Below are 67,172 nucleotides of genomic sequence, written 5' to 3' on the forward strand. Positions count from 1 at the left end.
AGCCTGACAGAGCCCTACATACCCTGCAACAGGATAATGGCTGGCACTGAAAAGAAAAGGGCTTGGATAATGAATAAAGAGTATTTTTGTAGCATGACTCATATGTAATACAAAGGCAGCTCTGGCAATGTCTGTACTAATTACAGACTAGTTGCCATGTTGTTACAATTGTGTATATTAAGTGTGTGGGATGCTGAAGTGTGTGGGCATCCTGCTAAGCCTGAGCTCAGCTCCCTGCCACTGAAATCCTCTGTCCCAGCTGGAAAGTGGGCAATGTATATAGGCGCCTGAATACGGGCTGAGGATGACTAAATGTGTCTTTCATCACACTTTTTGTTGTTTATCCCTCTTGGTCACAAACTTTTCGACTTGTCAGAAAGTGTGAAGAATGTCATGTGCTGTGGATTTCAGTGCTGAAGGTGCTGCTGTTGTAGGGTGATGCTCCAGGTCCTTTCTTCCTTGCACAGCAACGCAGACTTTTGTATTTAAGCAGTGCACAGTAAAGAAGGCAGTCCCTGTGCTGGGAAAACCGTGCACAGAAAATACATCCATGGATGTTACCTATCCACAGCTGTTGTTTTAAACTCATCTGAAGCATGGCAGCAAGCTGAGAGCTTGCAATATGCATCAGGTAAGGAGAACACGAGATGCATGTGTGATTTTGAGAAGCAGGAGAGGAAGAGTGGTTTTGTTTTTGGATTAATTTCTCCATTACCAGAGCACTGAGGACAGAAAATTCCTCTTGCACCATGACCACCTTCTCTAATCATGCTAACATGGCTGTAGTGAAAACAACATTTAGCCTGCAATTATTCTCCATGTGATGCTCCCCTCAATTTCCTGCTCTGTTGCTGACATTCAGGTGGATAAACCTGGAGTATTCTGAGTGTACTTACAGCATCACAGAGTGGTTGAGATTGCAGGGGATCTTAGAGATCATTGAGCTCCAATCCCTGCCATGGGCTGAGTGCCCCCCAACAGGTCAGGCTGCCCAGATCCCCATCCGGCCTTGGACACCTCCAGCTGTCAAATGTTACTTAAATAAGGAAAAGCTTTAATCAGGTTCTAATGTTCGAATTCACTTTCCTAGCAACGTTTTAAAGGATGATTAGTGAGAGTCATACCATCCACACCCCAAAGCAGACCCCAATCATTAAATTTTTGCAAATATAATTGCTGTATCGATGCACGGCACGTCAACTTTGTATGTGTTGAATAGCAACTGCCTGTTGTTCTCTGTACTGTGCATGCGTTTGACTTTCAACAAGAGATGAGAACAGACATTACCTTAAATATTCACAAGGAAATGTCAGCACAGATGAGGCAATACAAGGGGAGGGACGGAGGTGGGCTTGGCATAGATCATTTCTGGCCTTGAGGCATGAATAGCTATTCTGGTCACATTATTCTCAGCAATATTAGTCCAATAATGCAATGCAGATCTTGTCTTTAATGGTAAACTGTAAATTAAAGACATGCTTATTGTTAAAAACACATTGGCTCATGAAACTTGGCTGGCAGCATGCAATTTTAAGCACTGTCATGGGACCTGCATTGATTAACCACAAGAGGAGAATTCTCCCCACTGCAAGCCATAGGAAGGTTTGTTTTCAGAGAGTGAGCACCTTCACTGCTGGGGAGAGCGAGAGCCCAGGTGCCTCCCTCTGAGTACTTCGGCATCTCAGTTTCAAAGATCCCCACAGTTTCAAAGATCCCCTCCTGTGCTGCCTCCTGGGGTGCCTACATGGGGCCAGACAGTTTTTGCATCTGAAGACAGCTTAATGTACACAACGTTCTTGCTACTTTGCATTGGATAATGGCAGATACTTGCCTGAACCACTGCCACTTAATGCAGTGTATATTCTTTCTTGTTTTGCCTGCAGGATTTGATATAAAGATTTCTCTTGCCACACACAACGCTTGTTCCACTACCATTTGCTTTTGCCTAACAATGTGCTAACAAGTTTTCATTTCCAGTTTATCTCTCCTTCTATACTTCTGCAAATTCTACACTATACTGATGTACTAGAGGTTCATGTATTCAAGCTTTCTCTATTCTGCTTGGGAAATCACATCTTTGCCTGTTTCTCTGCAAGTGAGCATCAACTTTCCCTGAACATAAGATATACTGTAGTAGTTGTGGTCTGGCCTCTCAAACTGCCCTTCTCCCACCATTTGTAGGAAACTTGTTAATGACTGAGGGATAAAGACATCAAGGCATCTGGTCTTATCTCAGCACACTGAATTAATGGGATAACACCATTCCCTGTCTCCTCTGTGGGAGATCATAACTGGAAAACCAAGAAGGAAACAATACTGTGGCTGTGCTCTGGCGGCTTTGCACCGATCCATCTGCAGCACATCGAAAGGAAACCCTGCTTATGGTGGTTGTGTGCAATGGGTAGCAGAGGGTACCGAAATTATTTGAAAGAAATCAAAGCAGAAAAAGCAAAGGAGATCCATCAGTGTTTTACATACTGTTAAAGGGAGCATATTTGTTTGTGGGATGAAAAATACCAGAACTGGGGCCAGAGAGTCAATCCGGGAGCACAAGTAGGGGAGTAGTTGTTCTCTACTAAGAGATGGAGTTAGAAAAGCCACTTTTGCCTGTGACACTTGCTGACATGGAGAATCATCATAAAGTTCCTATTCCATTTATCGCCAAGAAAAAAATGTCTTGAACAGCCAGGCTTATGTCTCAACTAGTAAGACATCTGAGAAAGGCACATCTCGTTAAGAACAATGCTTTGAATTTTTGTAATACCCGGGATAATTTTATCAGAGAAGGTTTTATGTGGTGATGCATTACATTAGCCCAGCGCTGTGCAAGACATATGGAAATTAGAGATGGATTAGATTTCAGAAAGCTTATGAGGAGTCTTGCAAGACCTTTAACCTTAAAATCGTTCACAGCTGAGCAATCCATTAAAATAAGCATTAAAATAATCCTTGGCTGGTACAGTAGTAAGAAATATGCTGGTGATTAATAGGTTTTGGTTATTTTCTTAACAGTTTAATGCATAGCAGCATGGAAAATAGTCCTGATAATGGCAAACACAAGACATTACTCCATTGGGCAAAAAGCTGGATGTGGAGCTGAGAAACATCCATGTCTTGCGGTGGCAGTGATGGCATTTCACACTCACACATGTCCCGCCTGGGTGAGGGCTCTGTTTTACCCGTGTAGTGGTTTCCTTGGTGTCAGAACAGATTATCCTGCCAACGCACCGATCTGACAGCCATCTCTACACTGTTTTATGGAGCCTGGCTGCCTAATGTCACCCAGCATAATTTTCAGGGCTGGAAATAGGGGCTTAACAGTGGAAGTGCAAATCAGATTTTCCTGTCGGCCACTCGTCCTGCTGGCAGCATGCAGGGCTTGCTGACTCTGCAGGGAACAAGATCACTGTGAAAAGATTCATCACCAGTGATGAGTGCTGGAATATATATGCCTGCATAGAAAACGTTGCCAACTGCCTGCATTTTGGGCTGCTGGTGTGTGGCTTACGGCTGCAAAATAGGAATCTCTCTTCCAAGTAGTTCTTCGTAGCTCCTTTTGCTGTTGCTTTTAATCAGCACTGCTGCATGTGGGCTGGGCAACCAAAGGTTGCTGAGGGTCCTGGTTAGGCAACGTGAGTGTGCCTGGCATCATCACTGCTGCCATCCCACAGAGTAGCTGCCTGCAGGGACTACGGTTATTCAATGGCAAAGGTTTTTCCTCTGCTAGAGGGGTTGTAAGTTGAATTACAAACTCATTCCTCTCCAGTTTTGCTGGTAAAATCCTCTTCCATCATCAAAGCTGTTTTGGTAAGGGTCTTCAATTTGATGTACTTGGAATGACACATGTACACTTGATGCATACTTTCCATTCTTTTTAACATAAATCTCCAACTCATCCAACTCTTCCTGAGGAGCTGAGTTTAACAGGAAAGTGCTGCTAACTCCAGTCGCTGCCTACTCAGCATTACGTATTTCTTGATGGTATTTTCCATCACTAATCACAGAAGCTATTTGTTTTATCATTGCAAGAATTGCATTAGCTCTGCTGACCAAGGAAGGCCATTAACCTTGGCTGCAGCAGCTCCTGAAGTGAACAAGGAGACCTTTGGTATACATCACACAGCAACTCTGGGAGCCTGCATCACCTCCCACCTTTCTCTTCCAGATGTCAGGTGTTAGTGCAATGTGCCAGGGCTTCAGATTAGTAATCACATCAATCTGAGCAGAGAACAAGCTGTCGTAATTGTCTGCACTAATGAAAATTATGATGACAACACAAGAATCCTTGCCAACCTCATCATCTTGCACCACAATGGCATGGAGTTATTTAAAGACTTACTTACGGTTTTAGTCACACATGCACGCCTAAGAACATCTTCTGAGGGTAATTAAACACCACAGCAAAGCTGAATTGCATGGAGAATTTAAGTGTTGTTTGGTGAGCACTGGCATAATTCCTGTTGTATTAGAGCAAACGAACTCAAAGAACATGGCAGAAGGGAAGGCTGGAGAAGTGCCTCAAACTCAGTATGGTTCGCAAGCTGAGGATCTACACAAAGGTAGAAGCAAAGGAATTCAGGAATTCTCCTGACGTTTACATGCAATAAACACATGTATTTACTGCATCATCTTCTGAGGCAAATGCATAGAGGAAAGAATCCACAAAGGTTTATCCAGGGAATAAAGAGCACGAATTCAAATTAGCTTTTGGCAATTGTAAGAACTAGTTTGTGCGATTTGATCTCCTTCAAACTCTGTCCCCAGTGGTGACTCATGAAACAGAATGTCAAACTATAGTGGATTCAAGGAATAGATGCAGCATTAAAAGACTGAAGGAAAGCCAAAACAAATGTGAAAGTGGGCAGTCAAAAGGAGAAAGAACAAACGGGAAGGCTGGTGGGTGGATGGAGGGGGAACAAAGGGAACCTGAGGCAAGGAGGTGAACTGGGAACACAACGAGACATTGGGCTCCACAGAATTCTCCTCATATTTCATTATATATTCTCTATTAGCTTATTTGAAAGTATTGGTTCTCAAAAGAAATTTGAAAAAGTACATTGAAGGAGGAATGGGAGCCTCAGGCAAGCAAAGGGAGAAATGTGTTCAGATCAGTTCCTTCATGGCTTATAGACAAGACCAGGGGAATAAATGCTTGAAAAGTGCTGTATATCACAACTTGCCATTGTCAGTCAGCTAAACATCCAATTTCTGTGTTTCTGTGGTGTGTGGAAATAAAGCATCACACATCAGAGTACAAGGCAGTGGTGGTACCTCTTGCAGGGTAGAGGAGGTCTGCAGCCTTGCAAAGATGCTCTTATAGCATGTACTGCTAGCTCATAGCTAGCAAACAGCCCTGCAAACACCCTGAGCTCTCACAGTTAGCCTGTATGTGCCGGAGAGAATTCTAGGCTGATTTCTGGAGGAAATGAAGTGTTTGCAATCAGCCTAACTTCTTCCCATGCCTGTCCCTGGACATCCTTTAACAAAGTGTAACAGTATGGATTTCCAGCAGCCACATTTCAGCATCCATGGAAATACTTGGCTGTACCCCAAGGAGAACCTGCAAGCCCCAGAGGGACAGCTAAGGCGGTTAAGAGATAATTCTGCAGATATCCCAGCCCTGCAGAGATTTATGCAGATCTCTCTCTCAGAGAGGGTCCAACACTCACTTCCCAGTCACTTAATGTTAATTGTTACCCAGTTCCAGGCAACCTGAGTGCTACCAGCAGCATGAGAGGGAACGTGTGTTACCCAGAGCAATGGGAATGGCTGCTCCTGCTGTTAAGTATGGGACAGGTTCATGCAGAGCTGGCACAGATCTCTCTACTGTGGAGCCTCTGCGATGCTCAGGTCCAAGGTGCTGATGGTGCATCTTCTCAGCATCATTCTCTGTCCAAAATATCTCACCCTGTAGCACAAACACACACAAGAGATAGCTTCAGATCTGTCAGCTATTCACATTTCAAGTGGCTTATGGATAGTGAAGGTTTGGCTGCATGTGTGTTAAGCATCTGATTTTATAAAGCATGAGAGCTCTTTTTATTGCACAACATGCACAGCATTACTAGGACAGGTTAAGAGAGCTGGAGCTCTTCAGCTAGAGAAGAAAAAGCTCTATGGGGGAACTTACAGTGGCCTTCCAGGACCTGAAAAAGGTAAAAAGGACAGGAAAGCTGGGGATGGACTTTCTATAAGGGCGGGTAGTGGCAGGACAAGGGGAAATAGCTTTAAACTGGAAGAAGATAAGTTTAGATTAGATATTAGGAATGAATTCTTTACTGTGAGAGTGGTGAGACATTGGCACAGGTTGCCCAGCAAGGCTGTGGGTGCCCCCTGTATGGCAGCACTGAAGGCCAGGCTGGATGGATGGGGCTGTGAGCAACCTGGGATAGAGGGAGGTGTCCCTGCTATAGCAGAGGATGGAACTACATGATCCTAAAGGTCCCTTCCGACCCAAACTGTTCTGTGATTCTATGAACATATTAAAGCTGTTACCATATATTTCCCTCTATTGATCTAGAATCACTGCATTTCTTTTCTTTGAACGTTAAGCCTTTCTTTCACTCAAAGTAAAAGGAATGTATATTTTTTTTCCTGTGCAAGAAGGCACTGAATTGTCTGTAAAGTTGTTTCACTCACGCTAAAGGCTCCGAGAAATTGCATGGGTGGCTCTGAAGCCAGTGCTCAGAGAGCTGGGAAAGGAGCAGTGGCAGCACAGAGCTGTGCTGCACAACCTGTGGGTGAACAAATTCCATTGAGCTCCATTAGCCATAGGAGAAAACTTACAAGCCTGCATGGAATTTTTTTGAAGAAGCATCAGAGCAGGTTCTGTAAACTCTCTTACGTGCTGGGAATCTTCTTTCCAGGAAAATCCTAGGATTTAACAAAGAAAGGGGAGAAGGAAGTGCTTTGATTTTGAAGAGGACAAGAGGGAAATGCAAATTGGCGACATCTTTCAGAAGAGCATTGTATACATGATGGTACTCTTCAAGCTGTGTCTTGCATCTTAAACAGAGCTTGCAAGGTTAACAAAACCCACAGACAGACACACTGGGAGTGCTGATTCAATACATTTTACACAGTCCTTCGCACTAGGAAGCTGGATGGTTCCCAAGAGCGAGCAATCTGGAAATAAAAATGTGTCTGATCAATAAAACGAAACGACTTGAGGAAATCTGAGTTTAGTGTTCTTTAAGCCTTAATTGGCTTTGCACGTAGCAGAGGTGACCTTGCCCTTTGCAGCTCAGCTGTTAGAGCTGCACGAAGCTTTACTGCAAGATAACAGCACAGGGGAGCTGCTGGTGGCACAGAAGACACAGACCACAGGTGAAAGAAGGGCCTGAAAGAAGGTCAAAATGTCCCCTGGCACATGACGAGCACAGATTTTTGTGCCTGGGTCTTTCAGTGCAACTCTCTCTACGTCAGAAGTTGGCTAACACCTCTCTGCAGCCCCACGTGCTTGCTGGTTCCTTATTTTCAAAGGCATGAGATACAGACATACAAATCGCCAACATGGGTGAGCTAATCAAAAGGCAAGCATAAGTATTCAAACAGCGTGATCTATTTAAATAGGGAAGTTAAACAAAATCCATCCCAACTGGCTTTCAACTCTCAGCCCCATGATCTAAAAATCAATTGATTTTTACTTACAGAATGCTAAATCCTCCTGAGTGGAGGCTTCTCTTTTCTTAGCAGTGGATGTGGGTAGAAGAAACTGCAGAGGTTTTATGGAGGTTAGCCAAAAGAAATGGGCCAGCAGAGCACAGGATCTCCTTCTACAAGTCCCCTCCAGATGCATTCCTGCCTTTGGACAAAATCAGAAGTGAAATTTGCAGTGACATCCAGAGCGAGTCGATTTGAATGGGATTTGCAGCAGTGCCCAGCAGTCCCCAGAAATGCTTTTTCAGTTATTGCAAGGATTGCCTCCCTCAACATGTGCAGCCATGCCAGGCTTCTACTGCATATTTCATCACCTCTATTTTGTAACTTGGCTCTAAAAACTCACTTGGAGCTGAGATGCAACATTACTCCCTTGCAATGTGAAAATCACACCCTGAACTGCTTGGAAATTCTGCTAATACAAAATCAAACTGTGCTCAGCATATTTAAGTGCTTTTAAATAAAACAGTTTGATGTTGGTGAGAAGCAAGCAGCGTTTCTGGAAGGTAATACACAGGAGAAGCTCACACATCCCATCACACATCACGCATTTAGAAGGAAGTTTTTCCACACAGAGGGTGGTGAGGCACTGGAACAGGTTGCCCAAAGAGGTTGTGGAAGCCCCATCCCTGGAGGCATTCAAGGCCAGGCTGGATGTGGCTGTGGGCAGCCTGGACTGCTGGTTGGTGACCCTGCACATATCAGGGGTTGGAATGAGATGGTCATTGTGGTCCTTTGCAACCCAAGCCATTTTATGATTCTATGATATAATCCCATGATGCAGGGAAGGCTCGTGAGATGGCAACCTCTGACCCAACCCAGGGCTGCCCACTGTCCAACCCCATTGACAGGGGGACCCAAATGATTATTTCCCTTCTCATGTGAGCTCTGCATTGGTGGGGATGGGTTGATGGTTGGACTACATGATCTTAGCTGTCTTTTCCAACCTTAATGATTCTATTTGAAGCCTCACAAAAAAATAAAACTAATTAGAACAACAACAAGAACAACCAAGCCAAACAGCCACAAAATGAATCTCTACCTTTTTACAGCCCTGGCAATAAATCCTCCAATGGCAAAAAACGTGGTACCTGCAGCAAACAGTACCAGAGTTGATAGGTATCTGTCTGATCTCCTGATGGCATGGTAAATAACTGGTGTCACTTCCTTGTTGCTTCCACTTGTCCACTTCCACTTATTACTTTATCAGGATAGGCATTAGAGAATACATCACATCTCTTTATGTTTTTCACTTCTGATTAAAATCCTGGCTGCTTCAATGAGCCCTCTGTACACAGCTGGTGATCTGTAACTTTCCGCAGTGCAATGCGACCATTTCTCAAGTCCTGCTCAACTCCAGCTGTAACTTTTCATGGGCAAAGATGGATGCCACAAGCAAAACGCAGGCACGGGCAAAATTTATCTCAATTTATCCTGCACAGAAAAAGTAACAGAGGATACTTTGCTGAAAGCAAAATATACTGCTTGAATGAATTTACAGTATGTAATAAAATACACCAAGGAGAGACCATTTATGTTAGGGGAAGAAGGTAATATATGATGTCAGTAACTCACTTTACAACGATGCTATTAAGGAAGTATAAAGGTGATAATCGCCTTATTTAGGAGTTGAAGCTATATTTACAAGCCAGTTGATGTGTGACATCTCCCAATATAAAAGAGCCACTTTTAACAACTTTTAATTTCTTCCAGAAGAATCTGTGTGAGTTTTATGCCACTTCTAGGTCTTGGTGCAGCAGCACGTGGCTGAGGCAGGCCCATAGACAAGGTGATGGCAAAGCCTCCTGTCCTCAGGACCAGATTATAATTGCAGAAAAGCAAAGCGTCTTATGCAATCCACAGAGGAGCTGCTGAGGCCAAACCAGGAATTAAATCAGTTCTTCTGGTGTCAGCCTCCAGGCTGACACACAGGTATCCCAGCGTTGCAGAAACCAAAGGAGAAACATCATCAGAAGCATTGTGAGCCAGTGTTGCCCAGTTAGCAGCATCCTGCTACAAAACTAAACTATTTTAGCATACATTTAAAAGGGAACTGCCATGATTTTGCTAAATCTCCATCTAGCAAGTGCCATTCGTGGAGCTGCAGCAGGTGTGGCTTTAGAGGAGTCACACCACTTGCTTTGCCTTCCCAAAACGCTCAGAAGAAAGCCTGAATGTACGCACTCCAGAAGGAAAAAAAAAAGTCTGTTTTACCTTCTAAATCTCGTGCCTTGTAAGTCAATATCATGATTGCAGAGCAGGTTGGACTGGGGAATGAAACCCCTCAAAATGTAGATCAGCTAGAGGCAGCGCTCATGAATATTTTACATTTAAGGAGGGCTGAGCAGCACAGGCAGCAGATCCAGTCTGGCAACATCAGAATCAGCAATGTCACTGAGTCAGGTTGGCTAGGGAAGGGTTTCTTTAGGAGAACCAATGCTCCCCTGAATTCCTTGATGAAACGACCACTGGTTCAATGGTTCTTCATTCCCAGCCTTGTTGAGAAGTGGTTGAGCCATAGCCATGCAGGGCAGAGAGGACCATTACTTTCCAGACAAAGCATTCCTGTCAATCACAGTTTTTGTAGTCCATTATAAATGTTGCTTTACAGCTAAACTCCCCCCATCAAAGCAGAAGCATCTCTATTAGGTTATTTAGAAAAGCCCATAATTATCAGGGTTTAATTCATTGACAAGGTGGGCAATTTAAATACTATCTTTAAGCCTGATGAAATTGTACTGACTCCAGGAAGGAAGAAGAAAACACGAACACCACAGAAACTGTCAGCGACAAAAGTCACAGTGCCAAGTGCCAGAGAACTGGTTTTCCTGCCTGTTGAAAACACCCTGTGCATTCTCCTTCAATACAGAAGCAGACGAAGCATTACTCAGACTGCATGTGATGCTGATGGAGAACAAAGGCACTTGAGAAAGGCAACAGAAGACATGAAGAAAGTCATGGTTTCTGGTGACAGAAATCCTTCTGCCCTTTAGTTTGGGAACAGAAATGCTGCCACAAGATTATTACCAATTCTAGCTAGCAGATTTGTGCAAAGTAGGCTTTATGCTATTAGATCCTCCAACGAGGAGGTCAGCGAACGTTGAGGGGTTTGAGATTTGTACGTTAACTGGAGAGGCACATGTTAGCAGGACATGTGAATTAATGACATTATTTATAACCCAGCTCATTATCACACCCAGCTTGATGCCTCAGACAGCTTCTAATTCTCTTAACCAGTTCCTATGGCAGGAAATAAAACCGCTTTGCTTCATCTGTGATCCGTCAGAAGAACTCTCTTGTTGTTATTGTTTGTTTTTTAATGCAAAAAGCTTCTTTCAAAGAACAGATTTGTGACTGCATGATGCAACTCCCCGCAGCCTGAGTTTCCCATACGAACACGTTCATGTTGAGTCTGAGGAATGAACAATGAACAAATTTCATGCCTGATTCCCCTGCTTCGCCTCACTTTTGATCTCTAATATTAGATTGCTATAATTGCTTTTCAGCTCCTTGTGTGCATATTAGCACTGTGCATGTTGTTATAGAAATATGAAATTCAACACATTGTCCTTTAGATTTTGAAATAAATGCGCCCCTCACTTTGCTTCCATCCCCATTCTTTGACCAGAAGAATAAGAGGACAAAAATTTGAAGATATACTTGACAAATATTTGACAAATATTGAAACCTCAAATACGATTCCTGCACATCCCCAGCACCTTGTCATAGGATCATAGAATGGCCTCAGCTGTAAAGAACCACAATGACCATCCAGTTCCAACCCCCTGCTATGTACAGGGTCACCAACCAGCAGACCAGGCTGCCCAGAGCCCACATCCAGTCTGGCCTTGAATGTCTCCATGGATGGGGCATCCACAGCCTCCTTGGGCAACCTGTTCCATTTCAGTCCTTCAGCTGAAAGAAGAGATTGAAGCCTCACCATTCTTAAATAAAAAATATGTAAAAAGACACCTTTTGTTATCAAACTACATAGCTGAACGTCTATATATATGCATTTACATAGTTTTTTAAGAACTTAGAAACATACAGAAGAGTTACAAGGAAAAGACACCATTTTCCTAAACAGACTTCACAAAAAACCCACACTTTCTGCCTTGTGCTGCCAAGAGAAATCACTACTTGCAAGGTTTGATGCCCAAGGACAAAGGCTCTGACCTGATTTCTGTTCCCTCCTCCCAGATTGGTACACGATAACCTTTCAGGCAAAGAATAACGAGTGTCTGTGCATGCGCTTGGGCTAATTAATGCTCACCTACAAACCAGGGGGGATTTTTGTTCCTGCTAAACGAAACCCATGCAGAGGTGGAAGGCGAGCAAAGCTGATGATTGATAGAGAAAGCTGCTGCCCATCAGTAAGAGATGCTTTCTCTCTGCTCTTGAGAAAATAAACACAGGGAATCAATTAGCTCTGAATATAAGTGAAAGTAATGCAACTTCTCAAGCACCTAAATTGTTTTGGTAATAGGAATAGAAATGAATTCATTATGAGTGACAATAACACTAATCAAGATCCACTTCCAGAGGTTTGGAGGAGTGGGAAGGGCCATAATTGCAGCCATGCTCTTCAGCTTCTGCTTTCCTCCAGGATGAAAGCTGAACTGCTTATTCGCAACGTTAAAACCAGCAGAAATGGGGACAGGGGAGCACAGCCTCTAAGTGCAGCCCACACTTTGGCAGTGCCATGTCAGCAGCGATGGAGTGAGGGCTCTGCTGTGAGTGGAGCTGAGCTCAACCTGAAGCACAGAGCAGCAGAGAGCTCCCAGCTCCTGCCTGGTGGGTGGAGAAGCCTTTTTTGGAAGATGTTTTTTTCGGAAGCCACTTCCCAGCAGCTTCTACACGCAGGTGCTATGCTTAATTATATCCTCCATCAGCTGGCAGATCTGCCTGGCAGCTAGTCCTCCATCTCTGCTGCGGCACTGGGAATCATCTCAGCACAAAGCCCTGCCCTGAAACCAGCACTGCTCACCCACACTGTGGAAACATCATTTCCTCACACACACCTCTGCTGAGTTTACTCGGGGGCTGCTCAGGAATAATTATATAACACTCTGGGAGGAGGTAGGAGTTGACTCCCATCTCTTCTCTTCCCACAAGATTACCAGGAGAGAGCATGGAGGAGGAGGGTTAAACTATGTGTCATAAAGTCCTAAAGCTAAAATGTCAAGGACTAAGAGGATCCTGCTCATAGTTGGGTAAAGAACAGCCTTTGCAGGACTTGAAGAGTTGTTGGCTCCAAGCAAGCTGCTCCAGTCAGCTTCCCCTGAGATGATCCATTGCTGTGAGCTAATCTGTCATGTTAATTCAATGCAGCAAAACGTGAGTAGATTGTACTTCACCCTTGCTAAATAACAACTGATTACTGGTGACTGCATGGATGGAAGCTTCTGTGTGCAGTCATGCCCTCCCACCCCAGCTCAGCCAGGTGATTTCTTTGCAGATGGCTCTGTGTGCAGCTGTGTCTGTCTCTAGGTGATAAGGGGTGGAATGTTTATCATGGGTTTTGCTGCCTCTGATTGCAGTAGAGCCGCCTGTGCTTTTCTTCAGGCCCCTATGAGGCACAGCCTGACACTGTGCATAGGGTAGGAACTAGAAGGGAAAGGGGTTCACAGCTCTAAGGGTATGGAATATCACTCTGAAGCACCCTCTGCATAGATCTGCAAGGCTATTTTTGAATTATTAATCTCCTTAAACAATCTGAGTCACTGCCTCTTTCTTCCAGATGCACATCTGTGGCTGCTACCATTAAAGCTTATTTCCATCTCTACAAAACCCACTCCCAGCTTTAGGGCTGCTCTCCTTGGGTTCTCCCCGTGGCACTGTTTCCTGTTAACACCCACTGCAGAGGTCAGATCTCTGTCCATTTTGAAGCCCTCTCAGTTACAGATTTCTCAGCCTTTCTAAAGCAGCAATTACCAACAGACACTAATTAGCAGGCTGCTATCTCTGAGAACAGAGCAATTCCAGGAGAGAGGTAATTTTACAAGGCATAAAGGGCAGGTTTGTTAACAATAATTAAAACACAAGTAGCTACATAACAGTAGACCTAAAGGTCTGATTTAACCATATTCTGTCAAGAAAGCAAAGTTAATCCTAAAGGCAATAAATGCCCCATTTCTCCTGAAATCATGAGTCCATCCTGGCAGCCAGACCAGTTCCCTTTACACAGAAAAACCCAGTTGCTGAATTCAGGCAGTCAGTATGTGATTTTAAATGTAAAAGGAGAAGCAGAGATCCCAGTCACCACTGACTGTTTCTGCTCACTGGAGCTGGCTTTTTTAAAGCAACTCCTGTGTTCCAATCTGGGACCTGACTTCTTTGCACACAGCAGCTGTACCCATGCAAACTGCTTATTTTGTTTCTTACAAACTTCTCTTTCCCCATCAGAAGGTCAAACACAGAATTCTCTGCCAAATCCAATGCTTCTTGAGTTAGGAGATTGCTATCTATAATCACAAAGTATTTGCAGGGCGTTTTAGCACTGGCAGCCTGAGCCCTCTGGATGTCAGTCAGATTGAAGTCTCTCCCAACAGCTCAGCTTTCCTCCCATCAGCTCATAGGACGATGAGTGAGGAGCCCATCACCCCACTCTTCCATGGGACACAGTGGCCCATAGCAGCAGTCAGCGTTTGGTTTCTGTGCAGTCTCTAAGCTCGCACATCCCCAAAGCAGTCACGGTCATTTACTTCTGCACTGTCAGATGATATCTTGCCATTGCTGGCAAGACCTGCTGCTCATCCTTGCTGTTCTCAAGATAAATAGATTATGGTCTAAGAGTTTAATCACAGGCAGAAGTGACATCTTTACCTTCCTATATGCTGTCTCAGCTTTATACTCTTGTAACATAGAAGACACCTTCAGCTAGAGTTTGGAAATATATTCAGCATTAATTATAGCAGAAAAATTATCAGGGCAAACTATTTCTGCAGCATTATGTTATGAATAAAAGGAACAAGTTGTTTGCAATGGAGAAGGTGAGACATTGGTTGCCCAAAAAGGTGGCTGTGCCCCATCCCTGCAGACACCCAAGGTCAGGCTGGATGGGCTCTGAGCACCGATGGAGCTGTGGGTGTTCCTGCTCAGTGCAGGAGTTGGACCAGATGGCCTTTCAGGGTCCCTTCCACCACCAACAATGCTATGGTTCCATGACATTTTCATTGAGATGTTTATGGAAATACTTTCAGTACAAGCAGTGAGATATTCAGCATTTAGTTTTCATTGATAGTATCTAGTATGTAGTAAGTAAAAAATATGCTGGAATTTGAGTAAGAAGGGTCTTCATAATGCCCTTAACGCAGCACTGGCTGCTCCCCTACCCTGCCCTGCTGCCAGCCCAGCATGGGGAAACCATTACTGAAACATCAGCTGGAGTAACTGCACCTGAGTGGTGCTACTTATGGAGGAAAGCCAATAAGCAGTACTCAGTCTCTCCTTTCATACCACTTAAAGATTTTCTTGCACACATGAGGTTGATGGTGCAGTTGAGCAGACAGTGACCTCTCTCTATTTCCTACTCTTCCTCTGCACTATGAGATTATTTAAAGGGCACTTAGTGAAAGTAGTCCCAACCGAAATTAAAACGTAATGTGAAAAAATAACATTTGGTGGGCAGTATGGGCACATAGTTCAGTGGTGTTACGCAGCAGACAGTGCGTCCTTTTCTTCCCTTGGGCTTTGGCATTTGCTTGCTCTCACAGTGTCACAGCATTTCCTTGCAGCTCTCTTCCAGCTGTGCCTCCCTCAGTGCCCAGTTCAGAGCAGAAAGAAGTCTGGTCCTTTCTTCCTCACCTCACCTTTCTCAATTTATCAGAATACTACAAGACAACCTGCACTAGGACTGGAGAAAACACAAAATCACAATGTTACATCCCATGCAGGCACAAACCAAAGGGTGATGCAGGTGTCACCGCATGCCTTTGAGGCTTGCTCAGCTTTGCTTTGCTTCTAAATGAAACTTATTTATCACTGCAACATCACAAAGGACTGCCTGAAAGCAAACCAAAGGAGGTGCATCAGCGTGGTGGGAGCTGGCAAGTCTCTGGAAAACTGTCACCTCAGTGCATGTCGTGTCCCCAAGAAGGGCCAAAGCTAACATGAAACGCTGACTTAGTGTGAATCCAGCTTTAATAATTAAGTCTGCTAAAAGCGAAGATTAAAAATTCATTCCGAGCTAAATGAAGCTATTAGGAGAACAGTATTTCCCCATTATACATTTATGATATACGTAGTGTGTATATAGCTCTGAAAGTAACGCCTCCTATTTATTTCCATGGAAACTACAGCAGATACAAAGAGCACAATAACACTAGTTGATAGAGGAAATTCTCAGCTACAGAACTTAGTGGTGCATTTTCACCAGTGATGAACAAGAGCTGCATGATACACTCAAACATCTGTACCACCGGGTATTGTCACTACTGCTGAAACTTCCCACCCATTCCATCACTGTGCACACATCCACTGTTTGCTCTCCATAAACTTTCAGCCAGCTTATGAATGTCAGTGGTTACCATTTTTTTTCTTATGGAGGAATTCAACAACACCCCTTCATTCAACCTCTACTGCCATCTCACCACCACCCACCTCTGACTCCACGGATCAATGTAATAAAATAGGAGGCATCACTTTTGGAATAGCCAACATATAATATACTAAAGTCTCTCTTGAGAACACCAAAGCCCTTTGCTCAGCCCCTGTGAACTCCTGGGAGCTCTTGGCAGCTCATATCTTTGCTGCCTCTCAATTAAGCACTGGGGATCTCCATGCATGGAGCATCCACAACTCCTCTGGGTTGCTTAGATTATGGAATATTTAGCATAGCCTAGGAATTACAGCAAAAAAAAAATAAATAAATAAAGAACATTTTTTTTTTTAAAGTCACATCATAAGAAGCCATCAGCGATTCCTCTCAAAGGAATCCAGAAACAGATGTTTGTAGGACTGAGGAGTCAATGCTGGGGCATAATAACAACCAAGGAAAGGAGGAACACAGAATTATTCAGGCTTTAATTATTCATACTTTAACAAAGCCAGATGCCAGGTGATGTGCTGAATTACTGCTAATAGGGCTTTGCTTGTCACCAAGAGCTGTTGGAGCTGGGATGGAAGTCCTCCCATGGACACCATTGCTTGGTTTCCCCACCATGCAGTGTTGCTCTTGCAAGATGCTTTTCCACCTCCAAACACCACATTACAGCCCCCCCAGCCCATTTTCCACCCCATACACCTCAGCTCACCAAGTCTGGATACCAATGACTCCTGGCTTTATTTAACATCATGGGTAGCTCTACCAGAAGATGAAAGTATCTTTAAGTCTAAAAGTTCTTATAAAAGTAGTTTTTGTGATATCCTTCAGCTAGCGTGTTTGCCAGAACATATAAATTCAGGACAGCCTGCTTCCCTATAAAAGTTTGATGGAGTTGGACTGGGAAGCTGACAAGACATTGAATTCCAAATTCAGGAAATGTTCAGCTCTATGATGTGTTTATAATTAAATTTATTTCCCTTGAATGCAGCTGAGCATCTCCCTGGCTTATTGTGCCAGGCAGCTGCACGTTAAGGATTATGCCTGTGGAATCACAGAGATTGATGACATGATTTAGCACCTATCTGGAATGATTAATTGAATTGAATATAGCTCACTCGATTTGCCTTAATCCTCTGAGGACAGCCTGGCCAAATTCACACCTTTGCTTTACTCCAGAAACCTTATTAAAAGGGAGAGAGAAGGCGCGATTGCTTTATATACTTAATTAGAATCTTTAGATGTTCAATAAATTGCTACTCTTTGGAGGGAAAATCTGAAAAATTTATTTTCTCATCTTGTTGTCCTGCCCGGCTCCCTGCTTTCCCTGCTGCTCTGTAACCCAGCATGGTGGCTGCAGGCTCTGTGCTGGGACCCCCAGTTCAAAAGCTCTCAAAAATCTACACCACCTGCAGGCAAAATTCAAAAGAAATTAGCTGTGTGCTTGTGGGATTGTTGTGCTGCTCTGCATAGCAAATCGCTGCCAAAGATTCACCCTGGTGATGACAGGTAAGACGTGAGCCCTGCCCTGAGCACAGAGGTAAAGCTCTGCTGCCACTAGGTTTCCCCATAGGTGCAATACATGGAGGTGGAGAAGCTCTGAAGGCATAGAACTGACACGCATCACACTGCCATTCTGCACATATTTCAAACTAAAAACTGCATGGACAGCTAAGAACTGTAATTTGAAAGAGGACAAAGTTTTTCTCTTAACGCTAAAGGGGCTTCCAATGAATGATGTGAGTTCTTACAGAACTTTTGCAAAGGTCCTTGACATGTTCTAGGAGGATATAGATGCTCCCAGCTGCATCCTGCCTTCACACACCAGGTTCATTTGGCTCCTGCTGACCATAAAAACAGAATAGTTTGGAGAACCTCAGGGCAGCTGTTGGCACTTAATAGGGCAGAGAATACAAGAGAGTGGCCTTCTATCACGTCACCATCATGGAACAGAGAGCAAAGGCAATCACAGAGTCATTAGAGTTAGAAGGGACCCTTAAAGGCCATCTGGTCCCATTCCCTGTACTGAGCAGGGACACTCACAGCTCCATCAGGTGCTCAGAGACCATCCAGCCTGACCTTGGTTGTCTGCAGTCTCATCACCCCTCTGAGCAACCTGTGCCAGTGCTGCACCAACACATTGTATTTTCAGGTCAAACTGTCAAGAAGTACATCCAGCTGTAGCAGCAGGGGCACATTGGTATGCAGAAACACACTCTTCCATTTGGATTTGAGCCAGGAAACAATATCTAGCATCCCTACAGGGATGGGAAATAGGATTTTAAATCTTGCAATCTTCAGCCAAAGTAATTATATGGACAACATCATTCATCCCCCATCCCAGTAGGCAACCATGTGCTTTTCACTTTCAGATACCTTTTGCTTTGTGATGTCTTTCATGAAAGCAGAACAGAAATGGAGCATCCCATTGCTTACAGTCTGAACCCACCTTTAAATTGCATGATGTTTTATCAATTATATATATCTAATTACTGTAGAATTATAGAGACATCATGGGCACACTTATAACTACCTAGGAAAAAAAAAAAAAAAAAAGATCAACACACCATACAAAAACAATGAAATCTGAAGTCTTACAGGCTCAGCACCTATTAAAACAACAGCATGCTGCTTGGCAGTTGCAGGTCCAATGCCTGAAAGTTTAGTGCTATTATCTCTGCTACGTGGTCTCTTCATCACTTAAGTACCTGTGCAGATAAACTGATGTTCTGCAAGATCACTGTTTGTACAGCACTGACAAATAATTTGGTACTAAATTAAATGCTCCCTTGTTCCAATTCATGCCAACAGACAAAGACACCAGGTTTGTCATAGGTTTGTTTGGCCAGCAGTTTCGCCCATTGCTTCTGAAAGGCAGCTAAGTTACCAATTTTGTATTTTTGTCCTCCGCCAACTGATTTGGATATAACAGATTGAATGTAAAGGTCAGAAAGGTGAGAAAATCCACTGGCTGAAGAAGCTAGAATATTTTTTCAAAGCTGACTTAAGAAAATGGAAACTCAGCTCAGTGAATCCATACAGAGTAAAGTCTGTTTTTCATAGGAGGTAAAATTGAATATAGGTGCCAGCAACAACCTACAATTGGCCTTACCACAAATCACTGATTTCATTAAAAGCTGTTCTATGTTTGGTAATGCTGATGACCAACAACAACAACAAACCTCTGCACCTTTAATTCACAAAAACAGACAGCAGAAAAGAGAGCAAGGACCCAAACAGCATTCAGCCCCCAACCCAAGCCACATTTTTTTGATCAACCCACATGCCTTGCTCAGGAGTCCTGCTGATGTTAACAAGGTTTTTGAGAGACAAAGGAAAGGGGTTTTCCAGTCAGACTAAAGCCACTGCACATGGACTGGGTTAATTAGTGCTTACTGATGCTTTGCAGCATACAAAACCATACGTTTATGTCAGAATAAATGAGCTATTCCATTCAGAAGGCAACAAGGCTCTGAGAACAGAAGCTGGCTGCTAAGCGGAGTCCTTCATCCTAGTGGCTGAGCAAAAGGAATAGCAGTCAGGCTATGGTCCTGCAGGTCTTTGAGGTTTTTTTTGTTTTCCTTTTTTCTCCTCAAAATAAGCTACTGCATCAGACCAGAAGTGCACGTGGTTCCCTTAGTGGGTGCTCTCTGGGTGTAGGATCAGAAGGACAGCAGGGTGAGAGTACTGGAAAGCAATGTCCAAGGGCACAACACTCAGACAGGTCATAGCCAAGGTTATTTTGTGATCTCAGGGAAGGAGAACTGAGAGTTAACTGCTAACCACTTTGTGCACTTATATTTAACACAGAGCCATGCAAGGCTTGCATGCACAGCCATTTGCTCTAATACAATCTAAAGATGCTGTTTTAATAGCACTGCTGGCAAGAGCCATGCAGTGCCATCACTGTACATCCATGTCAAATGCAAGTGCCTTGTCACTTTGCTTCATCACCCACACAAACCTCCATACCAGCCCTGACTGCTGCCCATCTGCTAACCTGCTCCATAGCCCCACAGTTAATTTCCTTTGCATGAATCTCACACCACACCATAGTGGGCTTATTTTCTATTGCTACATGATGAGGACTAATTGAAGCTTGCTATGCATAGATGAAAGTAGTCCTGATTGTATCTGGACGCAAGAAAATCTGAAGTGGACCCTTCAGAAATGCTTTAGGGAACCGTTTTGCAAGTAATGCTCACAAGATGCAGGGAAGCTTTCATAAATCAGTGCATGTGATGCTGAGTCAGAATCATAGACTTATTCAGGTTGGAAAAGACCCCTACGATCACCAATCCCACCCCCAACCCACCCCCACCATGCCCATCACAACGTCCCTCAGTGCCACATCCCCACATTCTTGAGCACCTCCAGGGATGGTGACTCCAGCACCTCCATGGGCAGCCTTTTTTTTCTGACATTCAACCTATTCTAGGGGCATCAAAGTGGAGCATTTAGTGTCTCTTCCCTGTACAGCTATTAGTTAGCCTCTGGTGTTGGCAGCATCACTAAAATGCTGCAGCACCTCTGGGAAGGTCCAGGTCCTGAGAAGGTTGAATTCCAGCACACAGTCTGATGAAGCATTATGTTACAGCCACAGTTTCCCAAACATCATCCTGGCAGCATTCAATGAATATCCACTAAGAAATTCTACCTGCCAGCTTCCAGGTCTCAGCAGCTGATAAATGGCACCGTGGATCTGAATTCAAGGTGGGAATTTCCATCTCACCTCCATCATTAGCATCTTACAAGAACTACTTTAAGCTCTGTCCTTTGGGCCAACATGCATTATGCATGGTAAGAATTCCTCCATCCATCTTCCAGAATGCATTATTACTCTTGATAAGGGCTTTCCAAGTCATTTGAAAGGAAGGTGAGCTCACTCGTGAATACAATACACTGCAGCTCCAACTGCTCCTTGCAGAGCCTGAACTGCACCACGATCATTTCTGCTGCGGGCAACGAGCAACAGAAGCAAGGCAAACAAAGGCTACAAATGGATCTCAAAGCATCCCAGCAAGAAGCGGTATCCTACTTCACCTGTATTTTAATAGCAAATTTCCTATTTCACTAATGTGATGCAGAAACACAGCATGAAGTCTGAACTCAGACTCAAGAGGGTTATTTTTACAGCTCGTGGACGGAGGCACAGATGCCTCCCAGCGACACAAAGAAGGCAATCAGCCATGGCCGCAGTTGGTTGCTCCCTTAAAGAGCAGCCATCACATTGATATTTCCAAAAAGGCCACTCCAAGTACAGCTCTGTTCTGATTGTCTTCCAATCCCTCCGAATCAAATGCCAGAAATATTTATGCCTGCTGTATTGCATTATACATCTATATTTCTGAAAAGTAATGAGTTATGACATGACACCAGGCATGGTAATTGAACCTGGGGGCCCAGCCCTGCTGAAGCTGTTTTAGAGCTGTCTGACTTCTGGGGGCACAAGTAACCTCTGGATGGCATCAGGGATGGTAAAAATAAGAAAGACATCCAAACCTATAGACTGGCTTTTCAGCAAGGGAGATGTCTAATTTTATGTCCTCTTTGTTTTGCCCTGCAATGTATTGGAAGCAATTATTTTACATAAATAAAGGGTGTCAGTAAGGTTCAGTTTCTCTCTCTATCAGCTGTGCAACATGGGCATGCACAGAGCGAAGTCTTACCCAGCCATGATTGGGGATGTGTCCTGAAGTTGCATTCTGACATTTATGAGTCTCATTAAATGAGCTTCCTTTATTGATTTGTGTGTTTTTTGTTTTTTTTTTTTCCAAAATTGCAGCATATGAACATTCTTAATTTTTCATTTCTGCTCTTGGCTTTTCATTTAAAGTAATCCTGAGTGCAGTGCCAAGACACGTAGCAGAAATGACCTTCAAGCTTGAGAGAAAATCATTTCAATTTAGAATCTGTCGATAAGCAATAGGCAGAAGCCTTGTACATTTAATAGCATCTATCAAACATTTTCCCTTAAGAACTTGCTGACCTTCTTGGCAGAGGCCATTCAACAACACACCACTTCCACTCAATGCCTTTATCTAAGGGATGGGATGGCTACTGAGTCATTGCTGCACTCAGAAATTAGGTCAGCTATCAACAGCGACAGATTACAGAGCTCAAATTATGTGTTCCTCTCATCAAGCAGACAGAATGCATCTCAGTGGCCTTTCAGTGCCATGCAGTCAGGGCATCCTCATTTCAGCCTGCTCCTGTCTTACAAAACTCATTTTAGGAGCACAACAGTTTAAGAAAGAGACTCCTTAACAACTTGCAAACCCACCCAATGCTGGGTACATCCTGGTTTTGCCAACAGCAAACTGGATAGCAGCCAATGACATCTTTTGCAGTGAATATTCAGAGGAGCATCTCATGCTCTACAGCTGTGAAAGTCAGATCTGATAAGGAGCAAAACTTGCCCCAGTGAATTCCACAAGCACAGCTGACAGCATAATCCATTTCCAAAGCACACATCACGGGAGGGGAGGAGGAAGCTTTGAGCCTCTTTGGTAGTACAGATTGTTGATTGCTCAGTAGAAGAATTACAGACTGAGATTTTTGGAACGGAGCTGATAAATTAAGAAAAGTGTTTTCAGATGATCCGAAGCACTAAGAACACATCTCCTGTATGTATTACCATTTCAGCAGAATGAAACTATCACATTTCCAGGATCAGCTGAGTGACAACGAGCTTCACAGAAGGTAAAGAGTAGCAAGAACACTCTTTTCTTTCATTTCATAGCATGCATTCTTTGCCAGAAGCACTTCTACATTTTCACCAGCAGTCAGCCTGGAAAATTGTGCATGCTGAGGATGCATAGCTCTCAGCCATCCCCATGCAGAGGTAACATGTAGACATCCACACACCCCGAGCAGATGGTGCACCAAAGAATTTCTGAATGCTGAGGGGCCGTGCAGAGCAAAAAGGAATTTTTATGAGCCCACCATGAAGTAGCTGCGAGCACAATTAATTGCTGACTATCAGAATAAATTGAACAAGCTCTGTTGTGATTTGGCATGGGTAGAGGAAAGGCTTCGAGGCAGAGAGGGAACCAATGGATCAGCATCACAAGGACAGAGTCACATGAAATGGGGGCTCTGGAGCTCAGGCCCTCACTGCTGTCCACTCTGGGCTTAGAGATGGATGGATCTGCCCCTGCGGTGACTCTGAGGTGAGCCACAGTGATACCTTCTCTTCTGGCTTGCAAGTCTGCATGGTGAATCAGTGAAGGCTGCATTTTATCCAGAATTATTGATAAAAATACCATTATTTCCTAATTGGAATTTACTTCTGCATATTTATAAGCCGTAAGAATGTTGAAAGTAGGAAATCTACAGCATTAATTCCTTCCACAAAGTATCCCTTTGAATAAGAGGATTTATGAGAACAGAAATGTATTGAAGTAGTGTATCAAACCAGGGAAAAAAAAAAAAAGAAAAGGAAAAGAAAAAAAATCAATCCACTTTTCATTACAAAAAAATAATAATAAAAAACCCAAAACTTTCAGGAAAATCATTACGCAGAGCTTGATTTCTTCCAGACTTGGAGATGAAGGCTCACAACAAAATGCATTTGCTTTCTTCCTTGCTGGCCATTTTTTATGACTCTTGGCAGCGCTGCTAAGTGGAATTGGATAAGTTAAAACTGATGGTTGAAAAGATTGCAAGGAACACGCTGCAAACATGGAAATGCACAAAGAAAAGTCAGGGTTTTGTACAATTCCAGTTTTAGAGCTAAGGTACTTAAATCCTGGAGTATATACTGTTCATCTGTAAGAAATTATATCCTATTTTCTGAGATCACACCATTGCTTTTATGTCATTCAGTGATTTCAAAGGATTTGTGTGGATTTTTTTGTAGCTTTCTTTTTAAAGCTGAAAGCAAATGCATACCCTTATATAAAATGTAAATAAGATTTCACTTGCAGCCAATTCACTCTGCAGTACTTCATACTTCAGCACGCAGAGCACTGAGAGCTCAGGCAGTGCTAACTGTAGAACAGTTACAGATAGAGTCAGTCCATTGCTCACTTCCAGGCTTAGCATAGGAGCAACAAAACCAAGGTTCCTTCCCATTTTGTCCCTTTACTTATTAACAATCATTTTACTACTGAAAAAAAAGGCAGCTTTTATTATTAAAACATCATATTGATAAGCAACAAAATCAAACTCAATCATCATCTTGCTCTATCCAGTTCAGACCCCCAAATCTATGCAGATATTCCCTGCACAACTTCCAGATTTTAACTAATTTTATTGTTAATCAAGAACACATCTGCATTGTGATTGCATTCAGTTCTCTCTTTCTTTTAAGGACACCTCAGAAAGGATCCAGAACAAAAGGTTCACATCTCTCTCGGCCGCTCTTTATGCCCATCTAATTAATCTCAGGATGATTAAAATTCAATACAATAAGAAAGCGGTCAATGCCATAATTAGATAAACGAGCTTCTGCACGAATACTGAAACAATCAAATCAAACAAGCCTCAAATATTTCTCATAAGTGAGGGAACAAATACACTTCAATGGCTGTTTTAAATCCCCGGTGTTCTCAGATGGCCCTGTCTCATCTTCCAGAGAACAACAGTGGTGTCTCCTACTGCATGTAATGTATTTTCTATACCCTTTGAAACTCAGAATATATTTAATACCTTTCTGCATCAAACCCTTTTTGAAATTCTAAGCCACGAGAAATGGCTATTCCCAGACTTGTTGGCATCAAAGGAGCCGAACAAACATTTCCTGTCTGCAAACCCAACCAGGAAATCTTTCCAGTAGCAAAGCAATTCACTACACAACCGTGGCAAGTTCCATATCTTTCAGCACCTTTACATTTTGTATTCATGAGTTACATGGATGTTCTTTGAAATAGAACATTATTCCTGTCTCAATAATCACCTTGTGTTTAGAGGCTGTCAGGAGACATTATTGAAGTCCTCATGAAACACAGTCATGAGAGAGTAAAGGGGTGGTTGGCTTTGTTAGTTACATTGGATATTCCTGGGCAGCTCTGCTCCTCAGCAGGACAGCCTCCTACAGATCTTCCAGTGGTTTAATTTTGCTTAGAAAACCAAGCAAAAACTCAGCCTTGTGCTGAGGCAGGCTGTGGTTCCTGCACAGAACACAGTGGTGACACTGTGCTGTGATTAATGCATTGTGAGCTCATGCGCTGCAATCACATGAAGTCCTTGCAGGACATCAGCTGTGTTAATTTATTAGTAGATGAGAAAAATCTGTATGTCTTTACTCCTTCCTGTGCTTTACCTCATCTCCCTTCACTGCCTCGGCATTTCTCCACCAATGAAGGCATTTTCCTTGCAGAGCTTTACTAACAAACCTTCCCAACAGAAATGCTTTTTGTTCAGGCATCAAACAATAGAATCAGACCTCTAGAATACATTCTCAAACATTTCCAGAATGAAACAAACCACTTACTAGAAAAACCACTTCCTGGTGACCATAAATTGATTTCATCATAGAATTGTTTGAGTTGGAAGGGACCCTTACAGGCCGTCTGGTTCGTCTGCACTGAGCAGGGACACCCACAGCTCCATCAGTGCTCAGAACCCATTCAGCCTGACCTTGGGTGTCTGTAGGGATGGGGAACCGCCGGCTCTCTGGGCACCCTGTGCCACTGTCTCACCACCCTTACTGTAAAACAACAACAATGAAGAAACATCTGCCTTATATCCAATCTAAATCTCCCCTTTTTCAGTTTGAAACCATTTCCCCTTGTCCTATCACATCAGTCCCTGCTAAAAATCCTATCCCCTCCCTTCTTACAGCCCCTTCAGATACTGCAAGGTAGGGCACTGGGCAATGTTCTCTCTGGAAGGTCAGCCCAGCTACCTGCCTGCTCTGCTCCCATGCAGATCATTAATATTTTTTGCCAGCTTCTTCAGCACAGATGAGATTCAGATCCCACATTTGTGTAGGGAGCTACTTTTATGAGCCCATTCATCAAAAGCCTAGGAGAATTTGTCAGCACAACAACAGAACAAATAAAAATGCTCAAAGAGTCCCCTTTTGCAATCCCCACCAGACAGCAGAGAATTCCCTGCAGAAATCTAAAGAGTGTGTTATATAATTCAAATTAAACCTAAGTATAAATTGAAAATTTTAACTGAAAATCCACTATAAAGTGGCAATCTGAGTGAAGGGCAGGAGGGTGTTTAAGGATGGAGCACACAACCTTGTCTTACTATGAGGGTTTTTCTGTTGCTTGAAAACCACAGCACAGAGGTGCCCCAGTGCTGCAACACACTGCTACCCTGCAGTAACTGCTCACACCTTGCAACACAGCACACAGCTGCCTCTGGTTTGCAGAGCTTCCAGAAAAGTCAATCATCTGTCCACTTGCATTGTCCACACCTTAATCATTTGCTGTTATTTAGGTATAATCTGCAGCCTATTGGACCCATGTTTAAAAGTTTCTCCTTGTTTCCTCCTGTTATTTGTAATTTCATGCAACTATTATTAACAAACATCATTCAACCTGTCTCAGCTTTGGGAAAAGCAGAGTCTTTCTCTGTACTCATGCCATCAGTGAATGAGGCTGTTCCCATAAAGCCAGGGAGAACTGGAGTTTTTCTCCTTCTGGCTACACTCACCATGGATGCTATCAGCCCTAATTCCTCACCAAGAATTCAGTGTCAGGAAAGAGCAGGCTTGTTATCCTCTTTCCCTCCTTCCTTGGGCTGCACGTCCCATCACCAAGGGCATATTCTTAGCAAAACATACCTCTCTTTATTCACCCAATGTCAGAGCTTTCCAGCCCCCCAAATGGCAGAGAATCCCACAGCTTAATCCTGACCCAGTGAGAAAACAGCCGAAAAAAACCTCACTGTGCCTCCAGACCAAGCACCCCCATTGCTCTAGCAAGTAAATAAATCCCACGCAATAACCCATTAATGCCTCACATTTTGTGCTTTTCAGCATTCTCACATTAATTGCCAAATTATATTAACATTTAAAAGAGAAGGGGAACAAGAATGTCACCTTGGTTGCCAGGGAACCTTGAGAAGCAGAGCTTCTTTCAGCCTGCCTGCTAGCTGAAGTGTGGGGCTGCTGCCCCATAGGGAGACTGCTATTTCACAGCACTCTGCAAGACTGCAAATTTAAGAAATCATGGGAGAAGGTCAACACTGCAAATCCCTGGTGCCTCCAGGCACCATAGATATCTTGCTTCTCCATGGAAAGAGTTGCATAGCATTCAGAACAGCTTTGCTAGATGAGAGCATCATTTGCCAGTGACCCTAGATAGGATGTGGGGCTTCCCAAAAAGGAGCTGGGACTGTCTCTGGAAGAACAAACACGTTACAAATCCCACAGTGTCTGAATTTTCTTGTTCTCATGTTTTTTTTTTCTGTCTCAAAATAGGATTTTCTAGTGGCTTAAGCTCCCAGCAACAGCCAAGGGAGTTGAATCAGATCATAGATATGTGTATATAAATGGTTCTGCAGAACTATGTAGAAAGTCAAAATGACACGACCGTGGTGAAATCATAACATATCAGTTTAATGCAACTCCAGCCATTTGCTGTGACAGCAGGGGCTAACTTCAAAACGAAATACATATTCAGTATCACTGGAAGTGATTATAAATCCCCTGTGCTTGCAAGCATAGCCCCCAGATGCCTCCTCATTTCCCCAGGCAGCTCCAGTGCTGCAGATCAGGAACAGCACAAGTGGAGAAGTGCAAATACAAGGTCAGTGCCAGTGAGACACAGAGCTGCAGAAGGTCTGGGCCAGCCCTGCTTCTACACCTCCTTTGCACCCCTGCATTCCCACCCCTGCTCCAAACCCACAGTGAGACAGTGCTGTCTGAGTCAGTGTGCCAAGAAGATCCATGCCCCAATTATCCAGCATCCTTAGCATGGTAAATAAGACCCCCCAAAATGACATATTTTCCCTATTCTATTTTTGTTTTTTAATTGTGGTTTTTTTCCCCCCTCCTTCCCCCTTCCCATTGAGGCACTCTGGCTAACTTTGCCTGGCAATCACATCTCGTTTGCTTAATAATGACAGGGAATATTTGTGGGTGGTAACAACTTACAGTGCTTTGATGTATGTTAGGGAACAGAAAGAAAGGTACCCGCAGCAGGAGATGGCAATGATCAGAAGAAACAGAGTTTCAGGGGATTAACATATTCCATCATTTTCTCCCAGTTTCCAGCACCGTGTGGATTACAGCCCAAGTGCTCACTGATAAATCACCATCAGGGCACTGGAGAGTGCAGCAATACTCACATGGCTGCACTAGCAAAACCTGGTCAGCTTCTGAGCTGTCACTAACACTGCATTCATCTCTGATGGATGATGCTCTGGCAAAGCTTCTTCCTCATTGTCATGGCCTGAAGAAGAGAGCTTGGCTCACTGACGAGCTTGCAATTAAGATGGTTGGACAAAGAAACTGCAGCTGCTTGGAGTTTTAGAGGAGAATGTCTCAAAGAGCAGGAGCAAAAAAACTGCCTTTCATCACTGCAATTTCCAGAAGCTTGCTAGACATCTCCAATTGAAAGGAAGGCTACAATTGTCAGTGAAACCATACACAGAAAAGCCCGCATCCTTGCAAAACTCCCTTTGTGACCAGGCTGTGTGTGTGAGCTCACAGACCCCAAGAGCCCACAGTGCTCCTGCACACCCAGCACATCCTCCTTGGCACTGCGTTTTGGGACTGGGACCATTTGTCATTCCCAATGTTTTCCTAGCCACATTTAACAACATGTCTGGATGCACTGTTCCTCATGCAACTATCTCCTTAATTTGTATGGTCATAGAATAAATTGGGTGGGAACATGCCTTGTGGTCCTTCCCCATGCATCTTCAAGATGCCCCTTGGTCCTTCCTCCTTATAACCCGTTTCTTTGAGTTGTTAGAGAATCATGGAATCATTAAGGCTGGAAAAGACCACAAATATCACTAAATCCAACCCCAACCCACCCCACCATGCCCATAGCCATGTCCCACAGTGCCACATCTCCACGGTTCTTGAACACCTCCAGGGATGGTGACCCTACCACACCCTGGGCAGCTGTGTCACTGCAGCACCTCTCTGTCTGTGAACACTTTCCTAATATCCGATCTCAACCTCTGCTGACACAGCTTGAGGCCATCACCTCTCATTCTATCACTGTTACCTGGGAGCAAAGGCCGACCCCCATCTCACATCAACCTCCTGTCAGGAAGTTGCAATTTGTCCATCCTTCACCTGTCTCCAGGCTGAGCAGTTCCTTCAGCCCTCACCACGCTCTACACTTAATATAAGAACACCAAACAAAGAAAAGCAAGTAAACAGTAAAACACACAAACCAACCACACAGGAAATTCAGAATAAAAACGCCTGCTAACTCTCTGATCTCCAACTTATACCATTAAAGTTTCAACTTCTTACATATATTCCATACTCCCAGCCTTTCTCTGAATTTATATGCTTGCTTATAACTAGGGGGAAAAACAAAACAAACCATTAAGGTTTTTTTAAGGGTTTTGCCAAGGCAAAATGTTAACACTGTTATTCCGGCTCAGACTTCCAGCGCTTTCAGAAATTGCAAATTTCCTCATGCTAATCCTATTCATTCATATTAATGCATGGGAGATCAGTGTTCATCTGATCAAAATGCATGCTCAGTGTTGTGGGCTTATTTATTTTAAATAAGGTTTATCATCAGAATGCAACATTAAGAGAACATTAATGCTGTGAAGGCAGCAAGGCTTGCTGAATTGCTTTGTGGATACTTAAACCAGACTTAGGACAACTTTATCCAGAATATATCAGGAGTTAATCAAGTGGTTTGTGGGAATTACAGAGAGGGGAATTAGGAGACATACAGGACACAGTGTCTGTGCCCATTAAAATGATAATCTTTGAGTGATTTGGTAAAGGAACATAAATCCAGATAGGGAGAAAATTGTATCAGAAGTACCCCAGAGTGTCACAGGATATCTGAGGATGCAGCCTAAAGTCTCTTCATGTCATTTTGTTTTACATAGGGGAACAAAGCCAGTTGGCTCACAATACTCTTCAAAACCTGTCACAAATGACAAGGTACAAAAATTCACTTAAAGATCCACCTGAAGTCGTTTCTGCAAAGATTAAAAAAAATGTATTTTTGGAAAAATGGCACTGATACATTAGCTCAGAGAAAGCACAAGAGATAAGGGCAAAGGCTGCAGCTTTGTGCATTCCACTTGCATGTTGTTCTTATTCTTACACATTGCATGGGTGCTTGAGACCTGACGTCAAGAAGCTAAGAGAGATGGACATGGTTTGACTGGTACTACCTCTCCCTCTTCCCTACAAAAGGAATTTAAGGCTTGCAAAGTTGAATACATTCTGTCAAATGTGTTTTATATTTTGATTTTGGTATGTCAGTTGTTTTCTTTTCCACTGCCAGTGAAAAGACATCCATCCCATACAGGAACCCAAATCCAGCTGCTTATAGAATGAGTTGGAAACAAGAAGGGGCAGCCAAGGATGAAACTGCTCAGACAGTTTTATGGGAATTGCACAGTCCATCTTCAGAGCATCTTTTTATGCCCTTCACCTGACCTGATTTTATTGTAATTTCCATGACTATCCTAGAAAATATTGACTTCTTCAGTATATTTCAATTTCTCTCATTGCTAAAGCTGAAGAATCTCTGGAAGCTCTGAGAACCTCAACCACTATCAGAACGAAGATCCACACTCATTATTCCAGCTTGTTGCTGCAATGTTCTCAAGTAATGAAGCACAGCACATAATCTGGCTGGTCATTTAGCTCCGGAGGACAGAAAGATAGAATTAAATAACAGCAGAACTTGCACTCCTATAAAAAGATATTTTTGAGCCATTCCAAAGAATGGATTTTTCTCCACAGTTTAATTTGCTATCCCTGAGGAAACTATACATCCGAATCTGAACAATCACAAGAACAAAAGCCATTGAATTTGATGAGCCAAAGTTAAAGGTTTTTCTTATCCTTTAACTCCCTACAGGATTGGTAGCACTTTGCGTTCCACCTACAGGTCATTCCAACCAGCCTGCATAGCAGCCCCAGCAAGGCTCCCTCTCCTTGCTCCAGTGCTGAGGGACAGGGTCCCTACTTAAATCAAGCTCATGCTTCATTAAAACTTCTTAGAGCAGTCCTGCACAGCAGGGCACTGCCCAAAGCCAAGAAGGTTTCAATGAGCTGGAAACCAAGAGCTCCCCAGAGCGCCTGGAGCAGCACAGAGCAGGCAGATGTTGGGCAGTCAATGGAAAGTCCCCCACTGTTCTCACTGGGCTTGAGTCAGGGCTTCAATTATTTCAGTTCATGGCAGGAACCCTCTGTGGGCAGTGTAGAAAATGGAGTTGCTCATAAGGGCAGTCCTAAGGGAAGGGCCAGTTCACAAAGTCTCCATTATATGAATAAACTGATGCTCTTCAACGTTTTATTTTGGGTTTGTGGTGTTTTGTTTTGGTTTTTTTTTTTTTTGTTTGCTTGTTCCTTTTTCATTTTTTTTTTTTTTTTTTTTTTTTTTTTTTTTTAACTGGGAATGCTCAAAAGCAAATGCTATAAGGAAAGAGCTGTGACAACACATGTGGTTGCTTTCTTCCATTTTCCAGCTCTAAGAAGAGCGATGAGATCATCTGCATGCAACCTAAGCCATCATGCACACCATCTCATCATCCTAACATGGAGAAGATGTTTGACCACAGCAACCTCTGCAACAAAACAGATGAACCATTTCACAGCCCTCACCACCACGAGGACAGAACAATTACCAGCACTGAAGCATTTTTCATGAATGCAGCCTTTGGGAAGCTGCTGGAGATGGGACTGAAATAGCAGCTCTTTAGGAGCCTCCTTACAGCCAACCCATGGACATTTTTATGACCTAGTTAACACTGATGGCCAACATTAGCAAACCCAGCCCATGGCAGAGCACCTGGGTAAGGGCTCATCCACACACACTGCCAAGCACTCACAATAGAAACCAGCTGCTAGGTTTGCTCCCGCAAGGAGCTTGGCTGAGGCAGCAGCACTGAAGCCACCAGCCCTGGAGAGCTCATTTCATGCATTTCTTTTTTCCTTTTTGCCCCAATTTTTGCACTGTTCTGTCCTCTCTCTTCCCCCTCTCACATACACAGCCTTAAAGGAAATGAAGCCTTGGTTGGCTGCTAATTAACAGCTGGGAAGGGGTAGAAGCACTGCAGGTCTGGCAAACAACACCGACACAGCACAGAGCATCCCACAGAGCACTGCATTCCTATAGGGGACATAACACTGCCCTGGGGCACTCCCTGACCTTCTAAGGGCAGCCCTGACTGCACCCATGAAGCAGCTCTGCATTTCACCTCCCAGCACGGAAGGGTTTTCTGGCAGATGAAACTCCACGATGGCTGTGATTAAGAATCATCTTGTAAAGGTTTTACAAATTAGCTGCAGCTTTAAGTATTCTGAGCACAGTTGCCAAATGCTAAGACAGTGCAACCTCAAAGCTTCAGCCAGGGCTGCAAAGACCTGGGGTTGTGTTTTGTTGTTGGTTTTTAACAGTTCCCATCAGATAGCAAGACACTGGGACTGAACAGACTGCAAGCAGAGGGTCAAATAGCAATTTCCTCCCTCCTGTTATCAGGCTTTGGGCTTTCCTTTTTGCAGAATTCGTGGATCAGTTCAGTAAAACACAGCTCTGAGCCAAAGAAAGAAACTGATTCTCTTGGGAGTTCTTTTTGTTTGGGTTGTTTCAAATCCAAGCAGCTGAAAGTTGCATACATGAGAGCTGCATGGTTTAAAAGGAAGACAACAAATCTACTGTCATTTGAAGTTAACCACAAAGTCAGCAAGTGCTCTCACTTCTCAGGGGAGCAGAGGGGCTTTGGAGAGTTGATTCTTTTTCTTTGTAATTTGTTTTGCATGATTGAATCAATCCAAATGGCCTTTGCTGGACAGAAGCACAAAGAATCTCTTCTCATTATCGGGCATTTACCTCTGTAGTAACACAAGGGACTACAGTTAGGAGAGATTACATTGCACCCAACAAACTTCTGGTGGCGATTCCACAGTGAAAAGAAGAAGTCAGGACCCACAGAACAAAAAACCCCGTGATTAAATGTCAAGCTGCATGATGAGAGCAATATGTGTATTCACATACACGTGCATAGAAGCTCCCTGCTTTCAGAAGTTCTCTGGCTGCAGGAACATTCAGGCAAATCAGCACTCAGAGCAAGTTGTTCAAAAAGCATCTATACGTTCAGTAGCAGCATATCATAGGAGTTTAGATGCAACTTGGCTTCACCTACAATGATCTCAGGAATAAAAGAAATCATGATGGACTAGTTAATTACAGCTTTCCTATTCAACAAGAATGATGCTACTCTGCTTTAATTTTAACATCAGAAAGAGGTGGTAGAGAATAAAAGAAAAACCAGGTAAGAAATGTATGATTTTGTTAAATTTAATTGGTGGCTTTGCCAACCCCAGCTGACATTCGTAGAAAGGAGGACATTACATGCAAATGATCCCAGCAATTACTGCCTTTCTGCAGTTAGCACCCAGTTGGTTCCACAGGGCCTTTGCCTGTCTTTCTACATGCTGTGGAGCAAGTGTTGTGTTCCATCCCCTCCTCCACACAGCCAAGTGATTGCTGTCCCCAGTCTGCTCCCTTCAGCAGTGATTTGCTCTGATCTGTGCAAGGGCACTCCGTATCTGCTGCTGCACCACTAAACGAGCAGAAATTGGGCAGACATAGGAGATAAAGATATTGCCCTAATGAATTACATTTCTCTTTACCCTACTGTCCGTTACAGAGGAATCTGAATTGAAAGCTCATTTCCTCCTCCCCCAAACACCAGCTTGTGTGTGCTAATACCTATGAGAGCAGCAGAGCAGTGAGATGCCTGAACCCACAGCACTGGGGAGCATGGCTCAGCTCCTTTCTGCCTCCATCTCTCCTTGCTTTAGCTTTCCACCAAGCCAACTCAGCACAGCGTTCAGCTGTGCCCACGCTGTGGCTGTCAGCGCAATTCAGGGCACTGTTATCTTGGGGTATAGGAGCTGCTGCCCTCAACACTTGGAAAAATCACCTTAGCATTTCATGCCAACGTTTTGTTTGCCTTTGCTCCACGTGGCTTCCACCCTTTGGGCCTTTTTTCCCCCCCAGTGAGCTGAAAGCAGAAGGGAACAGCCCTGAATTTCATATTTTGTTGCATTAAAAGCACGATGCAGCTCTGCATCAAGCAAGAGGGTGACCTTGTCACAGCCAGCCCCAGATGGGCACAGCCTTAGCACTGCTGCAGTCCCTGATACACGAGGTGACCTCAGCAGCGCCTGCACCCTGGCACCCACACCTTTGTTTGCTGTCACAGCAGATTGCAGGAGCTCTGAGAACTCAAAAGCATTTGGTTGTGGTATGAGGAGTTCTGCCCTCCCTAGGGGGATGCTCATTTTGGGTACAAGCCTCACTTTCTTTTGGGCCATTCTGGATTGAGTCAGCCTTTCCTCCTACTCTCAAAAAGAAAAGCGTCTCACTCTTTTGGTTGCAGCATGGGACAAAAAATAGCTTTGGAGAACCTGGCTGTGCCCACCAAATAGAGCCCCACCACCTGCCAGCCCCTGCCAGCCCCTGCCATCTCAGCACAGAGTCTGTCACACTGCTCTGCTCCCACTTCCCCATGCTACAAGGAGACAGATGGTGAAGAGGAATTTTAAACCAGCTCCTGGGCAGCCTCTCTCAAGGAGGGTTTGCAATGATAGAGGAGCAGACTGACAGAAAGGCATCACAAAGCAAGATTTTGATAAATTTTGCAGAATACCCAGCGACCTTTAATACCCAGGAACTGATGAGCAGATTGGCAGGGGATGTATAGAGCATGTTCCATGTGCCATCTATGTAACAGTAATTTTGAACAACTGCAAAGCTGTCCACCTACCTGTTTAGAACTTCAGCTATTTTCCCCATGAATCACAAGGTGATGAACTTACCTACCAGATCAGGACAGTGATCCAGCAGTGGGCTGAGCCCTGCATAAAGCCCCACTGCCTTATCAAAGCTCTCTGAACTCCCATGTCTGCTAGTGGATCATAATGCAGGACTGGGATTTTTGTGTTGTCTGCCATGAATTTGACTTATTTCCTTTAAAAATACTACCGCTGTGAATCTAAGAAAGATTAGCCTGTGTTTACAGGGGAGATGAAATAACTGAATGGATATCTCTGCCATACCCAGAGCTCTCAGTGTGGGAAGCACCTACAGAGTCTGCAACCCAGAGCCAGAGAAAACATCCTCTATATTACTCTTACCATGGAAGCATTTAACATGTGATACATATAATACACATAGCAAAGCATGTCCTGATTGATCCACTTTCACACAAGACAGAGAGTTAACAAATGATGAATTTCCAGTCTGCAAACCTGGGCAGTTCCCAGAAGGGGTAGAAAAAGAAAAGGTGACTCAAACAGGTGGCCTGATAGATCACCCTCCGGATGGAACTAAAAGCGCTCCATACCTTTGGGGATGAAGATGCATGGACTTAACCATACCAGATATTAAGTTATCCATAGCCATTACAAGACTTAAAATAACTGGGGATCCCTGCTGAAACCATAATGAAGAAGCATCTAGCTGCAAAGCACGCAAAGCAAGACCCCTCAGAAGATGAGCAGAGGAAACTTGCAGTATTCTACTGCACCATGAGTAGGGACACTCAGTGCCAGCACCTCCCCAGATCCAGCGAAGGAGCTGGACTCATTTCTCCCAGTTGAGTCCATCTTTCTCTTGAAAATGCATGAAGAGCCTTCCTGACAAATCATCCTCCTCCCTGTAAAATTGCTTAATCAAGATTTCCCCATGCAGCTGGCTTATTTGCATCCCTCCTATTGCATTAATATATGCAAACGGATGGCGCTGCTGATGCAAGCAAAGGAATAAAAGGTCACTGAAGCAAGTTTAATTAAAAAGAAAGTCTGAACTTGAGCAAGAGTTAGCTAAACTGAGACATATTGATTAGCAGAACTAGTTTTAATTATTACAAGACAACCACAAGTTCACTTTGATATTGAACAGAGACAGTCCTTCAGATCACACTATCTCATCTCTCTGACATTTCCAACCACTTGGGAGATCGGTTAAGCTAAAAACACTAGATAAATAGCTGTGAGCAAGCAGAGGTCTGCAGCCTGACACAGGCAGAGCCCCTTCTGTGCTGAGAGATCAAAGCAGATGCTGCTATACAGTATTTTTCTGTGGGCCAGCAAGGCCATAAGCCATCTGTGTAACACCATGCAGACCCCTCAAAGAAGTAGACGGTCTGGGCAGGAAAATCTAATCTATATTTTTTTCTTTGAACCTTAGTATCCATAGGACAAACAGAGGCATAGATAGTGAGCTATCTATGCTATCATAGATAGTGAGCCATCCCTGCACAGTGAAGGGCAGCGGGGCACCTCTGGGATGGTGACCTATCCAAGGGCAGGTTGCTTCTCCCATCACCTGCGCAGCACATCCATGAACTCCAGCAAACATTTTGGGGTGATGCTTTTAAATGCACCATTCCCCAGGGTAATGAGTCACATCCATCAAAGCTCACATTTTCTCTGTTTAACCCTCTTCTTCCTCAGAGTACCATTTTTTCTGTAGCAAATGAGAAAGACTGACTGCATGTTAGCTCCATCACACGTGTGACATGACAGGGAAGCAGTTGCTAAGCGACTACCTTGGGGGTGAGGGACACATTATAGAAATGTTTGCAATCATCCATGAGGACGCACACACTGGGGTCTGATTCTGATGCAGTAAGAGAGGCAAAGAAATGAGCCCAACCTCTGCACCGTAGGTGAGATTTAATCGAAAAGAAGCTGCTCCCAATAAGTTGTTTCAATACCCTGAACATTCTGATTATCAACGAGACCGAGCAGAAACACAGAGCACCTGGAAAATAGGTGAGACTTTTAATCGTGTCCAACTCCTGGGTAAGAGCAAAAAATGAGGGCAAACGTCTGCCTGAGCAAAACAGGGGAGATACCATCAGATGTGAAAAGCTAATTGAAATTATCCCAGTGTAACTAGAATAATTAAGCTGACACTCAGTTCTGATAGGAGCTAATTCTCCTTTGAAGGAACCTGCCCTGCAGCACCAGCCAGGCAGCATCCCTGCCACCCAACCCTCTTCACCCAGCATCTGCACTACTATGAGAACAGACACCACTGTTATGAAAGAGGAACCAGGTCTCTGTTTTTCACTTACCTTTGTATCCTCCAGTTCCCTCCTACTTGCCTCAGCTCCTACCCAGCAGCATCAAGCATCCTTTTTCTCTATGCCTCACACTCACTTCTATTGAGTCCTTCCAGCTCTTCCCTGAGTCCATTGGCTACAGCTTGTATTTTCCAGCTGATCTCTCTGAGCTGGAGGGCCAAACCCAGCTGGAGCTCATCTCCACAAGCCCCGTGCCCTGCGGTCAGCTTTGACCATGTCCTCTGGAAGTGCCTGAAGTCAATCACCTGCAGGCTGCAGTGATTAGCAGAGATTGTACTTAGATCAGCAGCAGCCTTGTGGAGCTCAGGAGCTTTGATTTTGCTCGACAGGAGAAAGAGAGGTGAAAAATATTCCAGGCATAATCTCAGCCAGTCAGGTACATTTTAAAGAGATAAAAAGAGCAAAGATTTTTTTTTTTGTTATGAGTGGAAGTGATTTACTTATTTTTCATGGGAGTGAATGAAGCACCCAGGGACGAGGTAAACAGCATGCTAAAAGGCACCTGACCTAACATTCACAGCAGGAATAGGAAGAAATTCAGCTAGTGCTTTGAGTTGGTGCAGAGCACAGGGCGAAATTCCACCCAACTGAGGAGCTTTTGCAATGAGAACTCACAATTTAAAGGTTACTGCCACAGAGAGGAGAGGCTGGGTCTCTAGAATCGTGAAGGCTGAAAAGATCTCTAAGATCCACAAGTCCAATTCCAACCCACCATGCCCATAGCCTCGTCCCTCAGTGCCACATCCCTATGGATGTGGAGCACCTCTAGGGATGGTGACCCCACCACTCCCTGGACAGCCTGTGCTGGTGCCTCACCTCTTCCAGAGTAGAAAACATTCCTAATATCCAACCCATTCAATTACATCTCCTAACAAAGCGCATTCCAGATTATGGGTGAAAGCAGAGAGGAAGAGAGGGTACACCTGGTGTCCACAGCACAAGCTGGGGGAGCTGCTCTGGGTGTGATGGTGAGCAAGAAGTCACAGTCTCCCCACGGTGCCCTATCATTCACCAGGCAGCTCCTATGAGACTTCCTGAACACCGCTGCACTCTTTTCAAGCTGCAGTCATTAAAATGCAGGCTGAGTTCTTGCTGGCTTCCCTTGGCTAAGTCAAGAGAGCTAAAATCCACTCGTAAGTACTCTTAAAGTTCAGTCGCTGCTGTTTGTACAGAGCTGTGCCGCAGAGCCGAGAACAAAGCATCTCAGTGTCAAGAAATCAAGGAGCCTGTCCAAAATCCCCCCACGGTGGCAATCAGTTTAATCTCTATCTGAAAAGTGTATAAAAATGTGAACAAGAGAATATTTTTTTTCCAGCCCTTCAAATCAACACATTTAAAAATAATATGTACAGCTTTTTTTCTTTCTTGTGTGTGACTTCAGCTTTTTTGAGTTATCTCCATAACTATGGGCAGAGCTGAGCTGTCTGCAGGATGAGCTTCCCCACATGCAGCACCTAGATTGCCCTGTCCTGGGAAAAGCTGATGGTTTGTTTGCTGAAATGCAGACAGTTATGACATCCCAATATAAATACCTATGGTATGGGAACATTGCTATTACACACGGTTGTTGTCACAGAAAGATTTTCAGTCTTATTTTCAGATGGATGCAGCAGAACAGATAACTGCTGGAATTATCAATACCCACATTCCTTGCTTCTGGACATTGGACTTTTTACAAATCAAAGGGCTTTCATTAAAAATCAGTGGTCACCTAAATTTTTCAGGTGTATTATTTCTGGGTCCTGACTTGTTTGGGTTCTGGACTCCTTCTATCACACCGTGCTCCATGTCAAACCCCTCTGAAAATGCGATGCTCCAAATGACACAGCACCACACAGGATATCTCTCTAATAGACTCTCCTGCTTTTTATCTTCTTTCACTTCAAAACACAAAACATTTCCAGGCACTCCAGAAAGCCAGCATGGACTCCACAGTGCCCCAAGATCAATCTGCAGTTTTAATGTACTTTTGTCAGAAGATATTAATGCAGCTAATGGCAACATAATGAGGCAAGGCTTAACCCAGCTGCATGACAACTGAAGGAGATGAATATTATTTCACTGGATCTAGTCCTTTTGCAGAAAAGACACTTGTCTGTCTGGGTGCCAGACAATTTCCTCTGATGTGAAATCTACCTTTCAGCCAAAAAATAAGAGCTACATTTGACATTCAGAGCTTAAGCCATCTTAATTTGCGCTGATAATTTGTGGTTTTGAGGAAGTTACCATCTGGAACAACTATGAGAAACATCAGAAGATTCTGGGAAGAGGTAAAGCACATAAAAGCCATTCATTCACTCCTGGGAATGTGGTTTCAGGTGTTCAGATGAGCAGCGCTGAACAGAGGCAACATCCCTGCATCTCACTGTCATTTTCAGGGTGGGATAAATCCTTCCCATCCAGTGCTTTTGTGGGGATGCTCTACATCTCTTCACTTCCCCAGATTTTGCTTAATTTATATGAGAATATTTGCTTATTCATGTATCTCCTGATATACTATTCATATATTATTTATATGAACCTCTTGACTCATATAAATGAATTATATGAATTGTAGAAATCAGTTGGCAATGTCACCAAGTCCAGCATGGCAAAGAAACCAGTGCAGTTCTGATAGAGCCTTTTGCTGCTACTGGGGAAGACAACTCTGCACAGCCCAGCTTGCTGGAGGCCCAAATATGGGTATACATATGCATTTCTGCTTCCTTTGGAAAGGCTCCTTAGTCTTTCCTGGCTTAATGCAATTCATGAGAACTGCAGGATTTCACAGCAACCCTTTCAAGTGCCTTCATGCTGAAGGTAGAAAAACAAACAAAAACAATAAGAAAAAAAATGAGATCCTGCCATGGCAAAGGTTGAGAACCCACCCCCCAGTGTGTCCACCCAGCCATCACCAGGAGCCACATGCTTTTCTACTCTACCTACCACAGCCCCTCTGCAAATAGACCAAAGCTCAGCACTGCTTCCAGCCATACCCATCAGACAGATTTCAGTGGGGATCCATCCAACCATGAGAATGGCATTCACGAATAACCCACCAATCAGCCATCTGCTAAAAAAGCAGAGTCAATTAGGCACCTCTTGGTCTCTCTGGGTCAGTGAAGCACCCCTGGGTGGATGGGAGCAGCCATGAATGGTTCTTCCCACCTCCCATATTTGTGCCACTGGGACCAGGAGCCTCATACTAAAATAGCTTTCATTCTCATCTGTTTGCTCTTCATATTTTATTTCAGATCTGGGACTAATTTAGTTGAAGATGCTCAGTAAATGCATACTGTATGTTGATAAATTATTAGCCTTCTTACATAGCATGCCATTCAGTAAATCCACAGAGAGCTCCTTACCATTCCCTACTGTGAATCAAAGGACATTTGCTTAATAACTCCACATCCAGATGTGTTCAGTGAAGCACAGGGAAAGTGTCGTTGTTTACCAATCTGAGAGAATGTCCTAGATCCAAGAAGACATAAATCCTACCCAGACCAGCTGTCAGCTACGTGTGTGCCTCTCTTTGGAAAATCTACTTTAATAAAGGTAGCACAAACATCTCACTACAAGCCTGAGCTCAACACAAACAGAGGTGCTGGCTACCAAACAATAGGCATATGGATTTTTTCCTATGGAAGACTAGCAATAAATTGACTGGGACACAAGCTCTCACCTGCATTAACTCTAGGTAAGTTCACCTTTCTAAGCTCATTCCTTGCAAAAGCTATGAACAAGCTGAAAATTCACCTCCAGCTGTTTCTACTGACTTTGTTTTTTTTTTCACTTCTCAACTTTACTTTTGGAGCTGGCCTGGAATCCTGTGCTGCCCATTCTTAATTCCTTTTTTTTCCCTTCCTTATTAGCAACATATTCTACATTGCTTTATTCATATTTTCAGTGACAACAAAAAGCAAGAAGAAGTAATACGACACTGGAAACACTTAAAGGTTGGCAACAAAAAGATGCTTTGGCCAAGTCATAGTATCATAGAATGGTTTGGGTTGGAAGGGACCTTTAGGATCATGTAGTTCCAACCCCTACTGTGGCAGGGACACCTCCCAGTAGCCCAGGTTGCTCACAGCCCCATTCATTCAGCCTGGCCTTGAGTGCTTCCTGGCCTTGAGTGGAACCCACAATCTCACTGGGCAACCTGCTCCAAGTCAAGAACACCTCTTTTAGCTTTGCCTTTTATGAACTGATGAGAGATTGCTCTCTCTCGTAACCTCAAAACTGAAATGCAGAATCTCAAAAGTGCAGCCTCAAAAATGGTTGGGTTATTAACTACTGTGCTAAGATTATTTGCTAAATTACAGCATGGAAGTATTCTCCAGCTTATTATTTCCAGCAACAGGCATCTTTTATTAAGAAACTCAACTTGAAAAATCAAGAACCACCCACTGTGAAATGAATGAAGTGTATTCTCCAGAGAGCACAATGACTTTCTTCACCAGTGCTGTGCCTCAAAAGAATGGCAATACATCCCTGACTTGGCAAATGGGTCTTTGGAAAATAAATGATCTTTTTTTTTTCTTTCTTTCTTTTTTTTTTTCTCTTTCAGACAGATGAAATTGTTTGTTAAATTAAAGCAAAGTCTTAAGCAGTGAGAGGTTAATAAATAGTGAACAAACAGCAGACCTAATGGACCAGCACTAAAGGCAGAGTCCCTTCCTATCCGTCAGCGCCTCATTCTGAAGAAACCCAGCGAGTAAAAGCAGTAAAAAGGTGAACTTTCTTTTCAAACAACATTTAACTCTTAAAAAATGAAATATAGAAGTTAGTGAAAGGGTTTGCTGACTCCATCTCTGTTTCACCACCGTTTGCTGACACCATCTCTGTTTCACCATCGTTACGTCTTCGTAGCGAAGATTTTGGGACCTGCCAGACAGCTCTGCAGGATGCATTGGTTGTCTTGTACCATAGGGTTGGCCAACTGAAGTGGTCTTGAGGTGAGCATGACTGGGTGCAGCTAAGCCTGCCTCTATGCTTCCTTCCAGACCTGGACAGACTTTCTCCCTAATGTAGTTAGCAAGAGAATCAACCTAGACCTCATTAGCAGGATGCCCTGTGCTGAGTGAAGCTCCTGTGCTCACCACTGAGCAGGAGACTTCAGTGAGGGAAGATGGCCAGAAAACTTCACTGCAAGGCAGCAAACAGCATGAGCTCAAAGAATTCACCTTCTGTGCAAAGGGAGAGATCTGAAGGTGCCCCCTGCTCATCCTGCAAACAGGGATGAATAAACCTCCAGATCAACCAATGTCACAAAACACCGTGACAGAAAGTGAGGAAAGGTGATTTTTTTTATTTGGCATGGAAATAAATGGATGCATTGGTTTGCACTCTACAGTCCAGAAAGCTTGAATCTCTGGGTCCGGATGCCTCTTGCACAGTATCAAAGATCTGCACATTTGTCAGCTCTTAACACTTAAGAAACTTACAGTACATCTTGATTTTATCCAATTTGGTGCAAATTTAAATCTGCTAAGCTTTGCTGGCTGGACAGCAGAAATAAGGATGAACTGTTCAGAGGCAGCATGATGTAGCAGCTTCAAGTCACGCATCAGGAAACTTCTACAAAAAGACTTTTCCTTGCCATCTGTACAAATGAAGCTGTCGTGCCCATCCCCATGGGCTTCACTCCCTCCTGCAGCAGCAAGACAGGCTTTGCCCTTTTCCATCCTGCTCTGGAGGCAGAGCTTCCTATCAGCAGCAGTGCTGGGGCAGCTCACTCCTCCACAAGACACATCACCGAGTTCAGATTTGCATTTGGACTCACAGCAAAGAGAAACCTATTCTAAGATGTTCTCTTGGCCAAACTACAAAGCTGGGTTTTTTGTTTTGTTTTCTTCCTTTGTAATCCTAGCAAAGCATCGTCAAAGAAATACAAAGTTTATTTTGTTTGCAAAACTCGCTCATGAAAGCACAGTGCTTGCTGTAACAATGCAACGAGCTGTTCCAAGAAACACAGAAATCAGACAGAATACATACCTCCTCTACTGTATTTGAGCCTTCTCTCTATTTCCATGGAGATTGCAGCTGGAAGGATACTCTTTTTTTAATTTTACTGCATTTGATGAAGTTCTGTAAAGACTGAACCATTGAGTGCTGGATTTTTCTTCTTTTCTTCTTTTTTTTTTTTTTTTTTGCTACTGACATAACATCGTTATGTTGTTTGTAGGAATTATGGTTTTTATCTTCCTGTCAACAGAATATGCATGCAAATAGACTTAGATTATTTATAGAGCAACATCAAATTAAACTGCTTGTATAATGACTTAAAACTGGTTATCGCTATCCTGCATAATATCTGTTTAAACACACCACTTGCAACGAGCTTTCCTAATCAAAGGAGGAAACAAAAACACAATGTTGCTAATTTTATGCATGCTGTGCAGCTCTCAGCACTGCGGCCATGTGCAGTGCTGGAGGATGATGCTGTTTTTACCCACATGTGCTCCTCAGTTTCCATAGAGCTTTTTGGAGAGCAATGCGTCCAAAATTTTGGATAGACTGGATATAAGGGAATAGTTTTTTCACAGTTAGTAAAGCACTGGCACAGGTTCCCGGAGAGGTGGGGGTGCTCCATCCTTGGAGACACCCAATTTCAGGCTGGATGGGCTCTGAGCGCTGATGGAGCTGTGGGTGTCCCTGCTCAGTGCAGGGAGTTGGACCTGTTGGCCTTAAAGGTCCCTTCCAACTCCAATTCTATGATTCCATGCAAAGCTGGAAACATTCAGACGCATCCTCTTGCTCTTGCCATGCGTTACAGCAGGCTCTGGTCTCTCTTTGCACAGATGCCATTCCCCAATTGCACACTCACAGCAGTGAGCACAAGACCCCTCCCCATGCACACCTATGAGCCACGAACACCACGGGGCACAGGGAGCCCTGTGCAACCCATAGCCTGTGGTGCAGTGCTTTGTCCCAGGCCAGCAGAACCCCAGCCCAATTGCACATTAAAGCCTGAGCTAATCAGTTCCACACACCAATGCTCCCTTTGTCTTCCCAGCCTTCATGCATAATGGATTTCTTTCTCCAGGGCAGATCATTAGTGAGGACAGTATAAGTGTGTTTGTCATAACTCCATGAGAGCTCTTTCACAGCTATGGCAATGATCGTTTTGTTTGTTTCTCTTTGCAAGAACAAGCGTAGGTCCATCAACTTCATGAGTGATAGCACACGTGAAAGCACAGCTCAGATGTCCTCCCCTGCCAATCTGTGTGGGGAACACATGGCACACCCATAGCACAGCTGGGGAGGGACAAGGATCACAGAAGCACACAAAGGTTGAGGTTGGAAGGAACCTCGAAGCTCATCAACCTCCAACCCATGCTGTGGGCTGGCTGCTCCCCCCCAGCTCAGGCTGCCCCATTCAACCTGCTCTTGGGCACCTCCAGAAATGGGGCACCCACTGATCTCTTGGCACCCTCTGCCAAGGTCTCACCACCGTCTGAGTGAAGAATATCTCCCTAACATCTAACTTAAGCTGCTGCTGCACCCAGCACTGTCTCTCTGCACTGCACTCTGCACTGCTCCATTGGTTTGCAGCAGCTTCAGTGGCCCTGGAGCCCAGCATGAGGCTGCTTTCCACATTTTGCTCTTCCCTTCCTGGCTTAGTCTCATCTGCTCACATCAAATGAGTGAACTCCCTCCACCCCTTTCCTCACCCTCTCCTTGCCTTCCTGTCCATACACCTGCGACAAGAACAAGACAGTGTCCTTGCACCAGCGACAGAACTGCAATGGATGTCTGAGAAAAGGATCTACAGTAACAGTTCATACTGCATTTCCTTGACTGGAACAGGTGATGACCCCAGGAGATTATGGAAACATAGGATTTATTTCCAAAACCAAACCAACCAATCAAAATGATAAAAAGGAGCTGGCAGTGTGCGCAGGGGATGCAGATGGCTCAAGGAGAACCCACTCAGTGCTCACAGGGCAGATCGCATCACATCGGAGCATGGGAGAGTGTGACAGGAAATAAATTGGACCTTCATTCAACCATTTAGAAGTGGAAGGAGCTCCCTGGTGGAGGTTATTCAATTTGGTTAGGAAAAAAAAAAAAAAAGAAAAAAAGAAATGGAGGTGGATACATTTCTTCCTTCCTCTCTATTTTTACCTCTTAGACTCACTCTGATGGTGATGGAGGAGCCGGTGCCATGGGAAGAATCATTTTGGTGGCTCTGGTCCACACAGAAGCAGGAATTGCCCTGCATTTATATGAGCTGCTATTTTCCTGAATGCTTTAATGGTGCTAGGTTTGAAGTGTTGCCATTAACTCAGCGAGGAAAGTGCAAAGGATCAAATTCTTCCTTTTTATTTCTGCTGTTCATCATAACTAGCCCTGGTTCATGTCACTTATGCATTCACAGAATTGTGCCAGCTGTGGGATGGGTTTTCTCCCTTGCAATATGGTGCTATTGGCATTGGAAAGAGTGGGTGGCTGAGGAGGAGGAGCAAGGTCCTCCTGTTCTCCTCAGATCCTCTGCCTTCACTGCCCCATGTTGCTTCCATAAGGCACCATCCCTGATCTCAAAAATGATTGTGGAAGGAAAAAGCAGTGAAAAAATCAAATGAATCATCTTCATTCAAAAGGAAAGCAAGGCCAAGGAAACATGTATATACTTACAGCTCCTACACAAACTCCACTTTGCACTAACAAATGCCTATTTAAAAGGCAGCAGTCCTACCCTCAGAGCTCACTCTCTGCCCTCTCTTCCAGCAAATTTTGCTTTCTCCACATTTTCCAGCCAGATTATGGATTCTCTGAACTTTAAAAGTGATTAAGCAGCATGATACTGGCCAGCACGGAAAGCAGGAACTGTTCCGAGGGCATTTCTTAAGCTGTCAGAGTCCTTCTGAAAGGCACCTGAGAGCTGCAATCCTCTCAGATTGCCCCGGAGGTGACAGCATTTCTAATACCAGGGGTGCAGACCAGCAGGGCTTTTTGCAAACACATCACTACATTTTTCTGAAGGTGTAAGGTGCCTGGCTTGCACACGTGCATTGCAAATCTGCAGGGCAGGTGTCCTCTCTGCAACCACTCTGCAGCCAAGGAATCCCTTGAGGTGCATGCAAAGGATGCTGCTCGCTGTGTCCTGGAGGTAGTGCAGGTGACAACGCTGGCACAGGAACCCTCAGCCAAACAGCTCCATGGCATGGCCAGGGAAATCTCCCAGCACTGCCAGCCCTCTGTTTCCCTGAAACCATGGTAACCAGAGAATGGCTTTAAAAATAATTAAAATATTTTAATATATTATAAAATAATATATGAAAATGCTGCATTTCTGGCAGAGAAGATCAGGAGATCGTGGCTTCTGCAAGGTGTGAACATGCTGTCTTCCTGCATCCCTGATTAAACTGGGGCTATGCTCAGCATCTGCCCAAACACATAATGGAAATTCATCACGAAGAGCACTGTAAAATGAAGCAGGAGAGGAAATGTCTGCACACATTTGAGCTGAGCAGAACAGAGCTGACACCAACCCTGCCTGGTGGCTGTGTGGCAGAGGGGATGTGCATGGCATGGCACGGTCACAGCAAGGTCACAGCACAGCAGGCACAGGTGGCACAGAACTAGGGGTCATCATGGGACTCCTATAGCCTCTGCCAAACACAACCAGAGCAACCCAGTGCTGCCAGCATGAAAGAAGGGGAAAAAAAGAAGTCAAAGAGGGACAGGAAAGCCCAACCAGAGAGAAACTCAAGCTCTGTTCTGTCCTTCCCATTTGACAGCTTTCCCATCCTGACTGAAGCACAACGTTGGTAAACAGTATTTCGTGTCCTCACTTTCCTCTGACATGTTGACGTGCAATTCCTCATCCTTTTTTATTATGCATCCTGAGCACAGCACCCAGAGCCTTCCTGCAGTCACAGCTGACAGCCTGGAGTTCTCCCCCATCGCAGCTAAGGCGTTAATAAAAGCTGTTTTGCTCGCGTTGGTGAGGCTGAATCTGAGCTTAATGGATTTTTCCGCTACAAGAAAGTAAGAAAAGAATTAAAACAGTATTCTGGAATGGCTTAAATCTTAAAGTCACACGGTGATAAGCCAAAGGGAGAAGAAAGTTTTTCTAAAACGTGTCCGGGCTTCAGAGGACAACTTCAGAAAGAAACATTTTGGAAATGGGGAAATGCCAGGAGGGCGTTTTCCCCAACAGCAGGCTCTTGTTGGAGGACCTGAAAATTGTACTTAAACACTGAATTGCTCCATTGTTAGAAGCACTTAAAACATAAAACCTACCAGAAACACGTTTCCCTGTGCGGGTTGTGGGAGCGAGCGCAGCTTTTAGATCCGTTGTTATGCAAATCTGCCTCGAGTTTCAAGCTAGGTTAACATCTATTCTCCAGGCAATTAAAATAGGAGTCGCTAAAGTGGTTCTTGCACCGAGGTTAACTTCCTACAGATGTCAAGCGGTGGGTTTGCATTCTAAAATGATGGGAGGAGCCCCGCTCCCCTCTGCCAGAGATGGAAGGTCGCTGGAAGGGTATCGGTGTCGGTACTGGAGCCTGAGGGTTGCAGTTCAGCCCTGACCGCCCCTCAAAGCCAGGCTGAAAATCCCAGTTTGCAGCTCCTTGCTGATCCCATGCAGTTCAAGGAAAATTGCTAGAAAAGCTCAAGCAACAAACACATCTCCCGTTGTGCCCAGCCAAGCGAACAACCGAGCTGGCAAGCACCTGAGTGCCCCAGGGGTGTGGGAGAAGCAGGAGAGCTGCATTTCCTGCACCTCGGTAATTTGGGCTGGGTTTTCCAACAGGCAGAGCACTGCTGCTCTGTTCTTGCATGAGAGGGTCCCAGCTGCAGACGCTCAGCAGGATCAGTGCAGGGACTTGGGTACTCTAAGGGTGGGCTGAGGGCTGGTTCAGGATGCAGAGCACAGAGGGACAGCAGGGGGGGTAATGGGGGTTAATGGCTGTGCAGTTAGAAATCACATTCTTTCAGCCCACGTAGAGGGCTAGTTTCCAAGAGAGCCATTATCTTGGCTCTGGTGTGTGGATATCAGAGCTCCTATGCCCGTTTTATTGGTTAAGTACATGGTTTTATGGCTGTTTATAGGAGTACTCCTGCATACAGAGCAGCAGGGGGGACTGCTGCCTGGGAAGCACTGAGCTAGCATCGATGGCTGTGTGAGCATCCCAACCTGGCCAAGGCTTTTGGATTGGGTGAGCACATGCAGAAGGCTGCCTTAATTTCCAGGTCACGATCCCTGTAAAAACAGTTCCAACCACTTTCTCTTGCTGATGGAAACATTAACAGGGAGCAGGGAGGCAGAGGGAGGCTCACAGCCAGCCACAAGCTTGGAACCAGAGCCCTTTCGGAGGCCTCTGCTCTAAAAGAAAAAAAAATGGATGCAGCCCATGACAGCCCACATTTGCACTTGTCCCCTCTCACAGCATCCATGCTGAATTGCACAGCCCCATTACTCAGCTGTGTTGCATGTGATGCATTCCCTACATCTGGCACAGCAGGGAAAGCAGCTCTTGCTCCTTCCTTGCTGAAGGTTGGGGATGTGAGGGCCCTGGCAGCACCCACACATGTGCCTACTGAGTCCAGCACATGCCACAACAAGTACAGCACGTGGGGCAAACAGAATGTGTAAAACTGAATGCACTTCTCTCCAACAGGTTTGGAGTTGTCTGAGCACCACCGTGGGACATAAGGAACTGCTGCTGGGAGACCTCGAGCCATCCACATCCCTCACCTCCTTCCCTCTGAAATGAGTGAAATAGCATCAGCATCCTCTGGGAGCCATTGAGGCAGGCAGGGTTAGATCCTCCACTTTGCAGAGGTGGTAGAAAAGCAGCACCTCAGCTGCCAGCTCAAAACTTCCACCTTCTTTCCACAGGGCTGAAAGTGAAATTCTCATCATTCATCCATCAGATGAGACATCCGCACTATTTCATTCTGTCTCATGGGAAACCTGCTTTTGAGATAAAGATAGGCTGGCTGCAGAGATTTTATTTTCCTTTATGTAAATATATGTGTAAAAGGGGAAAAAAAAAAAAAAAGAAACAAACCTGAGGTATATTGCAAATCATTTTCCAGGCTGGTGCATTGCTGTGTGCACAGAAAGTGACTGTGGAGGTGGGTGACTCAAGCTCATATTCAGACACACTTTTGCTGGGACTTTTTATTATTATCATTTCTAATCAAACCAAAATAAAATACCAGAGCTCAGGCTGCTTTGCAGAGCTCTGTGTCCTACTTCTTCCTGAAGAGAAGGCTGAACAGCCATAAAGCAGTCACTGTACATCCTGAGCTTCTCAATGAAAGGCCAATGTCTCACCCTACAAACATTGCAGCCTATGAGCTGTGGGAAGCCTGTATGAACCCCAGCAGCTGTCAGGGTGAGCAGAATAAGGACATGAGAGCAGGAGGGTCCCTGCAGCTGGGCATCCTGTCCCCAGCCCTGTCACCCCCAGGGCAGGTGGGTCGTGGCACTGCAGCTCATGCGTGAGCTGCAGAGCTGATGCTGCCCTGGGTTGCACATAGCAGCTGGGCTCTCACAGCCAGGCTTTGGAGCATGGCACCATCTGCTGCACAGCACCCAGGTGCCAGCTAAGAGCTTGGCCTGGGCTGAAGGACACCAGGTGACATCCAGGAGCTCTCTGCTCCTCACCCTGTGCAGTTTCCTTCCCAGATAGCATCTCAGCAGGACACCTGTGTGCTCCACAGCCAGGTGGAAGCCCACAGGCACCTGGACTTCAATGGCAATGAGCTCAAAATGCCTCGCAGTGCATTCAGCAAAAGCAGTAAGGAGATCAAAATTCCTCAGTCAGTACATATTGACAGCTACGGAGAGGCTGTGGGAGGTGGCACATGGAATGCTGCAGCTGCACAGGCAGCTCTTTGCCCATTTCTGCAGTGTCAGAGCACAGGGCGTGCAGCCCCGCAGCCTCCCCAGCTCACGTGTGCAGCAGTGGGTCCTCAGCTCACAGCATCCCCTGCACAGCCCACACAGCAGGTCTGGGAGGAGAAAAATGGAAATGAGTGGGAGAACACAATGGGCAATGGTCGTGCTTTTACTTCACACTGAGGTTTGTCAAGGAAAATGCTTGGGTGTTTAACTTCCCACCTTTCAAGCCTGATTTTGGCCCCTTGGTACGGTGTGAAACTGTTATGGAGACTGGAGCAGCATTGCTTTAATGGCACTTTTGCATCCCTAGAGGATGCCCTTTAGCTCTGATGTTAGAAATCTGTTACAGGATGATGCCAGGATCACGAGAAAACAGCTAACAGAGCTGTGTGTGATTTGCAGTGCATTAATACAGCCTGCAGAAACACCAACCAATGATTGTAATTAGCATATGACTAATTCATTGGGCTATTTTGGTTTCTATTTCATCTACAAAAAGTCTCCTGACCATCTCTCATCTGCATATTACAAACTGGCATGCAGATCCCTTGATTTTCTGGTCTAGCCTCCCTGGCAGTTGCTATGAACAGCTCACATTGCAGAGCATGCATAAGCCACGAGTGAGCTCAGCTAAATCCTGTTTCAGTTTGCCCTCCTCCCCTCCTGAGCCCTCACACACCCAGCAAATAACAGCCCATGACCAAACAGCAGAAGGCCTGGATCTCCTCACTGGGGAGATGCAATGTTCTAGAGGAAGAATCAGATCCAAGCTCCAGGTTTCTGTGTAGCAGCTGCCTCTGTGAAGAGCCCAGGTGTGGGACCAGCATGGCTGGGCAGAGCAGAGAGGTGCAATGCTCCATTTGGAGTGCTGAGCCTTTCAGGACTTACCTACTCCTCATCTGACAGTCACATTGGTTTTGCAATAAATCATACAGCCCTAATGACTGTCAAACCACTTAACCATGGAAAATTGCTTTAACGCTACCTCGGCGCATTAATGAATGATCCTTTAATTAATTCAAATTATTGAGCATTGGTCTTGCTTCCCTGCTAGGCTAGAATGACTTCGTGCCAAATTCAAACAGGAGAGCTGCATTTAAACTCTCTCTGCAGTCACTATGGGTGTGAGCTGCACAGCTCTCCTTTGGGCCAGCAGCAGCCACAGCTTATTTGCTGCAGTAAGGGAGCATGAGGCTGGAAAAAGGAGGCCTTCAACCTTGAATCTCCTTTGAACAGATCCAAGGAACAAAAGCTTTCCCCCAGCCTTGCAGTCATGCTGCTCCTGCAGGCATTGGAGCCTCAGGCACAGAGCAACACAGCCTCTGCAGCAACACCACTGTGCACTGGGATTCCCCAGAGTAGCTGGTAAAAGTCTGAACAGCTCTTAGATCTTCTCACGAAAGTACTAGACTAGGTTATTGATTCAGTGCTAATAACATTCGCTTTGATTGTTTATGAAGAGGATTCTAACCTTAGCAAATCTCTTGATACAGGAGCAAACCCAGTGGGCCTCACCCCATGGGCCAGTAAGCCAGTGACACCGACCAAGCAACAGTCAGAAACAACAGGGTTCTGAAAATAGCAGGAATCCAGCTCCAAAGGAGGGACAACCGGCTGCACACAGGAAAGAGCTGAGATGGCATGTTTTCTACTCCATAGTGAAGACAACGTCCAAAGCCTGGAAGCTGAGTGTGGGTGCAATCTGCCTTTAAATGAGCAGCAGTTTCCAGCTTGGTGGGAGAAAAAATGCTGAAGACTTTAAACAGGAAAGGCTTTAAAATGAGATCTGAATGGCAAGATGTTGCTTGCATCTAGGGAAATCAGGGATCCTGCAAGTGCAGGACAGCATGGGATCTAATGCATACCAGAGAGGAGCAGTTCGTAGCAGATGGGTGGGAGGAAACCAAGTGTCACTATAAACTCCCGAATGAGTCAAAAAGAGAGGCAAAATGAGCAAGGAAGGGTCGAGGATCTCTGGAGCTCAAATTTTCCATCTCACATTCTGTCTGATGCACTGGGAGGTCATCAGAGACCTCATCACTGCAGCAGAAGAAAGCTCGGGTGCATCCATTGCTGCCCCACAGCTATCCTGGGGAAGGCAATTTTCTGCAAAACAGATGGATTTCCAAAAGCAGTGGATAATATCTCTAATCCACAGCCAGGAGGAATCACAACATTGATTTTAATGGAAGCAGAATTAGGTAAACTCCAGCTACTAAGCAAAATATTCCCCAGCGATCACTATGAAACAAAGCTCTCTGGCACCAGCCTACAGCCCATTGTTAGCCATTTCTACGTAGGAGTTTATTAAAATGGCAAAAGCCCTACAAGGGGGGAAGCTTTCTTTCCTTCTGATGCAGAGGGATAAACAAGGAGGTGAGAGCTGAAAAGACTCACCTCCAATGCCTGAGCCTAGTGGCAAAGCAGTGCTCCCAGCTCCATCCCTGCCTTAAGGCCAGGCTGGGGAAATACATGGCATGTTTTTGAAAAAGGGAAGAATCACTTCTTCCTAACAACAACTTCTGCCTCCTTTTTAAATGACTGGGATCAGGCGTGACTCTGAAGCAATATAGATGGAGGAGAAGTAAAAAACGCCACTAGCCCAAGGTGGTGAGGATTTGGAAGCTGTGTTAATTAGAAGCTTTTCCAAAGGAGAGTCAAAGGACTCTGCAAACAGATACTGATTTTAGTGAGCAGTGCTAAGTCCCACTGCTGGAGAGGCATCAGCACAATGTCCTCTGCTGGCATCTCCCATTACTACAGGGAATGGCTCCAGATGAGGCTGTGCTACACCAGCAGAGTACAAGCCAGTGATTCATCTGATTGATTTTGGAGGGTGAATACTGCTATATTAAAATGAATTATCTTGTAGCCAGCACTGGAAAAGGATTATCCCTTACATAATGTTCACTGCTCTTTGTGAGAGCCCAAAAGCAGCTGGGTCATCTGATCAAACCAAGATGGCCCATCGTCAATGGATCAGGGAGGAGGAATTGATTTTTCCTTCTTCTTACTGACAACGTGTAGTGCAGCAGCTTTATGCACTACACAACAGAGACCAAGGTTATTCGAGAGGATTTGAAAATAGCCCATATCTGAAATGGGTTGGCTGCTTATTTGTTTTCTCCCAGGCACAGGAAAGTGCAGAACAGAACAAGTCACTGTTAATGTGTTTGTTCTTTGATCACAGTTGTAGCCATCTCCTTTTCTGCTTTAGTCAGGGAAGTCCAGAATGTGGAAGTGATTTTGTTTATGAGCATCAGAATGGGCTCCTTTAAATGTTACATGTGTCCTCTTAGCAAGGGCCCAAGAAGGCAATTTAATAATTCAGAACTTATCCAGGGGACTGAGTGTTTTAGTTTATCCCCACGTGAACATTAACTCTGAGGAAATTCTTCCAGGTTAGTGCACTAACCAAGGAAACCAGGTCACATCCACCCAACAAGCACCGATTACCTGTGCCAGCAGAACTGTCTTCTCATCAGAGACTTGCTCACTCTGCACTTGTCCTAGACCATTATTTTTACTTTTCTGAGATGCAGTGTGAGGAATACTGCAGGGAGCAGACATCACTTCTTACAATTTGTACTGCATGAGTCTGTGAGTTAGAAACAAGGGCTGCAAACACCAAGATGTGACAGATGTATCGTCCCCTCACACAGCTCCTCATCCTCCACAGGTGTGCAGAAGGAAGAAACCTCCACTACCAAATACCGAAAGACTACAGATCCAGGAGCCCAAGAGCCCAACAGCTGCTGAGCACTGACCCCAAACCCTAGGGAAGAGCTCATCCTTGCCAGCAGCTTCTTCATGGAGTGACACACCAGTGATGAGTGGACCATCATTTTTGGCACAATAAACCCAAACACCTCCATGGAATCTTCCAGACTGCTGGAACCAAGTATACGTGGTCCAGGTAACAAACCTTGCAGCAGCAGAGCCAAGCCCTGGTGTGATTATGTGTAGCAGAAAGGCTGAGACGGTTACAGCGTTTGCCACCTCCTTTGGTGGTTGGGATGAGATGGCAGGTTTTGCTGCTCCACATCCCTTGGTACCCCATGCAGCATATCCAGCTCTGTGGGCTCAACTTATGGGTCTTAAGGGTTTACCTGTTTTAGCAGGCCTGATGATGATGATTTCACAGTTGAACCTGATGAACTTAGTGGTCTTTTCCAACATTATGATTCTATGATATGAATGATGCACGGAGACTCGGACCACAGGGGTAAGCTGAGGTCTGTCTTAAAGTTTAATGACTTTATGAAAATGGAACTTTCAATATTTCGAGGATCTCTCCCATTAAGCATCATCTCAGAGTTTGGTGACACTTTAAATGAAGCTGTGAAGAGAAGTGTTTGTTTTAGATGTAATTGGACAGCTGTTTTATTATGAGTTAATGAACTATGGTGATTAGAAAGAATTCAGTTTTAGCAAACCATCTATTAGCAATTAATCCTAACTAAAATCACAACTAAGCAAGTGCTAGGGAGCTTCCATGCCAACGACTGGAAGCAGAAGATGAAAAAGCAAAGCAACGAAGTGCAACAGGATGGGCAGTGCACCTCACCAGGATCCCTGCTCCTGGGAGGGCAGCTGTCCACCATCACCAAACCACGCCGTGAGCCCATGTTGCCACCCCACATTCACAGCAGCTCCTCTGACCCAAAGGCTTTTTGGCCCGATTCAGTCACCAGGGCTGCTCATACCCTCCACCTGCTCATGTGTCCTTGTGAGGGGCTAAGGAGAGGGGTGGGACAGCAATGACAGCAGAGTCAGAGGAAGAGACCTCTTCTTGGTTTGAGGACATATTTCAGACCTGTTCTCCCTCTGCCCCAGATCCCTTTGGCCAAGCCTGTGTGCACTAGAGGAATTGCACAGCCTGGGATGCTCTCTGACATAGGGTTGCATCCTTCCTGCCTGCAAAGACCACGCTGAGCAGCAGCAGCACCATGAGGAATGGATCCTGAGCTGTGCAATCTTCCACCCATCGCCCTCACACTTCCCAGCTCATAGGAGGTGTCTTTATTTTAGCTGAACCCAGTACCAAAGACCAGAGGCCACAGAAGGAAGCTGCTGGGGTTTCCACCGGAACTTCACAGCTCACATGGAGCAGTCTTTACTCTGAGAGAGTTGCAGGCGGAAAGATCCAAGGAGTAAAAGGAAGACAGGTACATATGGTATGTGTGCAAATCACTTCTCTCCCGCTGTTAAAGCAAACCTGTTCCTGATCATTGTGCCTTCACAGCAGCTGCCTCATGATCTTTCTCTGCTTCAGCCCTCCATTTAGCCTTCTTCTCTTCATTCACCCTCAGCAGTGTGTGATCCTTTTTAGCAGCCTTTGGAAAGAAATGGTGAAAACATTGCATGCATACATTTCCTACCACCAAAGTTCCCTTCGTTTGCACCACTTGCTTTGACACCCCACTCTCCTCTGATATTTCATGATGAAAGACATGAATGTGCTTCTTTATTTTACCAATTTCTCACCATTCTAAGCTTCTAAGTAGCAGAAAAATTACACCTCATGATGTTTACAGGTGCATGAGCAGGTAGGAAGAAGGTAGGACAGTGCACTTGCAACAAGAACGTGCCAATTTGGCTGCAGATCCTCCTTCCATACATGTGGCACAGGAGAAGAGAAGCATCACAGCCATGTGGCCATGGTGGCATGCTGGGCAGAACCACAGGAACCCATTACCCATGGCCACAGGGCAGAAGCAGGCTCTGCCAACACTATCTGAGCTACTCCACAACCTTTGGACTTGCTGAAACACCGTGATATGGAGGCACTGAGCACATGAGTTTATGGTGAAGTGTGCCAGAAGGAACATTCTAACAAGCAAATTGTGCTTCCCCCTGCCAACCTCTCCCCTGGAGAATGGGGCAAGAGAGATCCCATGCTAATATTGCTAATATGGACTTAATCTCAAAGCCTGTCAACTGGGTGCTTATTTAAAAAGAAAGCCCACGTAGAGCACCTGATAAGTGTGTTACCCAAAAAACATTACTCACTTCTTTGCCTGTGATGACCATGGCCAAGCAACCCAGCAAGGTCAGTGCAATCATGATGTAGCAAACTTTTATCCTCACAGTGTTCCTTGCTGCATCCAAAACCTCAGACCTGCAGAGGACAGAGCAGAGTTCCCATCCTGCAGCAGCATGTGGGAAATGAGATTGTGAGGAGCTGGGTGACGAATCCCCAAATCTTCCAACAGCTGCCTGTCTGTGCACCACGAAGTGGAAGGCTGAGCAGGAGCAGATGACCACCATCCATCCAGAGTCATCGTCCCAAGCAGCTTCTCACATCCACTGCTGAGAAATCTCCATCGCCTTCCACAAGTGACTCACAGCATTTATCTGACCACTCAAGCTTGCAAGAGACTGCAAGGCCTGAGTCATTCATGAAATCACATCCAGCTGTGGATTCCATTATGTCTGCAAAGGAAAGGCCAACCCCTAAGGACCCCACAAGGCAGGGGGCAATGGGACTCTGAAATGAAACACAACCCTGTAACAAAATACCTTGACAAAGGGGTCATTTAGAATCGTAGAATCGCAAGGTTGGAAACGACCAGCAAGATCATCTGTGGGTAAAACCACAGACCAGAAACCAGGAACTCTTTGCAGACGTCTTCCACCAGATCTGTGAATAACACTAACGTTCCTTTAATAAAAGCTAGCAAAACCTGTAAAAAACCAATGTGGATGACATTTTACCATGGTGACTCCTGAACTACAGAGCCACTTCCTTGCAAAAAACACTTCTGATGAATCTGAAATGGATGACAACAAAAATAAGCGAACCCAATTTACATCAGAGGCAAAACAAGAAGTTCATGCTCCCAACAGTTGGGATTCTTTTCGGACACCAGAAGCTGTAAGCATCATTGGCATGGCAGTCCACAAATACCAACCATGTGAGCAGCCTTCTGACTAAGAAGGCTGGGGTCTCAATCTGTATGCTCACCTCCAACAGTACCACTCAGCAAAATTAAATTAATATCAAAAGAAAAAAAGGTCTACTTACGTTATGTACTTGGGAATGTCCTCCTCCTTTTTAAAGCGTCCTGCCCACACCAACACCTTTTTGTCAAAATTTGTAGGCCTTCTTTCATTTTTGAATGCTTGAAGAGATTTTGCAAAAGAAAAGAGTGAGCAAAGCTTAAGAATTAAAAAAAAAAAAAAAAGAAGAAGCCATTGAATCAACAAGGCTGAAACGACTTCTAAGATCACCCAGTCCAATCCCACCCCACCATGCCCACACATCCCACAGTGCCACCTCCCCACGGTTCTTGGACTCCTCCAGGGATGGTGACCCCACCAGTCCCTGCGCAGCTGTGCCAACACCAATACAGTTAAGGGGGAAGGGGTCCTAAAGTTTAGAACAGCACTTTTCTATTCTTTGAGAGCCAAACATGCTTTCTAATGTCAATAAGAACCAGCAGCTGGGATGAGATGCTTTGTTATATTTAGAACTTACTCGTTTTTAAAAATAGTTTTCTTTATTTCAGGTAGGTTTTAAACTAAAAATCTCCCCAGTCTTCCCTGTTCTGAAGGGAAGAGATGTGGGGCTGCAAGCACCCACCCCACAGCATGCTGTCACCCTGCTTGCCTCCTGCTTTCCAACAGGGAATTCAGCAAACTGCCAGCAGCACCAGTAACTCCTCCACAGCATCTCTTTCAGAAAGGACTGATGGAGAGATGAGGTCTGTGAAAGTACAGCCTGGTGGGAGGCTGTCGTTCTCATGCAAGCTGGGTACCAGGTTGCTGTACTCTAATGATGATACATGACACCCCAGAAGAGTGCTGCAGCGATGTCATTAGCATGCTGTCACTGTGAGCATAATGAGAAAGGGACTCCAGCGCCTCTTGATGGAAACAAGAGCAATGACAGGCCACAGTGAGGCCACAGTCCCCTTTGGAAATAGGGGAAGCCAGCCCAAATGCTGGCTTTTGCCTTGTGCACCTGTATAGGCAACCACTGCTTGCACACCCAGGCAGGGTGCAAACAAGATGCTAGGTGATGGTGCCCTGTGATGTGGGACTGGTATTTAGAAGCATGCTGTGGGTGACCAAGCCATGCAGGAAGGGATGGACAGAAAGATGCATGGTCTGAGTATCCCATACCGTCTGGCTGCTGCTGAGAGCACAGAGCATCTCTCCCTGCCTGCACTGAGATGGTGAAATCACATTGATTGCCTTTGTTCCACACCTGCTCATGCACACCAGGGGTGATAAAAGGCTGAACAATTCCAGGTATAAATCTTGGCATCCTTACAGTGCAGGTAAATTTAATCTATTTCTTCTCCTACTTTTTTTTTTTTTTTTTCCAACAGTGCCAGGGAGACCAGAGGTGAATCTGAAATATCAATGAGTCTGAATTTGATCAGCAGATGGGCAGATTGCTAAAAGGACAGGTTTCAATCCCAAGGAGATACGGGTAAAGTAAAGTCCCATGCTGCAGACCAGTGGCAGCACTGGCAGCCCCACAGTCTGTACTCACCAGGGCGAGGAATTTGGTGCAGAAACCTCATCTGCAGTGGGCACCAAGCAGCTCCTTGGTGGGAAGACCAGCCTGGAAGGATGTGCAACCACGGTTAGGAACATCATTATCATTGGAAGGAGCAACAAACAAATCCACTGCCTGGAAGTCGCTGCACTGAGGCATTGCAGTGTCCCCTTCTGAACTGGCACATCGCTGGTTTCCAGAGTGCTCTGGGTGGGGATGGATGGGATGTGGTAGCACTGTACCTGTGGGAATGGGGATTGCACCACCCACCTACAGAAAGCTGGCAGCAAGCTGCAAGGAGGAACTTTCACTTTCTTTTTTAGCTAACAGATTCTCGGACATAAGGCATCACTTTGTGTTTGCCACCACAGCAGCAGAACTATTTAATACACAGAAAAAAAACCTTTCTCCCTCTACTTGGAACTCTCAATTGTCTCCGTATCCCCAAAACCATCCATAGCACCAACACAGCAATGCAACAGCACAGAACGGGGATCATTTCCCAGCTGTTCCCTGCACAAACCCTTCTCCCCCCATTCTGCAGCACAAAACAGCGACCAAAGAACTTCCACCCACCTGGAGCAGCTGTCTGCAGCACTGCACCCTGCGCAACCCTGGCTCTGTTCCCGACACCTCTGGCACAGCACAGCAGTGGTGGAACAGCATGGAGGTCCCAGGGGTGTAGGTGAGCCCCCCACCTGCACCACGCCACTGGACCACGGCCCAAAATCCTCCCCAGCATCCTGGTGGACCGTCTCGGAAGGCTGACCCTGGGCTTACAAAACTATCACTTCCTGTGAGAAGGGAGGAACACCCTTTCACACATTGGCTGCTGACAGTTTGATTCTGCGTCACAACATTCTCTGTTTGCCAAAATGACACACCTCCCGTGCTGCATGGCAGCTCATGCCCTACGCAGGCACTCCACAAGGCTCCTGCTCTGAGTACTGGTGCAGGTTGACATTATTTTTCTCCCTCCTCGTTATAATAGGACTAAAATAGGACTGCATGCTATGCTTTCCCCAAAGATAAGCTTTGTGACTGTTAATTATCACAGTCAGAGTTTATAATTGTTCGCAGCTTAAAAAATAACCTTGCAAATCAGTCCTGTTAAACAACCTTTGGGAAGAGGAAAGGTTTCCTTGCTATCAGAATAAACGTGGTGTGGTGAAAGGAAACCAAACTTGATGTTGCATAGAATTGTTGGAGTTAAAAGGGACCCTGAAAGGCCATCTGGTCCAACTCCCTGCACTGAGCAGGGATACCCACAGCTCCATCAGTGCTCAGAGCCCATCCAGCCTGACCTTGGGTGTCTGCAGGGATGGGGCACCCACTGCCTCTTTGAGCAACCTGTGCCTCACCACCCTTATTGGAAAAAAACTTCTTCCTTATATCCAATCTAAATCTCCCCTCTTTTACTTTGAAACTATTTTCCCTTGTCCAGTCACTACAGACCCTGCTACAGAGTCTGTCCCCTCTTTCCTTACGGCCTGTAGGTACTGACAGGTTACTCCCAGCCCTTCCCAGAGCCTTCTCTTCTCAGCCTGTCCTCCTCGGGCAAGATTCATCCCTTGGTTTTCAGATCTCATCAAATCAGTAAACTAAAAAAACATACAAAACCTCAGGTGATGAGTGTTTGTCAGCAAGCTCAACTGGCCATTGAGAAATGACCTATAAAGGGTCTGCCCTCTTGGAGCTCACTTTTTGCAAAGTCTGAGGAGCACTGGATAGTTTGTCTGACATCAGCTGTGCTAACCAGAGATCAAACCATAAACACTGCTGTTTCATCATTTTGATGTTTCTCTTGCATTTTGCATGAAACTCTCCCTGATGGGTCAGGAAATGAAAATGCAAAATACTTGTCTCATTTGGAGCACTGAGGTATTTACTCTCCTTAAACATACGAGGCTCTAAAGCTGATTTACAACCAGGGGAAAAAAAAAAATCCATCTGAGAGGAAAAAGCCATTGCCAACAGGAAAATGATCAGAACTATTTAATAATACCATCAAGAGCAATACTGCAGATAACCAAAGTGTGCCTGACTGTGAAGGGAGGAACTGCAAGGGAACAGAGCTCAGGATGTTGGCAGAGATGTTCTTTTATGGCTGAGAGGATGAAAGATGTGAGACAGATGCAGCTCCAGCTCCTGGCCCCAAGCAAAACCTCCACTGTTAATAGAGACATTTTATATTTTTGAGAACACAAAGTTGCTGATATTGAGGAAAGGAGAAACTTGAAGCAATTACAAACACTCTTTTTTCTCTTTCACTAAAACCCTGCAACACATCCGGGCATTGCACAATGTGTTCAGCTTAATTTGCTTGTAATTCAGTAAAGCAAATGAGATCCATTTCCAGATTAGGAACCCATACAGAAAATAAAAGGAGATTTGGGCTTCCAGCTGGATCTGCAGACAAGCAAAAGTCAGCAGCTATGATTGCACTGGAAGAAACAGAAGGGAAACCTGCTATGCTCACTGTATCCTGCTAAGAATTGTCCTGGGGGGTGCAGAATATGAGGAGAGGAAGGCTGCATTTATACAGCATCAAGTTTACAGGGCCCAGAACACCTGAGCATCCCCATGGGCCCCTTCTCCCTCTGCAGAAGAGCTGCTGGGTAGGAAAAGCATCTTGTCCACTTGCCCCTCTCTGGTGTCAGGGCAGGTGGTGTGAGTGAGCTGCTGTCATTTCCACCTAAAGAGACACGTTCTGAAATGCTGATTGCATTTTGTCCCGGAAGAAAACAGAGAAAGAGAATAAAAGAAGAAAATCTATAGATATATATCATTTTATTTCTTAGCTTCTCAAATGAGGAGAAAATCACAGGGTTTTCAGGCTTCTGCTGCTTGCCCACTGAGAAGTTGCCATTTGTCTGCTCTTAAGGACACACCAGCAAACAGCTGTATTAACTGCGTCTGCTGTGAGAAGAAAAGCACTTCAGGATTTATTATGCCAGAACTCAGAAGTGAAAGACGCCCGGGTCTTCATGAACCCACAAAGGCAGTTATTTGCTCCTGCATTTTACTTCTTTCTTTGGCACTGGGAACGATTATGACCGGGATGAGTTTTGCTGCAGTGCAAGATAGCTAATAAAAAGCAAAACACACCGCTGTGTTAGGAAATCAAGCTTTCCCCTGTGTGCACTGTGGATCTTTCTCCGGCTTAGAGCATCTTGAATCCCTTCCTGAGTAGAGGAGAGATGCAGAGCGTTCTGCGTCACCCTCGCACCCTTCTCTGCTCCCATGGGCAGGACCAGCAGCCACTTCTCCTCCCCTCCCTAAATGTACACAAAAGACTTTGTGAAAAGGGAATTGAAAGGCTACAATATAAAATCCATTGCTCTTTGCTTTCTGACTGCCTTTATGCTGTAATTCCCAGCGCCTTCCTTCAGATCGCAGCCAAACCATTGCACAACGAGTAATTTGGAGTCAGGTTCTCCGCACCTGTTCTACTTTATCTGCTTTCAACAATCACAGGAATGAAAGTTTACCCCTCCAAAAAGCTCAGTTGGGACCAGAATGCCTCCTCCCATGTCCTGGTTCGTTTTCATAAGATTGCACGACACTTTTTAGTCACACATATAGAAAAGAACTCAGAGGATCATTCAACCAAAAAAAAATGTTACTGCTTTGTTTTCATATGCAATGTCCTCAAAGCCAAAAGGCTCAGCATCCCTCAGCCCTGTGTGCCACAGGAAGCTTTACATGTGAAAGACATGATGAGGAGCAGAACAACAGCAAACCTGGGCTCAGAGGATATGTAGGACCACAACCAAGCATCAGCACCAGCTTTTCATCACTTCAGAAACTTGTTTTTTGATAATCATAGAATTTAGGAAAAGGCCCTAAAGATCATCAAGTCCAACTGCAACCTTACCCTACTACCTCAACTTGAACAACCCTCTGCTAAATCACGTCCCTGAGCACCACATCAAGATGGTTTTTAAACACAATCAGGGATGGTGACTCGCTCACCTCCTTGGAGAGCCTATTCCAGTGCTCAACAACCATTTCTGTAGAGAAGATTTTCCTGATATCCAACCTAAACTTACCCTGGTACAACTTGATGCCAATCTTGAGTGTTATCAATACAACAAGGCACCTGCTAAAAGGGAGCATGGGCCGTGAAGGATACCCCCTCCCTTTCTGCTTTAAACTTCAGTTGTGCTTTTAAAAATAAAAGCTAGATTCCCGCCCACCAGTTCCACAATTGTTGAAAATTTAGCGCTTTCCAATATTAGAATCATAGAATCCTTAGAGTTGGAAGGGGCTTTTAAAGGTCAGTCAGTCCAACTCCCCTTTATCGTTCCTATTCTTCCAAGTGTGATAATATCACCGCAAATCTGGGAAAAAATAAATCACCCAGCACCAATAAATATGGCATAGAATCATAGAATCATCATAGAATCGCCAAGGTTGGAAAAGACCTAAAAGATCATCCAGTCCAACCGTTCACCTATTCCCAATAGCTCCCACTAAACCATGTCCCTCAACACAACATCCAGTCTTTCCTTGAACACCCCCAGGCTCGGTGACTCCACCACCTCCCTGGGCATCCATTCCAGTGCCTGACCACCCTTTCTGAAAAGTAATACTTCCTCATGTCCAGCCTGAATCTCCCCTGCCATAGCTTGAAACCATTCCCTCTGGTCCTATCACTAATGACACGAGAGAAGAGGCCGACCCCCAGCTCACTACAAGCTCCCTTCAGGAAGTTATAGAGAGCATCAAACACCACTAAGTACTCCACTTACCCTGGTAAATATTGCCTGATTTATGTTAGATTGCCATTGGTTTCTTAATACAGGAAGGTGATAGATATGACCTGCTTTGTATTTTCCATGACAAGAACAGTCATTTTCCCTAGGTGAGAAAGATTTGGTCTGGTCTCTACCTTTGCCTTCAACACAAGACAGAGCAGGATTTGGCTTCCTCCCTGAGCTGGTGTATTTAAGCACTTTATATAATCAGAATCATAGAATGAATCAGGTTGGAAAAGACCACTAAGATCCCCAAGTCTCTCCACCATGCCCATCTCCACATCCCTCAGTGCCACATCCCCATTGATCTGGAGCACCTCCAGGGTTGGTGACACCACCACTTGCTGGGCAGCTGTGCCAGCGCATCACTGCTCTTTTTCAGAAGAAACCTGTCCTAATAACATCTGAAAATGAGTATAAAAACAGGAGATGGGAGGGGTGTGACATGTCCTTTGTACACAGTGCAGGGTTTACAGCCACCTGGGGCTGGAAGGACAAAGCTAATAGCAACAACAGTGAATTGCTGTGCTGACAAAGCCCCAGCACAACCTTTCCCCAGGGTTTGGGATGATGATACAGAGGCAATGAAATGGCACATGGCTTTCAGCACAGAGGGACTCTGCACATGGGCCAATGGGTTGAAATGAGGGGTGGCTGCCTAGGGCTGGCTTCATCATAGGAGCCATTGGAAATCCTGAGGTGTACAGGAAATGGTGATGAAATTACAGGCTTTACAACCAAGGAAATCGATGCATTATGAACTTTGCACTTATATACTGCACGACTGGACTTGATAGCAAAAATGAGCAAAACCCTAAGAGGAAAACAAAACCATCTGAAGGCGAACCATTTACATTTTGACTCACAGTGCGGAGAAGCACTTAATTTAAACCTTTTCCACACCTGTTTCCCCAGCTGAGAAGCACACTGACAAGGACAGGCTCGTTGCTCACTTGTCACTTAACGATTTTCTTTCCCAAGAAAAATGGCATTGTCTTCAAAAACAGACACATTTAGAAATGTTTCAGCCCATTAGTCGATAGTTTGGGGGGGGAGGGAGGGGAGAAAAAAACTAATTTAAACAGATTGAACAATTCACTGTGGAAATGCCTTTCCCCCACACTTGTTTTAATGTGAGGATGACTTAGACGTTTTCAGCTCCTGCAGAGGAGCCATGTGCTATCGATCAGGCCAATAAACCTGCTGAGATCATTATGAGCCTCTGCTTGATGGGGTCAAATTTTACTTTTTAGTGACTGGTTGAGCATGTATGCAATCAATGTATGAGGGATGCACCCATGACTGTACAGGAGGAGGCACTGCTGCAGGGACAAGCTTGTCCCAGCAATGCACACCATGGGAATCCATAACAGGGCCAGCTGCCTCCTCAAATTTATGAACTGTGCCTTGACAAGCCCTCTGAAGAGAACACAAAACTCTTCCAAAAACTCCTATGTGAGATACAGCTGACCTATATGATTAGATTCAGCTTCCCAGCAGCTTTTACACGGCCAAAGGGACTATGAGGAAAAAGCATCTCCTGAGAGAAGCACAGTCCCTCGAGTGCAGCTCTAAGGGAAGGTCTGTGACATATGGTCCGTGCACCAATGCTGCCTTGGTACCTTGTTCAAACTGCTGACTCCAACCACCTTCACTCTGTTATGGAACAGCTCATGCGTGCCCAACGGCTCAGCCATGCCTGCACTCCATCTGGTGGCTCCTCCACTCCTTGCTTGGACAGTACCTTGCAGGAGCTACAGGCTGTTACTGAAGCTCCTACATAACGTAGTAAAGAGATAATGAGGAGGGAAATGAAACACTCATCATGAGAAGGCATATGATGACTACTGGCAAGCCAGGAGCTGGCTACACGCTTCATAAATAAGATTTTACTTCTCTAGCAATAACACAAAGTTCTCCTGCATTATCTGGACAGGGTATATCATGAAAATACATACAAACCAGAATCATAGAATCACTACATTTAGAAAAGATCACTAAGTCCAACCATCAACCCATCCCCAGAATGCCCACCTACCATGTCCCATGGATCAACTTAAGGCCATGACCTTTCATCCAGTGTGCTTCCAGTGTTTCCAGTGTGCAGTCATAGAATCATAGAATGGCCTGGGTTGAAAAGGACCTCACAGATCATCTAGCTTCAACCCTCCTGCTGTGGGCAGGGTTGTCAACCATCAGACCAGGCTACCTAAGCCACATTAGGTGGGGAATCCTCATTTGCTTAATCTTCAGTAAAGCACCCCCCACAGCTACAAATACTATAGTTGGTGAGACATATAAAACTGCCCAGTTGGAGAAGAAAGTAGCTAAAGTGAGGATGGTGTTGCCAAGTACACACAAAGGTCAATGAGAAGGAAATAATATAGGAAAATTCAATGCGAGTTGAGATGACCTCAAGGGATTTTGCTGCGGAAACATGGCAAAGAGCACAGAAGGTCATCTCTCTGGGGCAAGGAATGAGGATTTCTGGATATAAGGGTTTAACTCAGATGCCCTGGACTTCCCAGTGGATGCTGCTGAAAATGTAGATAAAATTTTAAGATGTATGAGAAAAGTCTCTCCAGCAGAGAGAGGACACATAGAATCCTTATGTGAGATATCTCTGATAGTGTTCACTGCTCAAGAAAGCACTAGAGAAGAACAGATAGGTGGGCCAAATCACAGCATTGATACCTAAACAGAAGACAGGCATCATCCCTGGTAGATGTCAAAGGCTGCCCATCCCTGCTGCTGCTCCTTGTACCATGCAGCAAAGAAAGGGAGTGTTTCCATCCCTGTGTTAGCTAATGAAGCACACATGGTAACGCAGACAGCCCGGCCACATGGCTCACCAGGCTTCTGCAGCACTGCCGGGAAGCTTAACTTTGGGCTGTAACTGCACAGTCATTAGTGTTTACAAAACAAGCTTCCAGGGAAGCAAAATTACACACTGAGGAAATAATAAGAAGCAATGTAATCAGATGTGAGAGGGAGATCATTTCATTACCTGAACCAGGCCTCATTATTCACCATTTCCCTGGCAAGAGCCGATAAATGCAGGTTAATGAATTTGAGTGCTGTGGACGAGGGGAAGGAATGCTGGCTCAGCGCTGCCGCATGCTGAGCAGGACCTGAGAATCCAAAAACCTAAAGTGCAAAATACCAACAGACCCCTTACAGCACTGCAGTGAGACAGAGAGGGGTTCAGAATCATAGCATCAAGGTTGGAAAAGACCCACAGGATCACCCAATCCAAACAGCCACCGATCACCAATAGTTTGCAAAGACTAGCTCTATTTTTTTCTACTCCTTTTGCCTAGCTCACAAGCAGCATAGCTCCCAAATTTCACATAAAGCACCAAAACATTTGGCAAGGCTCCCCTGGAAGGACCACATGCACTACCAACATAAGATGAAAACCTATTCAGAGAGGAACACACATATCCTAATACTACAGGGAAATGTTGCCCTCGTCTATCTTCCAGTGACAAGTTTTATTTTCCTGCCTACCATGCACAAGCCATCCATCACTTCCAGAAAGAAAAGGTCACTCTGTTCTTGCAACCAACTCCCAAGCCTGTGCCTGGACCTGGGCTTGCACCAGGGCCATGAACAATGCTGTTTTTGGGAATTGGAGACAAT

General features: G+C 44.9%; 1 protein-coding gene and 1 long non-coding RNA gene across 5 annotated transcripts; both read right to left on the bottom strand.

The window, feature by feature from the left end:
• Nucleotides 1-4,620: 4,620 nt before the first annotated feature.
• On the bottom strand, nucleotides 4,621-38,342 carry LOC128076047 (uncharacterized). Of its 2 annotated transcripts, none has more exons than XR_008204229.1 (4): nucleotides 37,412-38,342; nucleotides 7,651-7,804; nucleotides 6,787-6,873; nucleotides 4,621-5,908 (listed from the first exon to the last, which is right to left on the bottom strand). It is a non-coding gene; the product is annotated as an uncharacterized LOC128076047 (long non-coding RNA). The 2 variants fall into 2 exon arrangements; XR_008204230.1 differs by lacking the exon at nucleotides 37,412-38,342 and adding an exon at nucleotides 11,933-12,394.
• A 5,173-nt stretch (nucleotides 38,343-43,515) lies between these two features.
• LOC128075999 (protein FAM162B-like) lies at nucleotides 43,516-59,805 on the bottom strand. 3 transcript variants are annotated; one of them, XR_008204190.1, is made up of 7 exons: nucleotides 59,347-59,805; nucleotides 58,765-58,836; nucleotides 57,289-57,385; nucleotides 56,274-56,382; nucleotides 55,480-55,597; nucleotides 47,648-54,600; nucleotides 43,516-47,382 (listed from the first exon to the last, which is right to left on the bottom strand). XR_008204190.1 is itself a non-coding variant. In XM_052673241.1 (6 exons), exons 1-5 carry the CDS (start codon nucleotides 59,510-59,512, stop codon nucleotides 55,490-55,492), a joined length of 552 nt encoding a protein of 183 aa, XP_052529201.1. In that variant the 5' UTR covers nucleotides 59,513-59,568; the 3' UTR covers nucleotides 54,488-54,600; nucleotides 55,480-55,489. The 3 variants fall into 3 exon arrangements, 1 of the variants encoding a protein (XP_052529201.1); XR_008204191.1 differs by lacking the exon at nucleotides 43,516-47,382 and having other exon boundaries at nucleotides 54,488-54,600; nucleotides 56,274-56,410; nucleotides 59,347-59,582; XM_052673241.1 differs by lacking the exon at nucleotides 43,516-47,382 and having other exon boundaries at nucleotides 54,488-54,600; nucleotides 59,347-59,568.
• Between the last annotated feature and the right edge of the window lie 7,367 nt (nucleotides 59,806-67,172).

Source organism: Tympanuchus pallidicinctus, unplaced genomic scaffold, assembly GCF_026119805.1.
Source record: "Tympanuchus pallidicinctus isolate F22 unplaced genomic scaffold, pur_lepc_1.0 scaffold13, whole genome shotgun sequence".
NCBI classification, from domain to species: Eukaryota; Metazoa; Chordata; class Aves; order Galliformes; family Phasianidae; genus Tympanuchus; species Tympanuchus pallidicinctus.

Excerpts from the sequence above, each read along its gene's own strand:
- LOC128075999 (XM_052673241.1), bottom strand. The coding sequence starts at position 59,512 with ATGCTGGGGAGGATTTTGGGCCGTGGTCCAGTGGCGTGGTGCAGGTGG. Across the intron at positions 58,837-59,346 it reads GCTGCAGACAGCTGCTCCAG|GCTGGTCTTCCCACCAAGGA; the intron begins GTGGGTGGAAGT and ends ACATCCTTCCAG. Across the intron at positions 56,383-57,288 it reads GACATTCCCAAGTACATAAC|GTCTGAGGTTTTGGATGCAG; the intron begins GTAAGTAGACCT and ends TGTCCTCTGCAG.